Source organism: Aegilops tauschii, chromosome 4 (assembly GCF_002575655.3).
Source record: "Aegilops tauschii subsp. strangulata cultivar AL8/78 chromosome 4, Aet v6.0, whole genome shotgun sequence".
Lineage (NCBI taxonomy): Eukaryota > Viridiplantae > Streptophyta > Magnoliopsida > Poales > Poaceae > Aegilops > Aegilops tauschii.
Genome location: NC_053038.3, coordinates 486,697,718 through 486,768,705, shown reverse-complemented (window position 1 = coordinate 486,768,705; position 70,988 = coordinate 486,697,718). Strand labels below are relative to the sequence as shown.

The window sequence follows — 70,988 nt, the reverse complement described above, 5'->3', positions numbered from 1 at the left end:
GCACCGGCTCCCCGTCCTGGTCCAGCAAGCTGATCTTGCACCGGGCGTGGACTTGATCATCGACACTATCAGCGGGAACAAGATGGAGGTAGATAGATATCCAACCAGCTTGGCCTGCCGAGTGACCGTCAGGGAAGTACCTCATGTACCAGCGATGGCGCCCAACGACGAACTTCTCGGACGAGACACCATAGCCGTTGACGAGGCCCTTGGTGCGGGAGCAGCCGTCGATCTTGAGGACGTGCGAGCCGGAGACGGGCAATGGCCGCGCAACGATGGCCGAAGCGGTCTTCCACGGCATGCCACCGCCGGAGGACAGGGGGGAGCCGGACATGGCGAGCCTGGGAAGAACGGACAGATCGAGTGATTTCGTCGCTGGGAAGAATGACAAACGGGTGTGGGAGCTTGTGAGGTTCTTAAACTTCTTATATAGAGCTTGCGAGGTCGCTGGAAAGCACGGAGGTAGGACGACGCTTGCTTGGCCTGCATTAATCGCGCGCATCACACGAGCAGTCGGCCAGCGCATGCAGTACCGGGGCGCGTTCCCGCGCGCGGCGATCGAGTGCGCGTGAAATCGCTGGCGGGTACCTTTGCCGAGGAGACGCGCGTGCAGTTACCCAATAACTGTATTTTTTCTGAAACCGGGTGCATATGCATGGCAAATAGTACTACTCGCCGGCGTGTAGCACAGCCGGCCGGGGACGCGGCTGCAAAAGCACCATACTGCATTATGCTCGTGTGCTATGATCACACATTGTTCTCTCTTTACATGCATGACACGGCTGCAAAGCACCATACTGCGCCGTCGCCCCACCCAAGGGTTTGAGAGAGTGTCAGATAAACCCTGAACCAAGATTTAGCTAGGACCGGTTTCGCCGGTCTTTTTCCTTTTGCACGTGAAATAAGGAGCACGAGCCGCAATCTATGCGTGTCGTGTGCATCGTGGATTGAGTCAAGGCCCTGGCCGGCATGCCTCACCTCGTGGACGTGGGATGGCATGTTCGATCGAGCGAGGTCGTGGTGAGCTAGTCGTGCGTGTTGCATCGAGCAGAGCGAAGATAAAATAGAAAAAGCAACAAGTTTTGTGCGCTGTGCGCAAATCACCGTGTCCTGGAATTCATCAGAGGACAGTGATTTAACGTGAGCTAGGCTAGCCGCCGGCTGACAATTGAAATCAGAGCCACGGGCAACGAGGGTCCATGCCCGACAACAAGGAGCCTGCCGGTGACGACCAGCGGGCAACAGACGATAAGGGGCGATCAGGATCCAAATTGTCGGAGGTGCGCACGGAGACGCGACCATGGAGCCACGGGCGTAGCTGGGTCAGGCGGGGCAGCACGCGAGGTCGTCGTCCACGAGCGTGTGATCCGAGAGACAGCTAGCCGGAGTGGCACAATCATCTACCCCACACTCACCCCTACCAATTATACATTGAGTGGGCTTTGATCATGCAGATCAACCTTCGCGCGCAGGGACTCTGGGAGGTTAATGCTTGGCGAGGGGATGGTGGCTGACCGCGAGGACATGGCGGCGCTTGTCGAGCTGATCCGTACAGTGCCACAGGAGATGCACTCCGTTCTCCTCGTCAAGAACTCGGCCTATGTGGCCTGGGAGGCCGGGCAAACAATGTGGATGGTCGTGACACGCGTTCAGGATGTGACGACACAACACCTCTGCGCGAACTTTGAGCAGATCACCTTCAGGGACGGCGAGACGCTAGAAGCGTTAGCGGGGCGGATCACCGGCCTCATCAACAACCTTTGATCGCTAGGTGACGCTCTCGCGGAAGTACGAGTTGTCCAGGAGTTCCTCCGGGTTGTGTCGACGCTGGTGCGAAGCACCCCATGGACACCCTCATGGATTTTACACCGACACCTACAACTCCAAGTGACAAGAGCTCGCGCGCGTGCTATCCAAACCGAGGTGACATCTATCCTACTGGAGCTCCCCATACATTTTGATGAGACATGGCCACTACCTCAAGGTGGAACCCTATATGTTTTTTAGGGGTATCACCAAGTTTTATTGATCAAACTCCACATGGAGTGGCATTACAAATCGGATCGTGGGGTTGCATCAACCACACGTGTCTTCCCTGATCTAAAGAGTTTGAAAACTTGGCTAACCTATCGGCGTCGCGGTTAACGGCTCTGCCTTCGAACGTAAAACTGCAGTTAAACAGAAGAGCCCTATTCTTTATCTCTGATAAGATCGCCCCGTACACTCCGTTGGAGCCATTATTGATCTCATTCACAACCTGCTTCGAGTCAGACGCCACAACGAAACTATGTAAGATCAGATCATCCACAAGGGAGAGAGCCTCCCTGCATGCAATAGCTTCCATCGTTGCCGCACTTCTTACTCCCTCAATGACCAGCGACGAGCTTCCAACATAATTACCATACGCATCTCTGCATACCGCCGAGCCGCTCCTCTGCTCTGGTTTCTTGCAATACTAGCATCGACGTGAATTTTCATAAAACCCGGTGGAGGAGCTTTTGGCCGTGGAGCACTAGCCATATTGGCTCCCTGCGGATTGGTCTTTTTGACAGAAAGGATTTCGAGCTCTCTGATAAAGCTACAAATAAACTGGTGAGTAGTTGCAGGACTCTGGAATACTTCGTCGTGTATTGCTTTCCTCCTCGCCCACAAATTGCCCAAAGAGTGACTGATAGTTTCACAAATGTTGCATGCGATAATGTGTCTATCATAGAGAATAGCCACTGCATAGCGCTCGGCCCCATCGTCTCGCACAAGTGTTCTGCTAGTTCCCCATCAACCAATGCCCAAACGCATCTTGCCATCGAGCACTCGAGCAGCGAATGGCGCCAGGAGTCCTCTGCACCACACAGACTGCACAAACTCGATGTAGCCATATTTCTCTTTGACCTGACATCTTCAGTTGGAATAGAATGGCATGCTAATCTCCACATAAACATATGTACCTTCCCCGGTACTTTAGTACCCCACAGAAGCTTCCAAGATTGCTCGTCTCTTTCCATGCTTGAGGAGCCGGCCGTTCCATCTATCCATATGCCTCTTCTATATTTTGTATTTATCATCATTCTATAGGCCGACCTTACTGTAAAACTGCCACTTCTCTCAAAATTCCAAGCCCAACTATCCGGGATATTTGATGTACAGAGTGGTATTTGGACAATAGCCTGAATATCGATCGGGAGGCATACTTCTTCCAGCCTCGCTCGGTCCCATGTAGCTGATGTGTTGTCGATCAGATATGAAACCAGTTCGGGGGGGGGGGGGGGGGGGGGGGGGTGGGTTGGCAGATCTCCTCCCGTACGGCCTCATCATCACATCCCTGGGGATCCAGTTGTCCTCCCAGATTTTGGTTGTCTCGCCATTCCCTATGCGTCTGATCAGGCCAAGTTTAAGTATATCTCGTCCTTCAACAATAGAGCGCCAGATTTGGCTGGGGTGACTTCCTAGTTCTGCTGATAAAATACATCCATTGGGAAAGTAAATACTCTTCAGAATTCTTGCGCTCAAGGATGCCGGCGTTTGTAAGATGCGCCATGCTTGTTTCGCTAGCAGAGCAAGATTGAATAACTCGAAGTCCTTAAATCCGAGACCGCCCATACCCTTAGGTTTAGTCATGGTCTCCCAAGAGACCCAACTGGGCTTTCTCTTTCCATCCTTGCTCCCCCACCAGAATTTCCGTATCAACATATCTAAGTGCTCACACAAGCCCCGCGGCAACTTAAAACATGACATGAGTATACTGGGACTGCTTGGGCTACCGCCTTTATCAAAACTTCTTTCCCGGCACTTGATATAGTTTGTTCAATCCATCCTTGGACCTTACTCCACAAATAATCCTTCAAGTATTTGAAAGCTCCATTTTTTGAACTCCCCGTTGCAGTAGGCATAACCAAGTATTTTGCATTAAGTGTTTCATTTGGCACATTCAACAGCAGCTTTACTTCCTCCTTAGTGCTCTCAGGACACCCTTTACTGAAAAAAATTGCAGATTTTCTCATGATTGATTCGCTGCCCCGACGCTTGACAATATGTGGTCAGCAACTGGTTAATCTGTTGTGCCCCATCAACACTCGCCTTGAAGAACAGCAGGCTGTCATCTGCAAATAATAAGTGATTTACCGGTGGCGCCGAGGGAGCCACTTTTAGACCACTCACGTTAGATGACTCATCAACAGATTTTAGGAGGCACGAAAGGCCCTATGCTGCTATCAAGAAAAGGTACGGGGAAATTGGATCACCCTGTCGTATTCCACGCGTAGGTTGAAATTCCTGTAGCTTCTTACCATTAAACAGTACTGAAAATTTTACTGACTTCACTATGCCCATAACAATCGTTACCCATTGTTCAGAGAAGCCCAATTTCAGCATAATTCCCTGCAAGTACTCTCATTCCACCCTGTCATAAGCTTTCATCATATCTAGCTTGAGAGCACCACTTCTGTTTCGCACCGCAGTGTTTCTTTTCATAAAATGCAGGCATTCATAAGCAGTTATTATATTGTCGGAGATGAGTCTACCTGGGACGAAAGCAGACTGTTCCTCTGATATTATGTCAGGTAACACCAACTTCAGCCTGTTGGATATAACTTTGAAAGCAATCTTGTACAAGACGTTACATAACGAGATAGGTCTGAACTGTGATAATAAAGTTGGGTTCTTTACCTTTGGAATAAGTACCAAGATTGTTTCATTGATGCTTTCTGTTGTTTCCACCCCCTTCACTATCCTCAGAACTGCCCGAGTCACATCTGCGGCACACACCTCCCAATGTCTTTGGAAAAAATGGGCAGGAAACCCGTCTGGCCCCGGCACCTTGGTAGGAAACATCTGAAATAAAGTTGTCTTTACCTCCTTGTCTGTATATGGTGTGTTGAGTAATTCATTCATCTCGTTTGTCACCTTGGTGGGCACTTTGTCCAACACCCGGTCCATGTTCATCACTTGTTCAGAGGTATACAAGTCCTTATAAAAATTTGTGGCCAATTCCTCCATCTCCTGAGGATTCTCTGTCAATCTCCCATCACGGAGCTGGAGTGCTTTTATCTGATTCTTACGGCGTCGCCGGCTTGCCCGCATGTGGAAATAGTATGTGCTCTTGTCTCCACTTGCTAGCCACTCTATGCAGGCACGTTGGCGCCATAATATTTCCTCTCGGTGAAACAACTCCACCAGCCTGTCACATATCTTCGCCTCTGCATGCGAGGGTCCCAACCGTCCTGGTATTGCACGTAACAGACCAAGATCTTTTTGTAGCTTACTAATTTCCCTCTTGACATTCCCAAAGACCTCCTTGTCCAAAATAGACAGATCATATGATAGGGAGTTCAGGCGCAGTTTCACTCCCTCGACAGTCCCATCGCATCCCTGTTCCCAAGTAGTTCCCACCACCGCGGGCAGTCCTTCATGTGACTCCCAAGCACATTCGTATCTGAATGTTTTCGGTCCCGGCTTGGGGGTATGCAGCCCAAGGTTCAAGAGTAGCGGGACGTGATCCGAACATGTAGCGGTTTCATGCACCAACTCTGCTTGAGGGAACATCAGCGACCAAGATGCAGTTGCCACACACCTATCCAGTCGTACTCAAGTGTACGAACCACTGACAACCCTCTTCTCCAAAGTCCACAAATTCCCTCTGAAACCAATATCTGATAGTCCAGCAGTATCCAGAGCGTCTCGAAATCCATCCATTTGAGCCTGGCTCCGGTTTCCAACTCCAACATGCTCGTGGATGTGAAGTACGTCGTTAAAATCTCCGATTGCCATCCATGGTAAAGCACTGGTCGGAGCTATACCCCTCAAGGTGTCCCACGTTTTGAATCTATTCTGGACTTGAGCTTCCCCGTAAACGAAGGTCACTCTAAAGGGAGTGTTACCGACCCCCTCTAGTTCAGCGTCAATGTGATACTTTGAGTAACCAACAACGTCCAACTTTATTGAATCATTCCAAAAAACACACAAGCCACCACTTCTACCAGAACTACTAACAACAAAACTTTTATTGTATCCTAAAGAATTTGATAAAAACTCCACCCTATGTCTCTCAACGTGAGTTTCAAGAATACAAAGGATGGTGGGGGCAAAACGCTTCGTCATAACACGAAGCTCACGAATTGTCGCAGGGTTGCCCGCCCCACGACAATTCCAGCACATGATACTCATTGTCCCCGGCGGTCCTCACCCATGGAGGCCGCCGATGTATTTGATGTATTAACATCCAGAGCTTCGCCATCAAGTCCCTTCAGCTTCTTTCTGTTGGCATTTTTTTGTGGTGTACCTCCACCACCCGAGGGATCCCCTGTTGTGTTCTCAAACTAGCCAGCAATCGCCGTCGTGTTGCCTGACGGTACAATCGCTGTCGTTGGATCAACCGGATCAAGCTTGTGTAGCTGCCTGATACGTCTCCAACGTATCTATAATTTATGAAGTATTAATGCTATTATATTATCAACCTTGGATGTTTTATATGCATTTATATGCTATTTTATATGATTTTTGGGACTAACCTATTAACCTAGTGCCCAGTGCCAGTTTCTGTTTTTTCCTTGTTTTTGAGTTTTACAGAAAAGGAGTATCAAACGGAGTCCAATTGACGTGCCAATTTTTGACGATTTTTTATGGACCAAAAGAAGACCCCGGGGTAAAAGAGTTGGGCCAGGAGAGTCCTGGGGCGTCCACGAGGGAGGGGGCGCGCCTACCCCCCCCCCCCCCCCCCCCAAGCGCGTGGGCCTGCCTCGTGGACACCTCGGGCACCTCCTTGACGTGAGACCGACGCCAAAAATTCCTATAAATACAGAAACCTCAGAAAATTAACTTAGATCGGAAGTTCCGCCGCCGCAAGCCTCTGTAGCCACGAGAAATCAATCTAGGCCCTCTCCGGCACCCTGCCGGAGGAGGCCATCATCACCGGTGGCCATGGAGGAGTATCCCGGAGAGGCCATCATCGCCATGAAGGCCAAGGATCAGAGGGAGAACCTTTCCCCATCTAGGGGGGGATGCCATGGAGGAGGAAGCACAAGGGGGGAACCTCTCCTCCTCTCTCTCGGTGGCGCCGGAGTGCGATCAGAAGGGGAATCATCGCCGCGGTGATCGTCTTCATCAACATCACCACCATCATCACCATCCTCATCTCTTTTACGCGGTCCACTCTCCTGCACCCCGCTGTAATCCCTACTTGAACATGGTGCTTTATGCCACATATTATGATCCAATGATGTGTTGCCATCTTATGATGTTTTGAGTAGATATCTTTTGTCCTTGAGTTGATTGATGATCTCGATTGGTACGAGTTGTATGTTTTATTTTGGTGCTATCCTATTGTGCCCTCCGTGTCGCGCAAGCGTGAGGGATTCCCGCTGTAGGGTGTTACAATACGTTCATGATTCGCTTATAGTGGGTTGCTTGAGTGACAGAAGCATAAACCCGAGTAAGGGGGTTGTTGCGTATGGGATAAAAGGGACTTGATGCTTTAATGCTATGGTTGGGTTTTACCTTAATGATCTTTAGTAGTTGCGGATGCTTGCTAGAATTCCAATCATAAGTGCATATGATCCAAGTAGAGAAAGTATGTTAGCTTATGCCTCTCCCTCATATGAAATTGCAATGACGACTACCGGTCTTGTTAATAATTGCCTAGGACAATTCCGCACACCGATCCACCATTATTCCACACTCGCTATTTATAATATTTAGTAATATATTCTAACTTTATGATAACAGCACCTACTTTTATATTTTAGCTCTTCGATACCATGCAAAGTTATTCTCTTCATACCCACAACATAGTTTTATTTCTCGTTTCTAGTTGGAAGCAAACGTTCGGTGCACGTAGAGTTGTATCAGTGGAAGATAGGGCTTGAGAGAATATTGATCTTACCTTTAGCTCCTTGTGGGTTTGACACTCCATACTTATCACTTCCACCTTTGGAAATTTCTACGATGATTCCCTGCACTTGGGGATTATCAAGCTCTTTTCTGGCGCCGTTGCCGGGGAGCAATAGCGTGGGGTTGATATTCTCGTGTGTGCTTGTTTGCTTTCTTCACTAAGTAGATTTTGTTTTTCCTTTTTGTTTCTGTTTAGTTGTGGGTGAAACATACAATTTTTTTTTAAAGAATGAAAATACAAAAAAATTTACTTGCCTCTCATGCCTAAAAAGTTTTTCAAAAAGAGAAGTGATTGGAAAGTTACGCATTGAAGAAGTGAGGGTCGACCTTGAGCACTTGTGTTCATGCTCACGGAAACAATGTAGAATTTTTCATGGAAGTTTCCCTGTAAATAATTATCCCCTTGTATATATCCATTGTATTATAAAAATAATGTGTCAAGCTTTGGTTTTAGGATGATTAGATTGCTTGTTTACTATGTGCAGAACAAAAACAGAAACTTTGGCTGTAGTGCATGAATTTACATTTTTTTACTGGAAGGTCAAATGGGTCTGAAACTTTTTGCACATTACTTCTGTACAAATTGATCAAATTTTCAAAGTTATTTCATAATTGTAGGATTTATAGAAGTTTACTAAACTTCCAGATTACTACAGACTGTCCTGTTTTTGCCAGATTCTGTTTTTCGCGTGTTGTTTGCTTATTTTGATGAATCTATGGCTAGTATCGGGAGGTATGAACCATAGAGAAGTTGAAATACAATAGGTTTAATACCAATATAAATAAAGAATGAGTTCATTACAGTACCTTAAAGTGGTAGTTTGCTTTACTACACTAACGGATCTCACAAACTTTTTGTTAAAGTTTTGTGTGGATGAAGTTTTCGAAGAACGAGGAGTTACCGATGTGAGAAGAATAAAGAGAGGCAAGAGTTCAAGCTTGGGGATTCCCAAGGCACCCCAAGTAAATATTCCAAGGATACTCAAGCATCTAAGCTTGGGGATGCCCCGGTTGACATCCCATCTTTCTTCTTCAACAATTATCGGTATACCTCGGTTTTTGTTCTGTTCACATGATTTGTGTCCTTTGTGTTTTTCTTTTTCTTTAAGAACCATGCTAGTGTGAGATGTCCCTTCATAAATTTATAAAATACTTCATGTGCTTCACTTATATCTTTTAAGTATGATCTTATAGAATTGCTCTTTGTGCTTCACTTAAATCTTTTGAGTATGGTTCTATAGAATGCTTCGTGTGCTTCACTTATATGTTTTGAGCTTGGATATTGGTTAGTCTATATTAATTGTAGAATGATCCATGAACTCCACTTATATCTTTTGGAGTATGAATAATATTATCATCAAAAGTGGGTTTGGAAGAGTGTCAACTTTAGGAATTAGTGATCCCACTATTCCGAATGAGAAGAATTTTGCTTATGTGGAGAGTAGAAAAATTTCTATGCTTGTAGATCATGAAAAGAATGATTTATGTGATGGTTATATTGTTGAATTCATTCATGATGCTACTGAAAATTATTATGAGGGAGGAATATATGCTTGTAGGAGTTGCAATAATATCAAGTTTCCTCTCTATGTGCTTAAAGTTTTGAAGCTATACTTGTTTTGCCTTCCTATGCTAGTTGATTCCTGTTCCCATAAATTGTGTGCTCACAAAATCCCTAGCCATAGGAAGTGGGTTAGGTTTAAATGTGCTAGTCATATTTTTCATGATGCTCTCTTTATGTTTCAATTATTATCTTTTACGTGAGCATCATTGAAATCATCATGCCTAGCTAAAAGGCATTAAAGAAAAGCGCTTGTTGGGAGACAACCCAATATTTACCCTTACTGTTTTCGTGTGTTCAGATGATTAAGATACTGTAGTAATCATGTTTTATAGCTTTTGTTTCAATAAAGTGCCAAGTAAGACCTTTGGGAAGACTTGGGTGAAAGTTAATGTGATCTTGCTGTAAAAAACAGAAACTTTGCGCTCACGAGATCAGCCGTCATTTTTTTACAGAAGAGTGATTTTGAGTTGATTCTTTTTTGAAGATGATTAATAGATAAATTCCTCACGTCCATCAATTTATTTCATAATTTTTTGAGTAGCAGAAGTATGGTTGCTGTTCAGATCATTACAGACTGTTCTGTTTCTGACAGATTCTGTTTTCATCACATAGTTTGCTTGTTTTCTAGTTTCGATGGCTTATATCTGTCAATATAAATTGTAGAAATGATGTGGTACAGTAGGCATTGTGTGAGAACAATTATGAACCTTGTCTTTGACAGTACCAAAGTGAATGGTTTACTCTTTATCATACTAACCTATCTCACGAAGTTCCATTAAGTTTTGTGTGATTGAAGTTTTTAAGCTTTGGGTGAGATATCAATATGAGGAGAATAAGGAGTGGAAAGACCCTAAGCTTGGGGATGCCCAAGGCACCCCAAGGTAATATTCAAGGAAGACTCAAGCGCCTAAGCTTGGGGATGCCCCGGAAGGCATCCCCTCTTTCGTCTTCAAAACTATCGGTATACCTTACTCGGAGCTATATTTTTATTCGTCACATGATATGTGTTTTGCTTGGAGCGTATTTTCAATTTTACTTGTTGTTTGAATAAAATCATTGGATCTAAAATCTTGAATGAAATAGAATCCTCCCATGGCTAGTTAATTGTTTGATTACTCAGTGTCCTTCACTATTATCTTTTGGAGTAGTTTGTCATTTACTCACGTGCTTCACGTATATCCTATGAGTAAATGGTTGAATAATTTGAATCATAAACCTGAATTTATATATGTTTCATATGCTTATGAAGGAAATATGCCCTAGAGGCAATAATAAAGTTATTATTTATTTCCTTATATCATGATAAATGTTTATTATTCATGCTAGAATTGTATTAACCGGAAACTTAGTACATGTGTGAATACATAGACAAACATAGTGTCACTAGTATGCCTCTACTTGACTAGCTAGTTAATCAAGGATGGTTGAGTTTCCTAGCGATGGACATGAGTTGTCATTTGATTAACGGGATCACATCATTAGGAGAATGATGTGATTGACTTGACCCATTCCGTTAGCTTAGCACTTGATCATTTAGTATGTTGCTATTGCTTTCTTCATGACTTATACATGTTCCTATGACTATGAGATTATGCAACTCCCGTTTACCGGAGGAACACTTTGTGTGCTACCAAATGTCACAACGTAACTGGGTGATTATAAAGGTGCTCTACAGGTGTCTCCGAAGGTACTTGTTGGGTTGGCGTATTTCGAGATTAGGATTTGTCACTCCGATTGTCGGAGAGGTATCTCTGGGCCCACTCGGTAATGCACATCACTATAAGCCTTGCAAGCATTGTAACTAATGAGTTAGTTGCGGGATGATGTATTACGGAACGAGTAAAGAGACTTGCCGGTAACGAGATTGAACTAGGTATTGAGATACCGACGATCGAATCTCGAGCAAGTAACATACCGATGAGAAAGGGAACAACGTATGTTGTTATGCGGTTTGACCGATAAAGATCTTCGTAGAATATTTGGGAGCCAATATGAGCATCCAGGTTTCGCTATTGGTTATTGACCAAAGATGTGTCTCGGTCATGTCTACATAGTTCTCGAACCCGTAGGGTCCGCACGCTTAAAGTTTCGATGATAGTTACATTATGAGTTTATATGTTTTGATGTACCGAAGGTAGTTCGGAGTCCCGGATGAGATCGGGGACATGACGACGAGTCTCGAAATGGTTGAGACGTAAAGATCGATATATTGGACGACTATATTCGGACATCGGAAAGGTTCCGAGTGATTCGGGTATTTTTCGGAGTACCGGAGAGTTACGGGAATTCGCCGGGGAGTATATGGGCCTTATTGGGCTTTAGGGGAAAGAGAGAGGAGAGGCTGCGCCCCCCTCCCCCAAGGCCTAGTCCGAATTGGACTAGGGGGAGGGGCTGCGCCCCCTCCTTCCTTCTCTTCTCTCCCCTTTCCTTGACTCCTACTCCTACTACTTGGAAGGGGGGAATCCTACTCCCGGTGGGAGTAGGACTCCTCCTAGGGCGCGCCATAGAGAGGGCCGGCCCTCCCCCTCCTCCACTCATTTATATACGGGGAGGGGGGCACCCCTTGGAGACACAACAATTGATCATTGATCTTTTAGCCGTGTGCGGTGCCCCCTTCCACCATAGTCCACCTCGATAATATCATAGCGGTGCTTAGGCGAAGCCCTGCGTCGGTAGAACATCATCATCGTCACCATGCCGTCGTGCTGACGGAACTCTCCCTCAACACTCGGCTGGATCGGAGTTCGTGGGACGTCATCGGGCTGAACGTGTGCTGAACTCGGAGGTGTCGTACATTCGGTACTTGATCGGTCGGATCGTGAAGACATACGACTACATCAACCGCGTTGTGCTAACGCTTCCGCTTTCGGTCTACGTGGGTACGTGGACACACTCTCGCCTCTCGTTGCTATGCATCACCATGATCTTGCGCGTGCATAGGAAATTTTTTGAAATCACTACGTTCCCCAACAGTGGTATCAGAGCCTGGTTTTATGCGTAGATGTCATATGCACGAGTAGAACACAAGTGAGTTGTGGGCGATATAAGTCATACTGCTTACCAGCATGTCATACTTTGGTTCGGCGGTATTGTTGGATGAAGCGACCCGGACCGACATTACGCGTACGCTTACGCGAGACTGGTTTTACCGCCGTGCTATGCACACAGGTGACTAGCGGGTGTCAGTTTCTCCAACTTTAGTTGAACCGAGTGTGGCTACGCCCGGTCCTTGCGAAGGTTAAAACAGCACCAACTTGACAACCTATCGTTGTGGTTTTGATGCGTAGGTAAGAACGGTTCTTGCTCAGCCCGTAGCAGCCACGTAAAATTTGCAACAACAAAGTAGAAGACATCTAACTTGTTTTTGCAGGGCATGTTGTGATGTGATATGATCAAGGCATGATGCTATATTTTTATTGTATGAGATGATCATGTTTTGTAACCGAGTTATCGGCAACTGGCAGGAGCCATATGGTTGTCGCTTTATTGTATGCAATGCAATCGCCCTGTAATGCTTTACTTTATCACTAAACGGTAGCGATAGTCGTAGAAGCATAAGTTGGCGAGACAACAACGATGCTACGATGGAGATAAAGGTGTCGCGCCGGTGACGATGGTGATCATGACGGTGCTTCGGAGATGGAGATCACAAGCACAAGATGATGATGGCCATATCATATCACTTATATTGATTGCATGTGATGTTTATCTTTTATGCATCTTATCTTGCTTTGATTGATGGTAGCATTATAAGATGATCTCTCACTAAATTATCAAGGTATAAGTGTTCTCCCTGAGTATGCACCGTTGCGAAAGTTCTTCCTGCTGAGACACCACGTGATGATCGGGTGTGATAGGCTCTACGATCAAATACAACTGGTGCAAAACAGTTGCACACGCAGAATACTCAGGTTAAACTTGACGAGCCTAGCATATAACAGATATGGCCTCGGAACACGGAGACCGAAAGGTCGAGCGTGAATCATATAGTAGATATGATCAACATAGTGATGTTCACCATTGAAACTACTCCATCTCACGTGATGATCGGACATGGTTTAGTTGATTTGGATCACGTGATCACTTAGAGGATTAGAGGGATGTCTATCTAAGTGGGAGTTCTTAAGTAATATGATTAATTGAACTTTAATTTATCATGAACTTAGTCATGGTAGTATTAGCATATCTATGTTGTAGATCAATAGCTCGCGATGTTGCTCCCCGTTTATTTTGATATGTTCCTAGAGAAAAACTATGTTGAAAGATGATAGTAGCAATGATGCGGACTTGGTTCGTGATCTGAGGATTATCCTCATTGCTGCACAGAAGTATTATGTCCTTGATGCACCGCTAGGTGACAGACCTATTGCAGGAGCAGATGCTGACATTATGAATGTTTTGACAAAAGCTCGGTATGATGACTACTTAATAGTTTAGTGCACCATGCTTAACGGCTTAGAATCGAGACTTCAAAGACGTTTTGAACGTCATGGACCATATGAGATGTTCCAGGAGTTGAAGTTAATATTTCAAGCAAATACCCGAGTTGAGAAATATGAAGTCTCCAACAAGTTCTATAGCTAAAAGATGGAGGAGAATAGCTCAAGCAGTTAGCAGGTGCTCAGATTGTCTGGGTACTACAATTGCTTGAATCAAGTGGGAGTTAATCTTCCAGATAAGATAGTAATTGACAAAGTTCTCTAGTCACTACCACCAAGTTACTAGAACTTCGTGATGAACTATAATGTGCAAGGGATGACGAAAACAATTCCCAAGCTCTTCGCGATGCTAAAATCGGCGAAGGTAGAAATCAAGAAAAACATCAACTGTTGATGGTTGACAAGACCACTAGTTTCAAGAAAAGGGGCAAAGGGAAGAAGGGGAACTTCAAGAAGAACGGCAAGCAAGTTGCTGCTTGAGTGAAGAAGCCCAAGTCTGGACCTAAGCCTGAGACTAAGTGCTTCTACTGCAAAGGGACTGGTCACTAGAAGCGGAACCACCCCAAGTATTTGGCGGATAAGAAGGATGGCAAAGTGAACAAGCTATATTTGATATACATGTTATTGATGTGTACCTTACTAGTGTTTATAGTAGCACCTGGGTATTTGATACTTGTTCGGTTGCTAAAAATTAGTAACTCGAAACAGGAGTTACAGAATGAACAGAGACTAGTTAAGGGTGAAGTGACGATGTGTGTTGGAAGTGGTTCCAAGATTGATATGATCATCATCGCACACTCCCTATACTTTCGGGATTAGTGTTGAACCTAAATAAGTGTTATTTAGTGTTTGTGTTGAGCATAAATATGATTTGATCATGTTTTTTGCAATACGATTATTCATTTAAGTTAGAGAACAATTGTTGTTCCGTTTACATGAATAGAACCTTCTATGGTGATACACACGAACGAAAATGGTTTGTTGGATCTCGATTGTAGTGATACACATATTCATAATATTGAAGCCAAAAAGATGCAAAGTTAATAATGATAGTGCAACTTATTTGTGGCACTGCCATTTAGGTCATATTGGTGTAAAGCGCATGAAGAAACTCCATGCTGATGGGCTTTTGGAATCACTTGATTATGAATCACTTGATGCTTGTGAACCATGCCTCATGGGCAAGATGACTAAGACTCCGTTCTCCGGAACAATGGAGCGAGCAACTGACTTATTGGAAATAATACATACTGATGTATGCGGTCCGATGAGTGTTAAGGCTCACGGCAAGTATCGTTATTTTCTGACCTTCACAGATGATTTGAGCAGATATGGGTATATCTACTTGATGAAACACAAGTCTGAAACATTTGAAAAGTTCAAAGAATTTCAGAGTGAAGTGGAGAATCATTGTAACAAGAAAATAAAAGTTTCTACGATATGATCGCAGAGGTATTTGAGTTACGAGTTTGGCCTTCAGTTAAAACAATGTGGAATAGTTTCACAAACTCATGCCACCTGGAACACCACAGCATAATGGTGTGTCCGAACGTCATAACCGTACTTTATTGAATATAGTACAATCTATGATGTCTCTTACCGATTTACCACTATCGTTTTGGGGTTATGCATTAGAGACAACTGCATTCACGTTAAATAGGGCACCATCTAAATCCGTTGAGACGACGCCTTATGAACTGTGGTTTGGCAAGAAACCAAAGTTGTCGTTTCTTAAAGTTTGGGGTTGCGATGCTTATGTGAAAAAGTTTCATGCTGATAAGCTCAAACCCAAATCGGAGAAATGTGTCTTCATAGGATACCCAAAGGAGACAATTGGGTACACCTTCTATCGCAGATCCGAAGGCAAGACATTCGTTGCTAAGAATGGATCCTTTCTAGAGAAGGAGTTTCTCTCGAAAGAAGTGAGTGGGAGGAAAGTAGAACTTGATGAGGTAACTGCACCTGCTCCCTTATTGGAAAGTAGTTCATCACATAAATCAGTTCCTGTGACTCCTACACCAATTAGTGAGGAAGCTAATGATGATGATCATGTAACTTCGGATCAAGTTACTACCGAACCTCGTAGGTAAACCAGAGTGAAATCTGCACCAGAGTGGTATGGTAATCCTATTCTGGAGTTCATGTTACTTGACCATGACGAACCTACGAACTATGAGGAAGCGATGATGAGCCCAGATTCCGCGAAATGGCTTGAGGCCATGTCTGAGATGGGATCCATGTATGAGAACAAAGTGTGGACTTTGGTTGACTTGCCCGATGATCGGCAAGCCATAGAAAATAAATGGATCTTCAAGAGCAAGACGGACGCTGATAGTAGTGTTACTATCTACAAAGCTAGAATTGTCGCAAAAGGTTTTCGACAAGTTCAAGGTGTTTACTACGATGAGAGTTTCTCACTCGTATCTAATCATGTTAGAAATTGCCGCATTTTATGAAATCTGGCAAATGGATAAACAAAACTGCATTCCTTAATGGATTTATTAAAGAAGAGTTGTATATGATGCAACCAGAAGGTTTTGTCAATCCTAAAGGTGCTAACAAAATATGCAAGCTCCAGCGATCCATCTATGGACTGGTGCAAGCATCTCGGAGTTGGAATATACGCTTGGATAAGTTGATCAAAGCATATAGTTTTATACAGACTTGCGGTGAAGCCTGTATTTACAAGAAAGTGAGTAGGAGCACTACAGCATTTCTGATAAGTATATGTGAATGACATATTGTTGATCAGAAATAATGTAGAATTATTCTGCAAAGCATAAAGGAGTGTTTGAAATGAGTTTTTCAAAGAAAGACCTCGGTGAAGCTGCTTACATATTGAGCATCAAGATCTATAGAGATAGATCAAGACGCTTGATAAGTTTTTCAATGAGTACATACCTTGACAAGATTTTGAAGTAGTTCAAAATGGAATAGTCAAAGAAAGAGTTCTTGCCTGTGTTACAAGGTGTGAAATTGAGTAAGACTCAAAGCCCGACCACGACAGAAGATAGAAAGAGAATGAAAGTCATTCCCTATGCCTCAGCCATAGGTTCTATAAAGTATGCCATGCTATGTACCAGATATATTGTATACCCTACACTGAGTTTTGCAAGGGAGTACAATAGTGATCTAGGAGTAGATCACTGGACAGCGGTCAAAATTATCCTTAGTGGATTAAGGATATGTTTCTCGATTATGGAGGTGACAAAAGGTTTGTCGTAAAGAGTTACGTCGATGCAAGCTTTGACACCGATCTGGATGACTCTAAGTCTCGATCTAAATACATATTGAAAGTGGGCGCTATTAGCTAGAGTAGCTCTGTGCAGAGTATTGAAGACATAGAATATTTGCAAAATAAATACGGATCTAAATGTGGCAGACCCGTTGACTAAACTTCTCTCACAAGCAAAACATGATCACACCTTAGTACTCTTTGGGTGTTAATCACATAGCGATGTGAACTAGATTATTGACTCTAGTAAACCCTTTGGGTGTTGGTCACATGACGATGGGTGTTAATCACATGCTAATGTGAACTATTGGTGTTAAATCACATGGCGATGTGAACTAGATTATTGACTCTAGTGCAAGTGGGAGACTGAAGAAAATATGCCCTAGAGGCAATAATAAAGTTATTATTTATTTCCTTATATCATGATAAATGTTTATTATTCATGCTAGAATTGTATTAACCGGAAACTTAGTACATGTGTGAATACATAGACAAACATAGTGTCACTAGTATGCCTCTACTTGACTAGCTCGTTAATCAAAGATGTTGAGTTTCCTAGCCATGGACAATAGTTATCATTTGATTAACGGGATCACATCATTAGGAGAATGATGTGATTGACTTGACCCATTCCGTTAGCTTAGCACTTGATCGTTTAGTATGTTGCTATTGCTTTCTTCATGACTTATACATGTTCCTATGACTATGAGATTATGCAACTCCCGTTTACCTGAGGAACACTTTGTGTGCTACCAAACGTCACAACGTAACTGGGTGATTATAAAGGTGCTCTACAGGTGTCTCCGAAGGTACTTGTTGGGTTGGCGTATTTCGAGATTAGGATTTGTCACTCCGATTGTCGGAGAGGTATCTCTAGGCCCACTCGGTAATGCACATCACTATAAGCCTTGCAAGCATTGTAACTAATGAGTTAGTTGCGGGATGATGTATTACGGAACGAGTAAAGAGACTTGCCGGTAACGAGATTGAACTAGGTATTGAGATACCGACGATCGAATCTCAGGCAAGTAACATACCGATGACAAAGGAAACAACGTATGTTGTTATGCGGTTTGACCGACCGATAAAGATCTTCGTAGAATATGTGGGAGCCAATATGAGCATCCAGGTTCCGCTATTGGTTATTGACCGAAGACGTGTCTCGGTCATGTCTACATAGTTCTCGAACCCGTAGGGTCCGCACGCTTAAAGTTTCGATGATAGTTATATTATGAGTTTATATGTTTTGATGTACCAAAGGTAGTTCGGAGTCCCGGATGAGATCGGGGACATGACGAGGAGTCTCGAAATGGTCGAGACGTAAAGATCGATATATTGGACGACTATATTCGGACATCGGAAAGGTTCCGAGTGATTCGGGTATTTTTCGGAGTACCGGAGAGTTACGGGAATTCGCCGGGGAGTATATGGGCCTTATTGGGCTTTAGGGGAAAGAGAGAGGAGAGGCTGCGTGCCCCCCCCAAGGCCTAGTCCGAATTGGACTAGGGGGAGGGGCTGTGCCCCCTCCTTCCTTCTCTTCTCTCTCCCCTTTCCTTGACTCCTACTCCTACTACTTGGAAGGGGGGAATCCTACTCCAGGTGGGAGTAGGACTCCTCCTAGGGCGCGCCATAGAGAGGGCCGGCCCTCTCCCTCCTCCACTCATTTATATACGGGGAGGGGGCACCCCTTGGAGACACAACAATTGATCATTGATCTTTTAGTCGTGTGCGGTGCCCCCCTCCACCATAGCCCACCTCGATAATATCGTAGCGGTGCTTAGGCGAAGCCCTGCGTCGGTAGAACATCATCATTGTCACCACGTCGTCGTGCTGACGAAACTCTCCCTCAACACTCGGCTGGATCGGAGTTCGAGGGACGTCATCGGGCTGAACGTGTGCTGATCTCGGAGGTGACGTACGTTCGGTACTTGATCGATCGGATCGTGAAGACGTACGACTACATCAACCGCGTTGTGCTAACGCTTCCGCTTTCGGTCTACGAGGGTACGTGGACACACTCTCGCCTCTCGTTGCTATGCATCACCATGATCTTGCGTGTGCGTAGGAATTTTTTTGAAATTACTACGTTCCCCAACACCTTATACCATGGGGAGTAATGACTTCACATAGAATAAGTATAGGTAGTAAACTTATTGAAAGTTAGCAAACGTAGAATTGGTCACTTGAACAATTCATGAAATAATATTGAAGGAAGAGAGATTTCACATATAAATATACTATCTTGGACATCTTTTGTAATTGTGAGCACTCATTAAAATATAACATGCTAAAAGGTTGATGTCGGACAAGGAAGACAACGTAATGGGTTATGTTTTCTTGTATCCGAAATAAAGTATATTGTCTTGGATCATCCAACATGTTGAGCTTGCTTTTCCCCCTCATGCTAGCCAAATTCTTTGCACCAAGTAGAGATACTACTTGTGCTTCCAAACATTCCTTAAACCAGTTTTGCCATGAGAGTCCACCATACCTACCTATGGATTGAGTAAGATCCTCCAAGTAAGTTGTCATCGGTGCATGCAATAAAAATTGCCCTCTAAATATGTATGATCTATTAATGTGGAGAAAATAAGCTTTATACGATCTTGTGATGTGGAAGAAATAAAAGCGACGGACTGCATAATAAAGGTCCATATCACAAGTGGCAATATAAAGTGACGTTCTTTTGCATTAAGATTTTGTGCATCCAACCATAAAAGCGCATGACAACCTCTGCTTCCCTCTGCGAAGGGCCTATCTTTTACTTTTATCTTCTACCTTATGCAAGAGTCATGGTGATCTTCACCTTTCCTTTTTGCATTTTATCCTTTGGCAAGCACATTGTGTTAGAAAGATCCCGATATATATATATATATATATATATATATATATATATATATATATATATATATATATATATCCAATTGGATGTAAGTTATCATGAACTATTATTGTTGACATTACCCTTGAGGTAAAAGGTTGGGAGGCGAATCTATAAGCCCCTATCTTTCTCTGTGTCCGATTAAAACTTTGAACCCATAAATATCACGAGAGTGTTAGCAATTATGAAAGATTAAATGATAGTTGAGTATGTGGAGTTTGCTAAATCAAAACTCTGACATAGACCCTTCCTGAAAATAAGATGAATTGCAGTTGTTTGATGACTGAGAATATAGTTTGTTAGTTTCAAGAAAGTTCATGATCTATACTTTAACATGTGAATAGCTTGTTACTTGATCATGAAAAGTTTTATGAAGATGAGCTACTGTTATGATATATAATGATGCTATAAAATGTTTGAAACTATCATTGATGAAACTTATGCACTTGCTAGCATTCACACTTCATAAATTATTTCTTTTATCATTTACCTACTCGAGGACGAGCAGGAGTTAAGCTTGGGGATGCTGATACGTCTCCAACGTATCTATAATTTATGAAGTATTCATGCTATTATATAATCAACCTTGGATGTTTTATATGCATTTATATGCTATTTTATATGATTTTTGGGACTAACCTATTAACCTAGTGCCCAATGCAAGTTTCTGTTTTTTCCTTGTTTTTGAGTTTTACAGAAAAGGAGTATCAAACGGAGTCCAATTGACGTGCCAATTTTTGGCGATTTTTTATGGACCAAAAGAAGACCCCGGGGTAAAAGAGTTGGGCCAGGAGAGTCCTGGGGCGTCCACGAGGGAGGGGGCGCGCCTACCCCCCCCCCCCCCCAGGCGCATGGGCCTGCCTCGTGGACACCTCGGGCACCTCCTTGACGTGAGACCGACGCCAAAAATTCCTATAAATACAGAAACCTCAGAAAATTAACTTAGATCGGAAGTTCCGCCGCCGCAAGCCTCTGTAGCCACGAGAAATGAATCTAGGCCCTCTCCGGCACCCTGCCGGAGGAGGCCATCATCACCGGTGGCCATGGAGGAGTATCCCGGAGAGGCCATCATCGCCATGAAGGCCAAGGATCAGAGGGAGAACCTTTCCCCATCTAGGGGGGGATGCCATGGAGGAGGAAGCACAAGGGGGGAACCTCTCCTCCTCTCTCTCGGTGGCGCCGGAGTGCGATCAGAAGGGGAATCATCGCCGCGGTGATCGTCTTCATCAACATCACCACCATCATCACCATCCTCATCTCTTTTACGCGGTCCACTCTCCTGCACCCCGCTGTAATCCCTACTTGAACATGGTGTTTTATGCCACATATTATGATCCAATGATGTGTTGCCATCTTATGATGTTTTGAGTAGATATCTTTTGTCCTTGGGTTGATTGATGATCTAGATTGGTACGAGTTGTATGTTTTATTTTGGTGCTGTCCTATTGTGCCCTCCGTGTCGCGCAAGCGTGAGGGATTCCCGTTGTAGGGTGTTGCAATATGTTCAGCATTCGCTTATAGTGGGTTGCTTGAGTGAGAGAAGCATAAACCCGAGTAAGGGGGTTGTTGCGTATGGGATAAAGGGGACTTGATGCTTTAATGCTATGGTTGGGTTTTACCTTAATGATCTTTAGTAGTTGCGGATGCTTGCTAGATTTCCAACCATAAGTGCATATGATCCAAGTAGAGAAAGTATGTTAGCTTATGCCTCTCCCTCATATGAAATTGCAATGACGACTACCGGTCTTGTTAATAATTGCCTAGGACAATTCCGCACACCAATCCACCATTATTCCACACTCGCTATTTATAATATTTAGTAATATGTTCTAACTTTATGATAACATCACCTACTTTTATATTTTAGCTCTCCGATACCATGCAAAGTTATTCTCTTCATACCCACAACATAGTTTTATTTCTCGTTTCTAGTTGGAAGCAAACGTTCGGTGCACGTAGAGTCGTATCAGTGGCAGATAGGGCTTGAGAGAATATTGATCTTACCTTTAGCTCCTTGTGGGTTCGACACTCCATACTTATCACTTCCACCTTTGGAAATTGCTACGATGATTCCCTGCACTTGGGGATTATCACTGCCCTGTGCTGGAGTCATCCGCTACACATTTTCCCAGAACCATAAGATCCTCGTGATGATCGTTGGTGGCATCCTCTACTTGCTTCTCCATAGCTATTTCAGTATTTGCGTTGTGTCTCCAGCTTTTTAACCCGTCATATTCCAGTATCATACCCCCCTCCGTCAGACCTGGAGCTACAACCCCAGCTGCTGAGAGATCATTATCATCACCAGAACCCCCTCCACTTGTATGCGGGTGCATGCCCGAGTCATAGGGGCTGCCCCTCCTGCCACGTCCCCGGCCTCTTCCTCCTCCTGGGTCGTTTTTTCCCGGATCACCTCGTCCTGGTCCGCTAGACCGGCTTCGTCCCCCTCCAGGGCCATTACTCCTTGAGGCCAAGATGAAAGGGCCCCATTCAAACTTTGTTAGATCATGTTCCCCGGTTGCACATTCCTCATACCAGTGCCCCATCATACCACATTCATAGCAGAACGTGGGTAACTTCTCAAATTTCACTCTATATTTCTCTGTTTCGCAGCCTTTGTGAATTGGACAACTCTTATGAGTTTTTTCCCGACATCCAACTTTACCCGTACTCTGATGAACTCCCCCGCAAAACCATTAGGAAGTGTAACTTGAACTTCCTGCACCTCGCCTATTCGCTGCACTAAGTTTTCTAGGAAGCTCTTATATACTTGTTCTGTATTCTGGCTCAATCATCAAACATAGTGGAAAAATAAGCATATAAAAAAGAGATAGAAAAGCTTTTTTTTAGAAAAGGAGGACGACCCCCGGCCTCTGCATCTGGACGATGCATACGGCCATTTTATTAGTTATTGACACGAGACCTTACAAAGTCATACAACAATAAGACTAAAGCCACCAACTAAGCAACACCTGTCGTTATCCCTATCCAGATGATGAAGGGGCGCTGAAAGTTTGGGCCTAATACCAAACAGACCTCACAGCCAAACTTAACATCTAAGACTTGAGGTCCGAACTAGGACGCCTGCCGGGTATGGGCACCCATCAGTCCGGTGTGCTCCTCAATCAGGACGCCTGCCGGGTATGAGGCCGCCACAGCCACCTGCCACCAATCCATCTTCAGAGCTGTACTGCTGCATCAACCTTGCCCGGTCTAGCTGCCGCCGACGCCACCACGAAGCCAGGCAGTGTCACCCTCCTGCGCGAGTCCATCTCCGCTCATCAGGCGCCGAGTCTCCACTGCGCCACGCCGCTGAGATCCGTCGTCATCAATGGACCAGATGAATCACCGCTCCTCCTCTTGTCCCCTCCAACCAGCACTTGCTCCAAAACGATGCCCCCAGGAGGGAGAACGATACCGAAGGCACCGTCATCGTCCAATCCGGTAGACCCAGATCTAGGGTTTCCCCCGGAACTTCCCGATCAGGTTGACGTGACCTGCAACGACGATGCCTCCAGAAGGGAACGACGTCTGAGACGCCGCCATCGTCCGCCAAGACCGCAATCAGGCGCGATTTTCATCGGAAGCCACGTCTTCCCGACCTCGCGGCTGGCTGGAACCGAGTGGAACCTCGCCACGAAGACGTATGTCGCTGTCGGTACTCCGGCAGAGATCTGGCATCTCCTCACCGGTCCCTCCACGCGCCGCCGGTCGGCGGAAGGCCTCCCCGCGACGGATCCAAACGGGGCATTGGATCCGCAATGACCACCGTCACCATCACGACCAGAACAGCCCACCCCGCCGGATGGGGCGTTGCCACCGCCGCCGTCCAATCAAGGCCGCCGCTCCGCCGGCTATGGTGCTCCGGCCCCCGCCGCACAGCCTGGAGTCGCCGTCCCAGCCGCTGCCGTTGGATCGCACGAGAGGAGCCGCCCCTGACGCCTCAGATGGTATCCGCCGCATCCACCCGCCCAGATGCCTTCGGCACCGGGCCCGCCGCCATCGCGGCCCACGCCGGCGGCAGCGGCGGCAGGAGGAGGCGGCTAGAAGGTGCTGGCGGCGCTAGGGTTTCGGGGCCCTTGGCGGCGCCCAGGGGAAGGCGACGCAAGGGGGAGGGGGAGGGGGAGCGCGAGAGCAGTCATAGAAAAACTTTTAAGAAAAAGAAAAGTACACAAAGAGCTTATGAGCATTTAACATTCATCATCTTGGATTATATATCGCTTTGGTATCATACATACTTGTCATAGCATACTTGGGAAACTAAAATGACTAGTTGTTCTTGTAGGTTGGTGCACAAGTCTATCTCGCCCACTAAAGCAATCAAGCTAGTGTCTCTCTTGCATCGTGCAACACTCTTGGTCATGATCAATCATATTTGCTCACTTCTTGATTGCACGACCCCATATATCTATTTGTGTGTGTGTTTTGTGTCAAAGCCTAACTATTGGTCTATTTGCCTCGCATTTCACATTTGTGAATCTTTTTCAACTGTTTCGATATCTCGATTAACACTTGCTTGATTTGGTGCCACTTATCCTAACCGAGCCACCTTTGTTCGGTCGCAGGGCAGGGAAATGGAGGATTTATTTCTTAGAATAATGAAAGAGGAAATAGTTATGAGAGGTTTTTTTAGTCTTTTTTTGTAGGTGTGAGTGACAAGATCAAGTACCAAATTCACTCTCTTCGCATTCACATTGAGTGATACTCGATACATTCTCAACTTTGAGAAGAGGTAACTTTAGTATTGTTCTTCTCATTTCCATTTACACTTGGTATGAGCGTTGTGATGAATAGATGCATCCATCACGCGGGAACTATATCTCGCTTCTGCAAGATGTTACACCCCCCCCCCCCCAACCTCGTCCGCGCAAATGAGCCAGAGTAGTAACGTGTGTTTCGTCGCTTGGTCGCTATTGTTCATTCGGGCGCTGTAGGTTTTGGTTTTCTTCGAGTATTATTCTTTTGTTTTTATTTCAGTTTTCTTTATTTCTCCATGATTTTCTTCAGCTTCTTTTGTTTTGTTTCGGTTTTTTGCTTGTTTTGTTTCTTTCTTGGTTTTTACTGGTTTTTGTTTCTTTCCTCGGTTTTCATTGATTTGTTTTTATTTTTTTTATTTTTTCTTAGGTTTTTATTTCTCTTTTGGCTTTCTTTGTTTTTATTTTTGTTTCTCAGTTTTCAGTGTTTCCTTTATTTTTCATTGGGTTTCTTTTGTTTCCTTTTTCTTTTCTTGGATTAATTTGTTTCTTTCTCGGTTTTCATTGGTTTTCTTCATTTCTTTGTCGGTTTTCGTCGGTACTTCTTGTTCAACATGTGTCTACTTTTTTCAGTAGACAATATACATTTTTAGTGTACATGTGAAACATTTTGTTGATACACGTTGAACATTTTTTAAGTACATGATGTATTTTAATTTCTTAAACATGTTTCGAACACTTTTTTGAATACATATGCAACATTGTTATAAATACATGGCGAACATTATTTTATGGAAAGAAATATTTTTTTCAAACGCAATGTATATTTTTTGTATACATCAGAACCACTTTTTTATATGCATTTAAAAATTTTAAATACATGAAACATTTTCCATATACATATGAAACATAGTTTGTGTACATGTTGAACTTTCTTTAAACACGTGATCGACATTTTTGTCTAATATATGGTTTTGATGTCTACTTTTTTATATACATTATACATTTTTGTATGCATAAGGAACACTTTTCTTACACAGGTTTAACATTTTTAAATACATGATTAATATTTTATCATACATATGTTCTATATGCCTATTTTTCATACACACTATAAATTTTATGTACACATTTGAAACATTTTTTTATACGCGGATAACATTTTTCAAATATATGCTTTCATGTCTACTTTTTTCACATACAGTGTACGGTTTTCATAAACAGCACGAACATTTTTATATACACATTGAATAATTTTTAAATGCAGAATTAACATTCTTCTAAATACATGCTGATCCCACGCGCGTAGAGTATGGCGACACGACGCGCGTAGATTTGCAGCTTCATTAGTTCAAGGTAGACAAACTTGACTCAGCCAACCGTATGATCCGAACTGTACTCCCATAATTATTTATCAATAAAACCAGCAGATTGAACTAAAAATTAAAACCAGAGGCTTGCCATCGCCAAACTCTGAAGATCCGAGTTCAGCCGTTTAAGTTTTAAAATAGTTAGTGTGAAATCTCAAAATTTTAGACGTGAAGCACCAGTGGTCTAGTGGTAGAATAGTACCCTGCCACGGTACAGACCCGGGTTCGATTCCCGGCTGGTGCAATTATTTTTGTTTGGCAGTCAAGCAAAACTAGCGTTGTTTCTTTGTCATTAATAACTAAGATGATGATTTACACTTCATTATGCTGCTAATGCACAGATGTTTTTGCTTCTTGGCCACTCATTCAGCATACCAAGATGGCGATACAAGGGGATATCTTACAGCATTGCCCGTTGCTAAGGTCTATAGCGTGCTTGTAGTTGCTACTTCCTGTGAGTGATTTACACATCGCATGCGACTTGTAGCATACCCTGTCTTCAATTTCCGCAGCTTTGATGCAACTCCAACAAGCTTTGATGGAATGTCATACTAGCACCAAGCAGTTTTTCCAGAAAAGGTGGTAATGGAGCATAATTACCTCCCTAGATTACCCAAAATGAGCACTTAGTAAGACAGTACTAGTAGCTTACATACTATTAATACTGCCACTTCAAATTTAGCACAGATTATGTTGCATCTCCGAAGAAAAGAAAAACCGTTATGATTCGCCTGCCGTATCGATCACAAGTTGTGTGTTGCCTAATCTCTCTCTCAAAAAAAGTTGTGTGTTGCCTAAGAAAGGGATTCTTTGATGGCCTCCAATTGCCTGACGATGTCTCCAGTTAGCATTCTGCTCGACAGTGTTTCATCAGGGCACCACATTCCCAGCCTGAGTAGCTATGTCAAACAGTGCATCTTTTTCTTCCTTGAAAATTCATCCGCGGTCTGGAGCTCATCTTCGAGTCGCTTGTCGATAACATCCATCATGCTATGATCCAGAGCTTGCTCAACGTATTCACGAAGCCTCAGCCCTTGTCTGGATATACTGTCCGTGGGCCTCTTCCCAGTTACAGTTTCTAGAACAAGAATCCCGTAACTGTAAATGTCTCCGTTTGTTGACACCATGTTTCCAGCCCCATATTCTGTTGGCATTGAACGTGGAAAATAATCAGACGTCTTAATTACAAAGTGCATACATACTACAGTAATTTACAGGTAATTAAGTATTGATGGTATGGACCAATGTTTTAAATAGCGGCGGGCCTTCAAATCAGCTATAGCGGAACTATAGAGCGGGCTATTTGTAAAGACGACCATTTAGCGGCACCCTGCTGAAAAGGCTAGCGGAGCGGGCTATAGTGAGCACTGCAGCTGGGGTGATGCAAACTTTAAAAACACGAATTTCAAAATATTCATGCTGATCAGATCAGCCTACCATGAGCAAGTCATGCTTGGTGAATATTGGAGGCGCAAACCGTCAACTTGAGAGCATCATCTGGCAGATGTAGCGCATGCATTGCCATACAGAATGTTCACAGGAAAATAGTTCAACTCTGACAATAGTTACACAAAAGGAGTCTCACCATTGATCCCCGGAAATAGTAACAGTTTAGCTAGCTACGAATGGAGTAGAAGATCCGAGCTACCTACCGACTGATAAAGCTTAAAAATGCATCAAGCTTAACAGTGAACTTTTTTTTTTGAGGAATAAAGTGAACTTGCAGCACTGAAGAATTCTGGGGAAAAAAAACTAGCTCCCACATTTCCCCAGGGAATTCATTCAGATAAGGAATTCTTACATGCTTACACTAAAAACCTATATACACACTCCAGGAATTAGACGGTTCCTTCTTAGCAATGGCGTATCTTCGTTATAATACATGCTTACAGAACACAGCGAATTCTGCCACGGCAGTATGCTGTACAGTCGCACTAAAAACCTATGGACATGGCTACAGAATTATCTCTCTATGCTCTATTGTTGAAGGAGGCACAAAATGTACAGGCAGGCAGCATGAACATTGAACTCTGTACATGTACAACAGATTTACTTCCGAGAGAGATCGGCTTCAATTGCTTCTATTGCTCTCCTTGCGCGCCATTTGGCTTTGCTGCAGCCTCTTCTTGAAGCTCAGACGATGTTTTAGCATGAGGCTCTCCATGTTGAGAACTCTGTGATGGATCTGTTCGATCAAACCGTGAACTCAATGACTTGAGCATGTTAGACCTCTTTATCAGGAGGCCCAATGCAGAAGATGCTGCTGCTCGAACAACGGCCTCTGGTGATTGGCTCATTCTGCCAACCAACATAGCGAACACCTTGACACAATAAGTGTTAAAGACTGTTAGCAGCTCCCCGTGATGTGTTTATAATAACTAAAGTACCAAAATAGAGTGTAGATACCTGTGAGAAGTAAGGAGCAAGGAAGCGTTGATCATCCAAAAAGGATAGCATGCAACTAACCAAGCAAACTGCATTTGCTTGAATGACCGGCCAAGGTGCATCAAATGCCTAAATCAAGGAAAAAGATGTGTCAGGATGCTATATTGATCACATTCAATAGCTTGGTCATCATGCTGGTTGCATGACAAGTGTGGAAGGAAAGAAACAAAAGACTCCCCCGCCCCCTCTACATGAAGCTCTCCTGCGTGCTCTAGAAAAAAAGGGTACCTGGATAGCAGATTCTAGGTAGCTGTCAACTCTGACGGGAGATAGTCGACAAAGTTGTCTTGTTAAGTCCCTAATGAAGTCCTCGTAATCAGATCTGAGGGCACACAATATTAAAAATGTCACTTCTAAATAAAATGGAAAACTAAACAGAAATAGCTAGGAAGGTTCAACACAAACCGCCGATCAGATGTGAAATATTGCTTGTTGAGGAGTGAAGACAAGCCATCTACTTCCATCAAAGGCGCTAGGAGCTGGAATGTGTTCTGTTTCAAAAAAAAAATCACAAATATCAAGATATGCAAGTTAAAGGAAATGCTTAGTAAGGGAAAACAAAGCAACGACTGCATACCCGACAGGCAAGGCGAACGCTAAGGTCATTATCATGAAGATGGAGGATCAAACGCGGAAGAGTGGCATGTATCTGCAGCAGGAAGCAAAGAAATTGGTAGCTTGAGAAGCACAAGGGAAAAGATCCTTACAATTGCCTTAACAACCCATAAGCTGACAATGTCACTTCCTATGACCACTACAACAGCATCCTATCAGAAGGCCTTCATGATAACAGCTCCCTGCTAGATGTTAAAGCAACCAGAGTGGGAGCTGGGTGTTACCTGCTCAAGAAAAGCATGATGCTGTGAACCAGCACCATAGGCACTTAGAGCACCATAAGCTGCAAAGGCATTGGACCTCATTTTTGTATTCATGGAGATCTGTAGCAGATAAGTTACACAATAGGTCACGGCCCTAGGTTGTTTACGGTCATCATATAAAAAATACAGAAACAGGCCGCCTGAGTGAAAAGGAGATGGATCTAAAACAATCTCGTAAGATAACAGGAAAGTACCAAAAGAGACATAAGCAGGTTCCCAAGTGGCACGTAAGATGTCAAGTTTCTTTTGATCATAGAAGCATTCACATTTTGTGCAGACATTATACTTGTTCTAGATTCCATGTGCACAATAGACTCAGCATGATGTTTTTATCATGAACCAATCAATAAAACATCTGTTAACTTATAACTGATATTGCGATGAACTTAACACGTTCATAGTAAGTAGTAACCATCATAAATTTACACAAATGGCCACATCATGTCACTAAAAATGGTAATACATGAAGGTAAGCTTGTTCCAAATGGTTACCTGGAGATTCCTTAGCCTTACTAAGAGACTTATTAAAATGGGATCCACTGCATCTTGTTCTGACACATTAAGAACCTGAAAGCAGTGTGGGATGTTTGTATGTTCTGTAAATTAAATATAAGTGGCATTTAAGGAGATCTGTATCGTGTAACAAGTTATAGAACTCACGGTTAACAGGCACTGGACAGCAGTGAGTTGAACAGATTCGGTGGCATCTTCAAGTAATGCTAATATTACTCCTAGGACTTGCTGGATGTAATTAAGTATGTGGCTCTCGGGTATCTGACAGAGGTGGACACACAATCTATGTTAGTCAATTGCCAAACAATGTGACAACATGTATCCTTAGAAGTTGCTCTGTTTAGATTGATGACCTGTACAAGTCCTCGCAAGCAGAGACTCCTGACAGTCGGTGAGTCGTCGGTTACATGTTGACACAATTCCTCAACCATTTGTTCAAGCAATGCAGGTTCTTTTTCACTGCAGAACAAAAAAGAACTGGATTAGGTTATTGGCAAGTTGAATTGTGCAAGGAATAAATAGTGAAATATACGTGTGTGAGTTGTATCTGTAAACCACAGTAAAAATCATGAACATATTTGCCAACAATACTACAACAAATTTACAGCATACATAATGCATGAAATATTATTTAAACACTTTTTAGTGACAGGCATGATTTCCTTGAGAATATCTATTGACTATGGTGGATGTCTTGTTGTAAAATTGTATGCATAGTCAGGCCCTTTCATGTTTTCAAGGAAACACCAGACTTTCCAGTTAGTGCTTTCTCAAACTTCTGCAATTTGCACTTCTTGAACTACTGCTGTTTTATTATTTTAAAACAGACCAATATACCAGTTGGTGCTGGCCTTAGTAGTGAGGGCCTCTAAGTGGTAAGTGGTAACCGCTGCTAACCAGTCAGAAACTAATCCCATGGGAGACTGAACTCTGATTCTGTCTAAGCAACCATAAACTAATCATTTTGATTCTCCCTTCATTTTCTGGAGGTACAGTGAACATCTTAGGACTTATATGAAGAGGAATGGTATTAATTACCTGTGGCGAATAAATTCTGATAGTGCAGCAGCAGCAGCCTCCCTTTCAGCCCTCTGATTCCTGTCAAGAGATTTGCTCAAGATAACGCAGGTTGGCAGAACCTGTGGTATATTACCCAGTTATTTTGGTATAGTGATTTCACCACGCAATGTATGCATCCAAACCATAGAACAGTGACTAATTTTCTGATTGCATTTAAGAAAAATCAGTTGCAATTATGACAATAAACACCCAGCTTTCAATGAAAGCTTATAAGAGTTTCAGAAGAGCTGTAGCGCCCCCTGTTGTTTGGCTTTGGCCCTTGGCCTTTCTTTTGGCTTGTTAACCTTTTCTATCTTTTTAATAATATTGAAACACAAGCTCTGTGTTTTCTCACAAGAACTTCAGGAGAGCTGAGACAAGCAAATTTCACATTCAAAGAAGTATCGTCTTTATTTTAGCTCTAACATATCATTCCTGTTATCATGAAAAAATGAAAAGCTCCTAACAGTTTAGGCTCTTGGAGGCTGCAATTTAATATTGAAACTGAGAATTGTATGTGATCTTAAATATTGCAATAAGGTATTACGAATTTAGTGGGACTCACTGGCTGACCCTAGAGTAAGGCTACATGGTGAAACCTAACAAGCTTCATGCACTAGCCAACACAACCAAAAGTCCAAACTGATGGAAAGGGCTCGGCAATCCACATATACACTTCAATACCCCCTCTCACGCGTGGCGTGGGAAGTCAACACATGAATAGATACCATGTTAAGCTTCATGCAATAGCCAACGCAACCAAAAGTCCGAACTGATGGAAAGGGCTAGTCAATCCACATATACACTTCAACACCCCCTCTCGCGTGTGACGCGGAAAGTCAACACGTGAATAGACGCGAGGTATGGCTCAAGAGGCCCATACGTGGACACAGAGAGGGGCAGCAGCATTTTTTCAATAAATTGAGAAAGCTGGGACTTGAACTCAAGACCTTAAGGCCTGATACCATGTTAAGCTTCATACACTAGCCAACACAACAAAAAGTCCAAACTGATGGAAAGGGCTAGGCAATCCATATATACAATTCAACAAAACCCATACACGCACTACAGGTGTAAAAGAGAACGTACTGTGAACATGTCTTGTTTTCTTGTGAAACTGGTTCAAGTGCTAAAGATCAATCACTTTAACATGTGGTTCAAGGACAACTTCCCAAGGCTACAAAGAAATTAAACATGGTGGCTATTCCTAAATGGTTTTTGTAAGGAATAATACATATGTACACGCTTGCTAGAGTTTCTGGCAGCTATAACTTCAAAGGTCAAGTTGTTGATGACTTCCAACGCATAAACATAGATGAAAGAAAATGTATTTTATTTGTAGTTTTGAATATGAGGATTCAGCTACTGTCAACATATGTTCTTGTCACCAAAAATTCACTAATATATTAACTCAGAAAGACTCAAACACACAAAACACTCTAGAAGTTACTTCTTTATCAAACTGAAAACTGTAGAGGAGGCCCCGACAATAACTTTATTAAAGAAAGACATACATACAATAGAGGAGCCATGCGAAAGAGAGGGGGGGCGGGTAGGGAAGCTGGTCTAGCCACAGGGACTAAGAGAAGCTGCAAGTTCATTAGAAGTTACCTCATTGGGCCTCTTTACTGAGGAACTGCATGCAACCTCTTGCACAAGATCAATCCACTTCTCCTTCTCAGTTCGTTCGCCATCTCGAGCTAATATCTATGAAATGACAAAGATTTTACAGTCAATAATTGCTAGACAGTTGACAGGCAATAGCCATTAAGAAAAGCACCTTTCCCATCTCGACATCGCCAACACAATCACAGAATGACTGGAATGCAATTAACAACGATCTGCAAAACATGAGGTAACAACTCTCTGGTAATCATTTCACATTAGCCTTCATATATAAAATTAATATTTCAGAAAGTCAGTCTAATTTTCACCGTAGAAGCTCATTGCGGCCTAATTCAGCAAGACCGTGAAGACCTCCCAGCTTCAGTATAAGTGCAGAAAGGACAGAAGGGTAGCTTTGCTCAACTGCTTGTTTCCCGACCTTCCCACCACCTCTGTGAAGTTTTGATATTTTCAAGTACATGAGATCAGCAGATGAAAGGTATCCAGTTGTCCACCATTAGTCAACATCAACAGTCAGTCATCAAATGGAGAACCATACCTCAGGAACGCATTGAGAGCGAACATAGTTGCTTGTAGAATACAGTCATCAGCTGATGACTCTGAGTTAATTTCCCCTTTTTCTGAATCATTTGTTGCAACAGGTTCTTTGTGAAGTATAGATAAAATGTACTCCAAAAAAAGAGTAGCCAGCACCTTATGCTGGGAGAAAACCTGATACCAGGGAAAACCATCAAACACATAATAAGAAGTGTATCTGTAGAATTCACCTACCCAATCGGTGCATAATTGCAGTTGCTATTTAATCTGGAATTATTATCATACAAACTAGTCCAAGTAAACTATATTACTGTCGGGCCCTCCCCTACAGTTTCGGTTCGAAAGTCCAAGTAAAATATTTATGCATGTCATTACTATATGAACAAGGCAAATATAAAGAATGGAAATGCAGAAGAAACGAATGAATAGTAGAAGTCATTAACATATTAATATACATGTAAATAAGATCACATGATTATGCTGGGCAGGGTTATGGTCTATAATGAATGCACACCCCATTTGTATGATACGAAGGAGTAACACATACATGTGCCTATTAATATACTGTATAGTTGAATGCAATTAAAATACAAGTCGTTGAAAACTTGCATAATACAGATGCCCAGGCTGAGCCCAAATACTAGTATCAAATATATGTGCCTACCAATATACTGTATAACTGAATGCAGCGAGGATACAAGTCGTTAAAAACTCATAATACATATGCCCAGGCTTGGCCCAAATACTTACATAAAAAACATCTTGTATAGCCCAACCGCCACGAATTCTTGTTATGTCCTTCGTACAAATATCTCGCCCAGCCACAAATAGAACTTCATCAAAGACCACAATGTGGTTGGTATTTTCTGCTAAGCATGATATCTATCTAAGTCAAAGGTAATAACTGCTTGTGGGAATAATCCTTGAAATGAATATTAATATTGAAAATGATAGACACAAGAAAATGATAATGGATACTGCATTGAGAACTTCTTGGCGTGAATGCTTGTCGGTAAGAGCAATAGCTGATGAGAGCAGAGATTGTGTTGTCCTGTAACATTACAAGTGATATCTTAGCAATATTCGAATCAAAAGGTAACATAAAAAGAGGTAATGCACTGTGCTTCTTTTTGAGAAAAATCAGGCCAGTAACACTCTCCAAAGGTGTATAATTAACAAAACAAGAGTTGGACGAATTTGATATGGGAGCATCGGCCCTGTACGCGAAGCGTGGGGTGTAGCCCAGGCGCGAATGAGAGGAGATCAAACGGTCGAAACCACGCAGAACTGATGATCCAACGGCCAAAAACGCTCATGGCCTGAGATGGCTCGAAAGCTGGGCAGTTGTGATGTCCTAAATTAGATTGTAGTAGATGGTCATTGCTGGATGACAGTTGCGCTCTGCTTGCTCGGTAATGACCGTATGCATGTTACTTTTTCAAAACTAACCAAAATATCCTTACGTGATGTTCTTTTTAGTTGGGATTTTTCCAATATGGTGACTAGTGAGGCATCTCCAGAGACAACGTCCACAGCCCCACTGAGGCCAACAAGACGTCATCGCGTCCTGAAGTTGCCATGCGATTCACACCCTGTATATCTTCAACAGAGATGGTGGACATTTTGGTATTTTCCACTAGCATATTGTTGTTTTCAAGCATACACGATTCACACCCTAATTACGACATTTTAGGGTGCTTCTGAGCTAATTCCCACTTCTATAAACTAACCTCAGTACATCAGCTTCACGTAGATCCTTGCCTCTTCTGATAATAAATACTATAATAGCTTGAATGGAACCATCTGCTGATTGCTTCACTTTATCACATGCCGCTAACGTGCAAGAGTGTAGCAAGACAACCAGCTATAAAGTACAGAGAAAATCTGTCAATAACCATAATGACATTCTTCAATTACAATCAAATTTCAGCTAATACTGTTTACCTCGTCCTTAGATAGTAGAATACACACAGAGGAGACAACTCTATGAAATACTTCGATCTGATCAACAGATGCCTTCAAAGGAAAGAGAAAGATGGATTTTAACATTTGCTCAGGAGAGGATTTAATGAATGGTAAACTAATACAGCCACTCACCCTTCTGATGATGGAGACTATGTCCTCTAGGGAGGACAAAGCACCGTATGAAGATTCTAGATCGATGTCATTAGCAGATGTCTTCTGTTTTGGAAGTGACAGTGATATATTGAAGAAAAGTGCAATGATCTGCAGCAGTAAAAGCACATGATAAAGATAAATTTATGAGCTCAATTTCTGTGTATAAGAGAAATTTTAACTGTTAAGGTTTATGGCGTAGATCTTTGTGTTATCTTCTGCAAAACATGGCTGTTTTCAACAGAACCATGTAACTATGTTATGCTGCACAATCCAGATTATTAGGGAACTAGTCTCTCAATTTTCTTGTGTGGCACACTGCAACCAGAAGGCCTAGAAAATGGCACATTGCACAGATGAAATGAGCTGTGGCAGGTAAAGGAACGCAAACCGGCTACTTTCCACACAAACCTGAATCGCAACTTTCCTAACTTCATCATCTGTATCAGCACAGCGAGGTAGATATGCCATTATTCTCTCGCCCAAGCTTAATGAATCTCGATTCGGCAACACAAATGCAGCTGGTACAAAATAAAAAAGAAGCCTTGACCTACTGGGAGATCACAATCATACAATTGCAGTAACAATCCAAGCAAAAAATTCCAACATACATGGCAAACTTGACGAGCCCCTAGGCCCTCCCTGATCAATGTGCTTTAGGCTCAAAGTTGGATAGGAGCCCGATGCACCAAATCCACCAGAACAAAGATTGCGAAACTTTACTAACACCTCATGTACAGCAACACATCCCCTTCTTCTCTGGTGTTCTGCAGATGCTGAAACATATGGATCGAGTTGTCTAAGAATATGCAACAGCTGCTCTGCTCTGCTTCGGCCATCTTCACCGCTGATAAACAAAATGGTCATAACACAATAAGAAAAAGCGCAAACAAGTGGTAGAAGGAACAGAACAGAACAGAAGAAATTGAAGCATGACAGTCAAAACTTATCTGAAAAATGAGATTTGCTTATTAAAAAGTGAGCTTAAAGCATTACCTAGTTAGCAGAATGGCACCTAACAGAATAATGAGGTTTGTTATCAGGCTCTCAACAATGTTTGAGGGCTCAGTTGGCAAAGCAAAAAAACCTAAGGTTGCCTGAAAATGGACATAAAACAACTCAAAATCATATGTGTTATGCAAGTAACTGAACTAAAATCATATTGCCATAGTTCTGTGACGTTCGCCACTGCAAAGCAGACCTTCATGACACGATTTCTTGTTTCCATAGGTAACCTTGGCTCTATTGAAACCAGAGTAGTACAAGCACTCAAAGCAACAGTCTGCATACATAAGAAGATTTGCATGAATAAATCCATCAAACTCAAGCGGCTAGTATACATATGATAGTGAATAAGTCGGTATAACTTGAGTTCATACTTGTGTTTGCAGAAGCTCAATGCTGAAATCAACGAGATCATCACTTTGATCCCTTCCCATTAGAGTTAGCACATACTCCAGCAATTGATCTCTTCGTTGCAGTGGGAACGAAATTCCTATTTCAGCAGCACTAATAACAGCCCGGCCTAAAAATTAACAATAATCATGTAAGATAAATAGATCCCAAAAAGTGTATAATGTAAGCTGAAACTCAGAAATTTTAACTGTTGGGTTAAATACACAGAACTAATTAGTCATGTTAGATGCATTCAAAATATCTAGGTCAACTAAGCAAACTAAGCCTTCCTTAACTAACAGAAGACATCAAATTCTCAAACAATCATTTTTAAGAATCTCCTAGAAACTACAATTAACACTTTCTTTATTCTCTCAATTGAAGAAGTAATTGGAAAATAAAACAGCAAGTACAAACATGAGTAATAAACCCCAATATAGACTGGTACGATTCAATGCAACATTTTGTTCATTCAGGTCATAGTTCTATAGTTGGAATTCAGTTCATCGTTGGAGCCATGCATGTAGTAGACAAATTAACATTGTACAGATGCCAGACTAATAGAAATATTCCATTTCCATTATGAACTACTTGTTAAAGAGGAGATAGAGAGATAAGAAATCGTTACAAGCCAACAACAATTCTCGAGTAGCGAATGTAAAATATGAGACATGGGTCCATGATGCGGGGAGGACGGATCCGTTTGGCACTGTAGCTTTACGGAGTATCTGAACTTGTTGTGTTCATGATGATGTCGAAACCACCTTAACTGAATCAGTGTACCAAAAGCCATTTCCATAAGGAAACAGCTGTACTGCCAATACATTCTGTCTGGGTGAGGTTTTAAGCTCATTCTCAAGTCATAATTGCGTTTGCTTTGTTCAGCAATACCGTGCGATAGTGTTTTAAGTACAAGAATTAAGTGAAATCTGGCATTTATATGAATTATGCTAGCTCGATGAGATCTCGGCCGATTTCACCAAGGTCAGTTGGTAACTAAGATTTTTCAGAATCTGTGACACGGCAGCTTACCACAAGTCTTCCTAAAATAGATATGAACTACAAACATGATATGCATAAACGAATGTAAAACACAAAATCAGGTGTTGAGGCTAACAAGTCAACTGCTGCAAGAAAATAGCAAATATCAATTGTGCTAAAGCAGAGGAACGGAGTACATTTCAGAACTAAATTCTAGGCATGACTCCAGAAACAAGAAAAGACATACAGCCTTCTTATAAAGAAAAATACCTAAAAGGTCAATTGCAGTAATGACAGCTTGCTTTGCAGTAGGATGTTGAACATGAAGGAATCTTCCAAGCATATCAGTCCCCTGAGTACAGGGTAAGTAGAGTAAAGGCAGGAGATCAAAATACATACCAGATTTGCTGGCCACAGACTAAGAAATAAAGAAAATATCTATTGTGATGTGATTAATGTGTCCTCAAACATAATCTGATGCAGGATCAGGGAAGTGCATCTGGTGCACCTATGTCCACATGAGCCCGTTTGGGCCAAGTACTTGGACAATTACAACCCCCCCCCCTCCCCCCCCCCCCACACACACACACACACAAAACCATGGTATCTGAGCACTGTCAGAGTAAGTGTGGATGTACGGAATTGCGTAATATTATGAAAATGCGTTGCACTTAGCCAAAAAGGTAATTTAGATTACTCAAAAATGAGTTCAAGACCACAAATGCTCCCTCCGTCCTATAATATAAGATGTTATTACAAACAATGCACTCATATATTGGTTGTAATAACATCTTATATTATAGAGCGGAGGGAGTATCATTTATCAGACTGGTCATCTTTATATAGCAGAAATAATGACAACTCGGTTCATAAATTGGATACATACCACAAGTGCGTTGATTCTGGCTTCAATTACTGTTGATGGGGCATATCTTGCAGCATAACCATACATCAAAGCCAGAGCTGCGTATGTATCATCAACATCCTCCACTTTTTCTCTAAACGAGAAAAATGAGAGGAACCTGCAGAATTCAACACCACATATTTATTAATAGAATGGGCCAACTACATACATGGGCTGGAAACATGAACTAAGACACAAAAACAACAGTGCCATTCATTATCTCGATTTCTCTTTCATCAAATAAATTATGATAAAATGAGGAAATCGAAGAAACTATTGTTCAAGTAAACCAAAATGAAGTACCTACCAAAAATATCGGTAAATCGTTATCGGTGGTTAATTTAGAAGGGGAAACAAATCGGTTGCTCCGGGCACAAAACTGGCCATATAGGTGTATATGTGAACTAAAGCATAATCTAATTACTTCCAACTTAGCTTATGAGTTGCTATCTCGGCATGATTCACAGTAAGATTAGCAATATAAAATAGGGTGCTCCTACCAAAAAGGACATAAATACCTCTGGAGAGCACTTTGCCCTGCATTTTCTAGTATGTTCTTCAGCTTCTCCAAAACTGTGTCCAAATGAGAAGCTGCAACCTGCAAGTGTATTCAGTACAAAAGCTCCAAAAGGAAGTCCTAAATGAAAAGATTTCATTAATTCCGACTTACCAAACCAATGCCTTGGGCAAGTCCAAGGCGATTAACAGGAATAGACATACTTGAATGTCTACACATCAAATCAATCTTTTCACGGACATAAATCCTATCATCAACCTTCTGAAGAAGCATTCCTAAACATCTGCAGATAAAATATTAGAAAATCACTTCCAGTACATTAAGTGCATGGGCATGTTGACAATATATTTTGTGCATCCGAGCCAAAAACATCAAGTCCATCTTAATAGGAATGTACCTAGTAAAAGCATTAGTAACCAAATCCCGAGAAATGCCAATAACTACAGATCAATGGAAGGTACAGCAGAGTAACATAAACTTACCTGTGCAACAAAGCTGAATGCCCATCAGATGTAGCATAGAGATCATATTGTCTAGCAAATGCATCGCCCAAGGATATGACCCACACATTATCATTCACAACATCCAAGGATTCAGCTAAAAACTGGAAGACATAGCAAAATAAGCTTTTGAGAGAAGCAAGATAATTTGAAGCCTCGCAAAAGAAAGGTCTACAAGGTACAAACAAGCAATCAATCTGTTACCAGCATCTGTTTTTCACACAACTAGTTAGCACAAATTTGCCGACAGTGACAATAATCACCATAATTCCACTTGCTTTATGACATGATTATAATCTTCAAACGACAAGAACAATATACTTACATTGATTATCATGTTATCCCATATTTCCTGGTAGGTGCTATCTTGCTTAAGATCTTCAGGATCACTGATGTAAGCTTTCATCTTAGGGACCTAATACTTGCCAAAATATACATTTTTTAAGCCACTTTAACAACATGACAAGCTGAAATTTGACTATTAGTCCTATTGCTGTTAAGTAAATCGTCACAAAAGTTACATAGCTCAGTGAATTGTACAAAGAAAACATTCAAGGGGCAAGCATCACACTAATCCAAGACACAGCCAGGATGGGCAATGGCCGTTCTTAAAATGTCGATTAACATACAAATTAAGAAAAATTTCGATACTGCAGAAAGATGAGTGGATAATATGACTTACTCCTACTCCTACAAAATTACTTCTCCATTAAGAACCAAACACATGCAAACATGATTAACTAACAAAAAACTGGAATGGGAATGCACTCTTCAACTGCTAAGAACACTAGATGAAGGGGCTATACCTCATCTTCCCAAAATAAAGAAAGGTTTCTTGGGAAAAGTTGACCCAAGTAGCACAGCACCTACAAAAACCAAAAGTAATGTGGACAATGATGACGCAGTGAACAATCTTTGAGGTTTTTCTATATTAAATACATCAAAAGAATTATAACCAGAGGCCCCAGAGAGCGCACTTCCTAATGAGTGACAACTTGAATTACATTATATGAGGGCAAACAAAGTTAAAGACTTACAAGGCAACAGTACAGTACTAGAGTTGTGATGAAAATAAGGTATCCACTGCTGCGGACTATATAATCCAGATACTGAATGGAAGCAAACAGTATCAGGCAGCCTATTGGTCAGGGATGATAAAAGTTATCCCAGTTGACAAGAAAGAGAACTAGTGTGTCAAGAACTAATTTTCCATGTATAACTAATCCATTGCAACATAAAGCATATGATAATTCACCATCAAAGGATAGAAGAACCTCAATGCGACACAGGATCTCTAAGAGGAGAAGTATTCACATGTCTGGGAAAGCTAGACCATACATGGAATAAATGGATGGACATCAATCAGATACAATAACCAACAATGAAGATTTAATTAGTTTGAAGACAAACCGTCAGGATCTGGGTAGCGAGTTGCCCCCTAGCAAGTGGATTATGCAGAAGCACCAGCAAACGAGCAAACAGATCCTGCATAACCGATACAGCTATGAGAAATAAGTAGCTATGGATGATAAACTAAAATGTCATCTGGACATCTGGTATCAAGTAAACGTAAACAAACTACCTCAGGACTGGGCATTTCGTTTGAGGCATTAAACTCAGTATATAGTGGATTTGTCTGCGACAATTTATGCCTACACAATTCAGTTATGCATTTGCAGACCTGCAGATATATCTCCATTGTAATCAGTACACAATATACTAATATTACGAAACTGATTAAAGGACCAAACTTCGGTTAAAACATGTAACAAATATAACCAACTAAGGTCCATTGCTTTGACAAATATCAAGGGTGTAGAGAATAACGTAAGAGCGCTCACCGTAGCTACTGCACCTGTATACTTCTTTGGGATAATCAGCTGCAAGAGAAATGGCCATAGAACAAGCTGGAAATAATAAAATGTAAAATGCATTACTCACAACACCATAAAGATATTTGTTATCCTAGCTCCACAAGCTGATTTCCTAATTAGATGGGCACAATGTAAAGATTAAAGAACATCAAGTTTCCACTGTACCTCCATTTCAGGAATGGTAATTGCTAGTAAAAGTAGACCCTTTTCACATACAGCTCTTAGTTCAGATAGACCAGCAAGACTTATTTTCATCTGATAAGTGAAAATATAAGATAAATCATCCTCAAGAAATTGACATCCAGTTAGTAAACTGTGCATAGTCTGAAATTAGTTAAACCTCAAATCTTTTGTCCTGGAAGTACTCATTTTTCAGAGTGTTGATATCATTTAGATCATCGTCGGTTATAGCACTATGCCCCACCAAAAACTCAACCGCGAGCTCAGCAGAATGCCCACTCAAGTAGCAATGTGAAGCCATAACGACAATTAGCTGTACATGATTGAACTGGTATTAAGACAATGAATAACTGGATGTATACCAAAAAAACAGATATCAGTATTATCTATACAGGCAAAAAAAATTAACAAAGTCTGAAAAAAGTTAATATGGAATACCTCAGCTAGTGCCATTCGAATACCCAAGCTCTGCTCCTCTAGAAGTGATTTGACTATTTCAACCAACAATGTTTGCTTAGTATGCCATGATTCCAACAACCTGTATGATAGGTTACAGAACTTGTCACAAATAATTCCAAAGCAGAGAAGGGGTGGGGGTGGGAGGGGGGGGGGATAGAACCTGGGCAATAGATGTTTTATTGTTCCAAGTGCCCCAACAATTGATGCTTCATCTTTTGACCTACATTTCTATAAGGCAATAGAAGGCAACAACAGTGGACTATATAAGCCAATTATGTGAATATTCACAATGAAACTTTGAGTTTTTTGGAATGTGTAGGAAGTAGGAAAAGTGTAACTTCGTACTTACACTCAGGAGGAACATGCACAGATCCTCAGGATATGCTAATCCAGTTACCAAGAAACAGTGCTGGAGTTCATTGTATGTCTACAAGCATGTAAATATAAGCACATGTGTAGTAACTATTCTTAACCATTCATCTAGTATAAACTACTCCCTCCATCCCACAAAATAAGACGTTTTTGCTAGCTATGTTAGCTTGCAAAAACGTCTTATATTATGGGACAGAGGGAGTATAAAGCAATGGACACTGAAAAACAACTTTGCTTCAGAGGTAATAAACAGCACGAGGAACTTCCAGGAAAACACTAGGTATCATAAATTCCAATATTCAGACACCTTTGTGAATTGTTTGATGGAAGATACACGATGCAGATAGCACCAATCGCAGTTTGTGCTCAAATGAGGATAATATGGTGCCCATATAAACGGGTGCATGTTTGTTTTAGTGTGGCATAGTGGCTTAATAAGGAATAAGAACAACATTTTTGTTAAAACTCAAGTTTGCAGTATCAGACCTCGTCTAGATCCACTGACCCAGACTCTAGTCTTATTAACACTAGGGACAACACTACTGAATAAATATATGTACATATGTCAAAAGAAAAACTGCACAAATGTCCTACAATAATGACGAAATAATAGAAACTATAAACAGGGACTAACAAGTTCTAATCTAACAAGAATTCAAAATATATCTCTATGTGAGTTACTTTTCACATCATTTACACCCCTGAAGATATTTTCCCATGATAATGTTGCTCTGTATTCACAATTTCAAAGATGGAAACATTTTCTTAGGTTCTTTCCTTAAGAGACATATCAGCCAAGATATAAGCTTAAGCTGAAAATTCTGATTCCACAACTGCCTATCAGGCCCCAATCTTAGGTTCGACCACAAAACCATGTTATATGCTGCTAGCATAACATGTCTTTAGATCACTCTCCAGAGTCCAGTCGACTCCATCAGTGGTTCCGTCATCACTTCTATTTACCGAGCGCAATGTGGCGGTATGGATCTGGAATAATCCACTAGAGTGTGCAGAATTAACAGATGTCTCAATGCAACCAAAATGATCACAAATAAAAGATTTTGAGATAGGAGGCACCTTCAATCCCTTTGAAATATATGAGCGTTCATCTTTGCTGATGTTGACAGATACTAAAGGAAGAAGAGTAATTAAGACAACAGCTAGCTCCTGCAACACAAGAAGTAACAGATTGCGAGTTATCATGCTTTGACATCACATATATATAAGGTGTTAAAACAGCAATAATGCATGCATTTTTTATGTATATATGATGTCAATTCATCACATAATGTCCTAGAGAAGTTGCCAAATTATCATGCTGGGTTTCCTCATTGATCATGGTTCATGCAGAAAAAAACATGAGATGCTGCAATGAAATGTCGGGCAAATTTTGCAGGACACGTATTAGTTATCAACTAACCATAATTCTAATAAGAAACTTACAAAATGTCGATGTATTAATTAATTGAATAAAATATAATGTTTTAAGAATATTCTTAATTTACCTCAAACTCAAGTAAAGGGGGGCCACTTTCTGACAGTAATGATGCATTAAGAAGGTTATGAAGACTGTGAGCCGCGGTAAAAGCCACTTCTTGATCTTTCTTACATCTACATAGGCAGAAGTTCAAAACAAATAAATATCTGAGAGAATTGTGTGAAGTCTTCAGTAAATATATGAGAATAATAAAAACATACAGGTCCAACATTGTTGGTATAATCCTTGGCAGAGCTGATTTTAACTGTGACCTAGTGACCAGGCCAACCATTTCTCCCAAAGCCTCCACAGAAGACAAACGGACCTGATGGAAATATTGACAACACATGGGTGCCACTTAGCAATTAATTTGATTGAAAGCATTAAGTGTGCTAATAAAATGTGTATTACTTTGTTATTACAGATTTCATTTCTGTAAGCCACTAAGATCCCCCAACACTGTAGCAAATTTGCAATGTTCTAGAGAGAGGAAAAGGTCCATTGTGCAAGGGACTCCAAAAAAACTTGATGACAATGATATAGGAGAAAATTAACTCGCAATGCTAACCATTTGATTGACAGGAATGCACGGCAACCATCTGATCTGCGCCTATGGGCACAATTTGTTGACTGTCCCCCTAGAAGTAATTGATGATAAGACCCCCCCCCCCTCTCCCGGCGCTCACGTGGATCTGATCGGCAGGTCACCCCATGCACGCTGCACTACTTCTGGCGGCACCTAGGTATTAGAGGCCGGGGTGAAGTAAAGTCAGGCGTGACCCTTCTATGGGCTTGTAAATAACTCTTTTTCCATCAGTGCAACGGGACTTGCTTTTTCGCGCTTCCCAAAAAGATAATCTCTCCGCAAGGGAAGTTCTCGCTTGATACATAAGCACGTGTTACCAGAACAGTCATAGCATGACTTGACACGCTATTCTGTGTGACCATTCGATCTCGGTGCATTGTGGTGCTTACAAAATGCACCATTATTAGCCCAATAGCCTTGATAATGGTGGATCAGAATATATTGAGCCATTACAGAAAATGTTAGTATTTATCAGTTTTATTGGCAGGTAGGCATTTCCAATAACATGTACCAAAGTTATTTTTGTACTTAGGTAACTTTTCTACTGATGAACACGCTCCTATCAGTCGATACACTATTACTATTGAAACGGGTGTAAATATCAACAAACAATCAACTGTGTACCTTCAGATCACGGGAGCCCGTCCACACTTTTAGAAGTAATTCAAATACTGAATTCATGAAGGACCTGACAATGGAATATTGCACAGATGGCAAACCAGCTTCCATTACATCTAATAAAAATAAACAGAAAATGATCTTTGTCAAAACTTACATAACATCGTCATCAAAAGGAAGCCCTGAAGAGGCGTCTCCTATATACACCCATGCAGCCTGGCACCAACACTTTAATGCTGCAAAGGAAACATGGTATCAATTAATTCAGAAGCAAGAACGTATATATTTTCAGAAATTTCCGGAAATATATGAGTACAAATGAGAGCATAGACTGATAACTGAAGGAAATTGCAAAAGGAAGTACCATTTGCAAAAACAGGTCGTTGGCCATCTCGTACACTTCCTAGGATAGGTAAAACACGCAAAAGTACATCCTTCAATCGTGGAGTGAACTGCAGGGCTTCAAATAAGCAAGAACAAGTTGCAAATTCAGCAGTCCAACCAATTCAGGTGAAATTAAAATAAAAAGAATGTGTTTAACCTTCAGCAGATGCAAAGTCTGCAAGTATCTGTAACATGGCTGGCAAAGCAGAAGTTGGTCCAGAGAAGTAAAGAAATATCTCCTCCATCATCTACAACGTGTTAGGTTGGTACTTATGAGAATACTAGCAGAAAGGCACAAAACGAACAGTCGACTGATGATGGTCATATCCTTAAAAATACAAGTTCTCCTTGGGCAGTCATCCAAGGGAGAAGTGGGTATCCAGCAATGTAGACTTTGGGAAGAGTAAATGACTTCTGACATATAAGTTTACCAAAGCTAATGTTAACCCACAGCATCAATAGAACACTATTCCTGAATTAACATGAAACTCAGCTACCTGGGTATCTTCGGAAAATAAAGATTAGTGAAGAATTGCCAAATACAAAAGTTTGGTATTGAAACTTGCAACAGACTTGAGTGTACACCCAAAATACTTGGTGCTAGAATGCAAACTCCGAAACAATAATTAAGTCATGCTTGCAGTTACAGAATCCTTCAATCAATAACTCTCCAAGAGAAATGAATTTTTCTTAGGGGAAATTTACTCAGTAGCAACCAGAGGATGTAAAAATGCGAGAGATGGCACTGAAAAAGTGTTGCATCATGACAGTATCCACTATTGTTTTCTCAGATACACTTTTGGGGTTTGGCCCTTTTAGCTACGCAGTGACCATGACCCCATTTTTTCATACCTAACAAATTCGACCTTATTGAAGTAGCCTTACTCCTAGACATCTATAACAAGTTTATCCACGAACAGAAAGTATAATGGTTGTGCAAAAGGTATACCAAATCTGGGTCATGTGACCCAATGGCAACAAGAAGAGTAGCTGCCGCTCTTTGCCAATCAACATTGAAATCCTGTTCACCAAAGAACAACACTAGATCAACCAACAGATAAACAAAGGCAGACAAAACAGAAAAACTAGAAAACAAATCAAAAGCTGTAAAAAGAAACATGATGCATCCTTGCCATTGCAGAGCACTAGAATAGCACCTATTGTAAACAGATAGCATTATGAATGTTCAAAGCCATGGCGAAAAGAGAAGAATAAACTTGAAAAACGGGCCATGATTCTTGGCTGCAGAAAATCAAGGCCGTTTCTGCAAATAAATAAATGCCTAGAGTAGAGATGTTTGGTGGATGCCAAAAATTACTTGAGTTAAGAAAGCTAGCTACACCTATTACATCAATCTGAAATTAAGAACCAATAGGTGTTACAGAAGAATGGTACACGCACAATAGGTGTAGGAGTGATAATAAAGTACCGAGCACTGAAACTTGAAAAATACATAAATATTAAGTTTCAAAGAATTCAGACTGTAACATACAGTTGAAGTATGCAACAACTCATTGAACGGTAGTGAACAAATCACTCCAGCTTCTGAGGAGGCAGCGGGAATCCTTTTAACTTGATGGTGCGATAAGTAAAGTATGTGATCATCAAAACGTTCCATGGCATCTTATACTCAAGCAGGGTCAGTTCATGAAAATAATTGTAAACCAGTGTGACAGTCACAGCAGCAAAGCATGCCTAGTGTGCAAACCTTCTGACACCCCTATATATGGTAAGAACATTCATGTCAACTGTTCAGCGAACCCCACAAAATTTTCTCTAGTTATGTAACGGGTGTCAGAAATGAAGGCGTGTGAAGCCGCAAAACAGTACTACCTCATTCCCAGCTCACCATTTTGTATTCAGCTGGAAGAAGAAGAAAAAAAGACAAGGACACAGACTAAAAGCGTCCAGTAATACCTTTGAGCTAACAATCTCTGCGGTGGCAATCTTGGCGATTTTCCGGAGGAACTCGCGCTCAGCATCCAAGCGATCGAGAGCCCTGACGGCGGAGGCCATGACGAGGAAAACCCCGGCCATGTTGCCAAAGCGCTGCAGCAGTCGACATCAGCCAGAACCAATTCACACCCAAAGCCGAAGCGAAACGGAAACGCGCGCCCAAAATGAAGAGGATGTTTAGGCGCAGAGGCGCGGGGGAGGGGAGGAGCTTACCCGGTGGCCGCCCCGGGAGACGGTGGCGCAGCAGTCGAGGACGAGCAGCGGGTTCCTGCACCCGGCGACAAGCAACAAGCGACGGGTTAATTAATCAATCATACGCCAGCCAGGGCCAGGCGGCAGAAATCGCTGGGTTACTCACAGCGGCGCGATCTCGCGGAGCGCGGCGAGGGCGGAGTCGCGGGCGCGCGGGGAGTCGTCAGCGAGGGAGGCGACGAGGACCTGCACGGCCTCTGCGAAATGGAGGGGCGGGGAGCGGGTCAGAGAGAGGGTGAGGGTGTCGAGGAATCGGAGACGGGGCGGGGGAGGAGGGCGTGCTCACCGAGCGCGGCCGCGGACGCCGCGGCGGAGGAGGAGGACGCCATGAGGAGATCCGCGGCGCGGCGCGGCGAGGAGGGCCGAGAGGAGGCGAGGCGGGGTGGAGGGACAGCTCAGAGAGGTTCGAGTCCGGGGTGGCGTGACACGATGGGGGTGGTGAGGTCACTCCGTCTCCATCCGGGTGCCGCCGAAGGGGGCCGAGGGAAACTGACAATGAGATGCGGAGAGATTGAACCACAGTTTGATCTCGACCCATCGGCAGCGGAACGTGCCGCTCTATCATGCTGCGCCCGTCCGTCGTTATACGGCCGTCCTCTTCCCCTCTGCCGCTCATGATTCGGTATCTTCAACAGTTTGCAGAGCATCTAAAAAAAAGGTTTGCAGAGAGTGCCCGAGGTTTCCAGGTTCTGCTTCTCTGAATCTTCACCCTACGGTATTCCAGGTTCTGCTTCTCTGAATCTTCACCCTACGGTATCTATCTCTCAGCTAAAATCTTTCAGCGCTTATCTCTGAAATTCAGGTTACAAAAATGTTTGGAAATTCGGACGTAAGTCGCTGACGAGTGTGCCAAGCTTAGTCGGAGGCGCGCGCATAGTTTATCTCCAGGACAACCCCTGCTGTGCTGGCTCTTTCCTTGCTTCGAGCATCAGCACATAGTTTAGCTTATCTATCTTATGTATCTATATAACTTGGGTCCCTCATCATTCCTTCCACTGAAGTTTGCACCTGTTGGTCGTCTTGGTGCACATCGACTTGCCAACCAACTCTGAACCTGTCTACCATCGTCTCCTCCGCATGAATTCTTCACGCCGTGAAACCAGCACAGAGACAGACAGCACGTATTGCTGCCAACATCAATATCAGCGTTGCAAACACCCGCTCTGTACTTACATTGCCATGGCCATACCGCTAGCTGCTAGTGGCAGTGGCTCCATGCAATTGCTCTTGCAATTACTGAAAACCATAGGCAGAATGCAATTCCTGTGTTTTACTGAAAGTGCGGCCGATGACCACAAGCCCACAAGCAGTTAAACGAACCAGCAGAAAGAAGCGAATGGATCGATCATATGACGGTGGGATCATAATATACAACCACGAGAGTTTTCCAAGGACAGACTATCATGAGGAAGTGGATCATGTACGACCACATCAACTAGATTAAACAAGAAAAGCTATCTTATGCCTATGGTCAGCTTCATATTTCCCCAGTGCCAAGTGGTTTCCTTGAAGAATCGCCGGAAGCCCAAGCTTGGTAGTCTTTATCAAGCTGAAAGAAACAACCACAAAATTCAGTAGATAATGTTGGGCCAAGTATCAACATAAATACAGCAAGTGTTGAAGACAACAGATGGTTCGACTCGAGACACTTCCAGCTGGCATTAATCAGCATAACCTAATCCATATATGAACTTTTGGGAGTCATCTAGTTCAATAATATATGAGATATGATTGAACAGAACGCAAGTGAAGTGAAATGGACCATAAGTGACAGTTCAGATATCGATGAATGTGGCAGAAAGGAAATGTGATAACAGTGGCCACGCTGGCGGTTTCATCAAGAAACGAGCGTTGATAAGTGATAACCAATAAGCATGCCGATGCCTGCTCAATGGTAACTAACCAACCTGATGTTCTGCCCCTATATGCAGCACCCAGCTGGAGCGAGTTATTGGGGCACGGTAGGAGCGTCAGGCCCCAGTGCCGTGCTCCAAGTTAGTTGGCACAGGCTAGAATATTAGCGTTCTTTAACACTGCGGTAAGGCACGCTGTATCGCCTGGGTGTGGGCATGAATCCTTGTACTTTTTCTATCTGATATGCAACTGTGCGCAAGTGTTCTGTGTGTTTTTGAAATATAACTAATCAACATAGATCTAGTTCATAACTTCATATATGAGTAATGAAATGAAGGAGACTTTGATTTTCAGAAAAAAATCTTCTGAACTTGACGCACCATTACTTTATTACTTGCATAGAAGTAGAACAACACATCCTTGAGTTTACTCTATCACAAAATTATATGAGGTTGCAATGGTAAAAAATGAGTCAGTACATTGAAGAATTTTTTTTCCTCAAACACAGTGCATCGAAGAAAAAAAAATGCAAGCTGAGCTGATAAAAAATGGACTAAACAAAAGGCTGTCATAGGGAAAAGGCAACGCAGTATTTTACTGACCTGCTTCAGAAATCGTGGAAGCATGACTCGGAGTAATTGCTCAAGCACTTGCCTGCCACTTGATTCAATAGCTTCAACTGGTAGTGCTTGAAATGGAAAGGGAATGTCAATTGCAACCTGAAAATTATCATACAAATATGGTTCAGCCCAAGAACTTCCAGTGATGTTTAGAGATGAAGCCAGCTGAGAGCCAGAGACTGAATTACCTCGATTGTAGCATCCGATGTAAGTTGTTGAAGCGTCGAACCCTCTGAACTGCTGTTGCAGAAAACCCTATTCACCATGGAAGCTGCATCCGACATTAAATCATGTCAATGATTTCCTGGAACAACAATTGAATATTTAATTTTCGAAATGCTAAATACAACTATGAAATCATGCGTATTAATTAACATAGAGTGAATCATGCAACTCCATTCTGCCACTAAGTCTGACGAAAGAAAGTCCCTCCAATTATTTTTTACCGTGTGGATTGTGCATACAAACTATTGAGTTTCTTTTTTTGGATGTACCAATTATTTAGTTAGATAAGTGCAAAAAACAAACAACCCAAGAAAACAGTGATCACGACAACTAAGGATGAACCGTGACAAGCAGAGGAAACCAAAACGTCGTATGCATCACTATGATTGATGGGCTTCTTTTGGTCACCTCTTCGTAGTTTACTCGTCCAGTACAAATGCAATGGTATTTCACAATCCACGTGATTTGCGTAATCCTATCTGACATCATCGTAATTAAATGAATTACAAAGCTTCATTGAGAAATTGATCCCATCATCGTAATTCAAAATTACGTGCAGTGCCATTGAGACAGTGACTGAATTAGTATCAGGCAGCTCTAGTCTAGCAGGCTAAGCAATCTGTCTGGTTCAGCAACGGCAATACAAACATGAAGAGGCGGACAACCTCACCCGAGAATTTGTCATTCTGCGCCTCCACAAGGGGTGACCCCTCCAGCTGCATAACCAAAACATTTTTCAGAATTTGCTAGTCGCAGGCACATCATCCGCCGCCATTAGTGAGGCACTGAGTAGCTAGTTACTGCAGGATGCTTGATGCTTGCCTTGCATGAGAGGAGGCGGATGCAGCAGCCGTTGGGCTCCTCGTCGACGCGGACGAGGAGGACGGGGCAGACCTCGAGCGCGAAGAAGCGGAAGCGGTAGACGTAGCAGCGGAAGGTGGACTCGTCGACGCGCTCGATGCGCTCCGCGTCCAGCACCGAGTACTGGCTCGCCGGCAGGCCCATGTACTCCGCTGCATATGCAGACAGATAGACAGACAGTGACGTGTCAGGAGATCGCTGGGGTAGGTGAGCGGAGGCTCCTGGTCGGGGCTAGAGTTGTCGTACCGAGGGGGCGTGCGAGCTGCTGGACGGAGGTGGACTCGGAGCGGCGGGCGACGAAGCGCGCCTTGGGAGCGGACGACACGGCGGAGGACGAGGACGAGGAGGAAGAGGAGGAGGCGCAGACGACGACGGCGGCGCGGCAGCGGCGGAAGGCGGTGGCGGCGGGCACGGGCGGCGGGGAGCGGAGGGACGCGGCCATTGGGGGCGTCGGTCGGCTGCTTCCCCGCGGGCACCACCGGGCCTTTGCCGTGTGTGGTGTGGGGAGAGGCGAGGAATTTTGTGTTGGGTGGATCTTCTTCCTCGTTCGCATTGGACGGATAAGATCCAGTTGGGATGGGTAGGGGTCTGGATCGGGTGGGCCAGGAGAGGGATCTCTTCTGCTGGAATGTGGGGCCCTGGAAACTGTAACGACCGTTCTCACACCCTTGCCTTTGGCCGAAGGAGGCCGCCGGATTTGGGGCTCGTCGCCGGTGAGGTTGGCCGGGGAAGACGAGGTCAGCAGGCAAGAGAGATGCGGACGGCGACGATAGAGAGAGAAGCTCAGAGAGATAAGCTAGAATTCGAATTTCCATTTCAATGATGCCCCGAACGGACCCCCACAGTCAGCTTATATGCTATTCTCATTACACACGGCTCATGGCCCGCTACACGCACTCAAGCCCACGCGGTACAAGCCCACACCAGTTCGAACCTCCCGCCACTTCCTTTACGTCTTCTTCTTTTGAATACGCCTTCCGCCTTGGTTGACGCCCGATGACAGTAGCTCGAAACTGACATTGCCCTTCCCTTGAGAACCAGCTGGTCCCAGGCTGGTGCATCATGGAATCGTGCTTTGACCACTTCGTAATCTTCCCAAGTAGCTACTGACTCTGGTACCGAAGTCCATTTGATCAGTACCTGCAAATGAGCCGCATTACCTTTCTTGACCAAGCGCATGTCCAGTATCTGTTCAGGTAACACGCCTGGAATCGATAAATCCAGAGGTTTCGGTAACACTGTGAACACTGGTGTGTGGTCTGGCACATGTGATTTCTATTGAGAGACATGAAACACCAGATTAATTTGACTTCCTTTGGGTAATTCCAGTTTGTAAGCCGCAGCTCCAATTTTTGTGATGACTTTGAACGAACCAAAGTATTTCAACGCCAACTTGGGATAGGGCATGTTAACCACTGAAGATTGATCATAAGGTTGCAGCCTCAGATACACTTGTTTCCCTTCTGAAAATTCCCTGGGAGATCTGTTTTTGTCAGCATAGTGTTTGTACTTCACTTGTGCTCTCTGTAAATGTTCTTTTAGTCTGCTAGTGTGTTCAATGTGAGTAGTGAGTCAACTGTGAACTTCCTCATTGAGAGAAGTGTGAGTACCTGCCAACTGTCCAATGTTGGGATCACGCCCACACATAAAGCTTTGTAAGGAGTACATCCCAGTGAGGAGTGAAATGTAGAGTTATACAAGAACTCTGCCTGGGGTAACCAACTTTTCCATTTGGTAGGACAGTCATGAATTGCACATAGATACATCTCTGAGCATTGATTTACCCTCTCGGTCAGGCCATTAGTTTGAGGGTGATAGGTAGTGCTCATTTGCAGTTCATTACCCCACACTCTGAACAGTTCTTTCCAAAATGAACTAGTAAATATTTTATCTATGTCAGACACTATTGACAATGGTAGACCAAGTAACCTGGCCACATTGTGTAGGAAAGCCTTGGCCACCCCAGCATGAGTAAAAGGATGTTTGAGTGGTACAAAATGACTTACTTTAGTGAATCTGTCGACCACCACTAAGATGGAACTGTAGCCTTCAGATTTTGGTAATCCTTCAATGAAATTCATACTGATGGACTGCAAGGGCCCTTCGGGAATGGGGTGGAAGCGGTGACTGCGGCACGTCGGTGACTCGTTCTGGCTTTGGCAGTGGTCGTTCGATGGTTCACGGCCCTTGATATAATCTCTTCTCTACTCCTAAAGGAGGAGTTTGTACGTCGTTCGTTCGTCCCCCACCACCGCGATCGATCGAAGGAGCACCCCCACCTATTTTTCCCTAGCGTAACCCCACCTTCCGTATCGATTTCTTTTCAAACGTACTGGTTTTCTTCCGGTTCTTCTATCTCACGTACCCAAATCTACGAATCATTAATATACAAATCCCTCCCCGTCTCACTACTTTTCCTTGCAAAAGTAATAGAAAAATCAAAACTTTCCTCGTATACAACATAAATCATATATCCAGAACCGGGACTTGCCTTCGCATTTCCCACCACCCATCTGGCTCAACAATTCTGATTTGTTGCCATGTGTAGCGAACCAAACTTTCCTAACGCTAAAACCAACCCCTCCTCGTTTCCTTTCTCGTTGAACCCTAGCCGTAATGCTCCATCTCTATTGCCTAGCATCGGCGGTGACTGGTGGGATGCTCATCGATGCCCGAGTATAGCAGCTATGGTGGTGAGGAGGTGGCAGTCCTGGCAGCCGTTGGCATTCGTTGCCTTGCCCGCGTCAGCAGCTGGACAGATGTACACGGCCCATGGCCTGCGCACGATTGCGACACAAAGCGCAACCTCCTGTTCTGGATCCTAGGGCGGAACGTGCATGTGGTCATCGGCCCCGACGCTGCTCCTCCCTGTGGTCGGGCCTATGTTCAACTGTCTGTCGCTGGCCACCACCAACCGCGACGGCATCATGGTCCGCACGGAGCTCTACCTTGGCAGCGTGATTGGGGCGGCGCAAGTAGATGTCCCATGCCCAAGCGCTGCAAGTAGATGTTCATCATCTTCTTCATGCTGGACTATGGGGACTTGGCTGCCAACAGCTCCGAGGAGACGTAAAATCACCATGAAGGTAATCAATCTTGTGAGTCGTGACATGCATATGGATATGGAGATGTGGAGAGATGACATTTTGATTATTCAAGGGATTTGACGTTGGGAAAAGTAAGTAGATGTTGGTGCACGTTCTTCTTTTGCTTCTACATTTATCTCCTGAAGAAATTAAAATCGGCCATGATTTAAATTGTGGTTGTAACACTCTCTTCTGATCATTATGAAGGTAATTGTTGGAGTAAAATAGATAAGATACAAGAAGACAGGTAGAACATTTATCTTACAAGCCGGAGACTGTGTTGAGCAAGAAAGGTGTTAGAGTACGTAATGGGCCTCGGCTGGCGGTATAGCCCGTTAGTTTTAGGGTTAATTAGAGATAAGGGTCGCTTGCTTAGGAGTCAAGTAAAACCTCTCTATATAAGGGGAGGAGATGTATCAATTTAATCAAGCAAGAATTAAGAAGGAAATCCCTTCCCTCTTGCCCGGCCGTGGGCAAAAAGGCCCCCGACCGGCCCTCTCGCGCCCTCCTTCTAGCAGCCACATAACAATCTGGTATCAGCTTTCCCGGATTCGGTCATGTCCAGCCCTCCACCGAGTTCTTCCCACCCGTCGTCGCTGCACACCTACCCGCCACCACCAGCGTCTTCATCGGCGCTGCTGCCCCACACAACAGGCGCGCCGACATTGGGCGTGCTGGCGTCCTCAGGGGCGATTGCACCCTCTGCCACGGCGCCGTCCGCCCTCGTCCTCACCCCGGAGCAGATGACAGCCACAATTCTGGAATTACGGCAGGCCGTGGCGGGCATCAGGACCTTCCTCGTCGGGCCCTATGCGCCCCAGCCGCATCCCTAGCAGCCACCTCCTCCGCCGCCACACCAACAGCAGCTACCCCCGCCACCGCCGCCCTCGGACGCGACCACGGCGCCGGTCATCTCGTACCAGTATGGGATACCCTACGACGGGACTGCGACGTCCTCGTTCCCATCAGCGTCGCCGCCGCCCCAGGGCGTCCCCATCCAGCAGATCAAGTTCCAGTCATCGCCGTCATCGCTTCCGGCTTGGATCGCTATCCGCCACATGTCGCTGGCGGTGAGGCTACAGGCTGCTGCGTGCGGCCACCTAGCGCGTCGGCGTGTGCGGGAGATGCGTGGTCTGCAGCTGCCGCTCCTCCCAGTTGCGCTTCGCTTCGCAAAGGACCTCGATCTCGTCCTCTGCGCCGGGGATCTTGGGCATGCAATTTTCCCCACGGGCGGCAGGGCATGCTGTTTTCCCCACGAACAGCGACCTCAAAGTCTGCGACATCGGCGGTTGGGGGGCGCACCCCTCCTTGCCATTCTCCATCGAAAGTCCTCCACTCTTCTCTGTGCGGTGCAGCCCAACAGCCGTCCGGCAGGGAGAAGGCATGGTGTCACCAATAGGAGCGCACAGCGTAGCACCACTGCATTCCGCCGCCGGCCACCGTGAGGGCGCCTCTGTTGGTCGCTCTTGCGACCACTTCCAGGTGGCCATACACATGCACTCCTTTTGTCGAGATGGTGTCCATGGGATCCAGGTGGCTGTACACGTGCACGTCCAACGTGCGGATGGTGTCCACTTTATGTTCAAGGGTCCAAAATAAAGCGTCCCAGTCCATTTCAGGTTGAGAGTAATAAAACAAGTCGAGATGTAAAAGGCTTGTTTTTAGGTGTTAGGTTTGTGTTGCGTCGAGTCATGGTTATAAGTTGGTTAGGTTGCAGCTCGAGGACAAGCTGCATGTCCAGGTGGGGTGTAGTGTTAGAGTACGTAATAGGTCTAATGGGCATGGACTGGCGGTATAGCCTGTTAGTCTTAGGGTTAATTAGAGATAAGGATCGCTTTCTTAGGAGTCGAGTAAACCTCTCTATATAAGGGGAGGAGATGTATCAATCTAATCAAGGAAGAATTAAGAAGGAAATCCCTTCCCTCTTGCCCGGCCGTGGGCAAAAAGGCCTCCGGCCGGCCCTCTCGCGCCCTCCTTCTATCAGCCACATAACAAAAGGCTAGAACATGTAATACTTGTTTTTTTCAGTTCTTGCACAAAGAATTATGTCATACGGTTTTGTTATAGAGGATTACGACGATCTTATTTTCAGATCTACTCCAAGAATTCGTATTCTTTGATGGGGCTTATTTAATCGAAGCCAGAACTGTGAGTAGTAGCCAACCAGACATGAAAAGTACAGAGAAACTATGAAAACTCTTGTTAGTTTCGTCATGATCTTTTGACCCAGTTCCAGGACTCTATTGACCAAGGTAATATTAGATCTGTGATTTATCCTCTTAGAATTTTTAGTATTCACTTAGGGGGGGTAGCAACCAGTAGGCAAATTTAGACTACACACGGGAGTAGGACGACGAAGTTGGAAGGAGAGCACATGGGCAATTGAGGACTAAATCATAACACTTAATCTTGCTTTTCTATATTCTTGGTTCCAAGTATGAACTACATTCAGTTCAGTTCCAAGTAGTCTGATAGATAGACAGAGAAGTGAGTGCTGATTTGGGGTGATTTTGGTAATGGTATGTTTTTCCATGATTATTGTCATTTTGTTGTCCTAAATGTGCTATATGATTTGCATAGCAAGTTGAGACCACCATTACTGATCTTGCTGTGCATTGTCGTGCATTTTTTTTTTTTTTGAAGTGCACAAGCAAGCTGGCGAGAGATTACAAGTAACTATGAGCTACAACCTTGAAGCAAGTTTTTCGGGGTTCACTTAGGGGATGCAGCGCCCCTCCCATCTAGCCAATGAAGCACGTAAAAGGAAAAACTACTCTGTACAAATCAAGGCCGACCTTTGTCCAAAACAGAGCATTGCTCACATGATGGAATGAAATGAGATTTCAACATCATGGCTGCAGTTTATAATTTGGACGACCACAATAGATTTGACAGCGAGCCACTAGTTGAGGTCCTTTCACGATGACTGCACCTGGACAGAGAAGACTTGGAGGATCTCGGCTGGCATGGGGTGACTGGTCTACTCCTGGACAGGGGATGTCGTCCGGTGGCGGCGAGGTCGCGGAAGTTGCCGTAGCTGGACATAGAGCGTGACCAAGCAGCATGGATGACACCGACATACTATGGTGCACATTTTTCTTGCAATAATTGTGATACATATTGTTGGTGTTTTAATGAACAACCTTACCGTGGTTGTTTGCTGGGTAATCTCAACCTGATATGTGAGCTTTCAGTGCACAAAACCATGAACAATAATGCAGCTCTCCGTTTTAATGTGTTTATTCCTTCATTGATTTGTTTGATTTAGCGAGAATAGTGGAACATGCTATGGCCTTATAATTAGTGGAGAAATTTTGCTCTCATGCTTATACTATTTTAATCGACTTACCAATATTCTTTACTGCAACCTAATGGTATAGCACTACTTTGCTTTGTAACCTGATATAGCTTTTTGATGATCTATTTATTATTTGTGTGTGTGTGTGTGTGTGTGTGTGTGTGTGTGTGTGTGTGGGTGAATTCTAATTCTTATTACCATGGTACGAGTTTGTTTTGAAAATATATATGGCTAAATGTCGAATCACCAATTCTATTTTGTAGTAGCCTTTTATTCTAAGCAAAATATGCTTATTAGTATTCTTGATTGATTCTTTATGTTATTTTGGAGACTTGCTCCCAGCTTTGTTCTTGGCAGGTGGCTTGCTAATGGATCTGTTTAAATAAGGTATCTCATCGGAAATCATGGCATGCATGGATTAAATCTTGCACTTTGTAACTAAATTTTAGTACTAAAACATGGTGTGTCGCTTGTCAGTCTTACCTAATAATCCTATCTCTCGTTGGATGATTTTCATGATGTTGATTACATTTTATTACTATACAGAATAGATATTGAGATCACCCTCTATAAAATTGATTTGCATATAACCGTGGCCGTGCGTTGCACCTATTACATAATCTCTGAGTAGTGCGGTTGTGTCTTGTCGCTCATATTTAGTTTCTCTATCCACTCCAGACATGATTTTGTTGTAGTCTACCAATCACCGACATACCACTTATACTCTTCCTATCTGGTTGTGCAAAGCTTGATGTATACTCATTAAACTTTGTTAGATAGTAGGTCCTCCTATCATTAGGCCTAAAATAATTGTTTCTTTGTGTCTACAATATGTTTGTCCATTATAATGGATGTTCTCGAGTAGGAAAGTTTGCAGGTTTAAATCTTTCATCTATAGTTAGTACACCACGACCGGTTAGGTATTTTTCTTGCCAAGTTTATTCAGCATGCTAAAAAAAATTCTTAACAATACTGAATTGATATTAGACTAAATTTTTGAGAATACTTGATGGGAACAAGGTGTGTATCTCTACTACTAAAGGGCATTCCATACATCGTCTCGTTTCATTTTGTGAACACAAGCGGACGAAGACGTCTCGCCCCCCCCCCCCCCCCCCCCCATCCCTCCTCCCACCGATTTTTTCCCAGGAAAACCCCACTTCACTAAAACAAATAAACTCGGTTGGTTTTTCCTAGCGTGCCCACCTCAACCTCTCCAAGCTTTCATAAATATACCGACTCCTCCATATGTTACTGCTCGGATTGGGCACGTTACCACCTCTGCAGAGTAACAATTAACAAATCACCATAATCAATTCATGTGTGGCCACATATAAAAAATGACAATACAAACTTTCCTATTGCAGCAATCATACTAATTCTCTGTAGATACACAAATCACAAACTTCCTAAAAATCATATTCAGTGACAAACCAAAGCATCTTTTTATATTTCTATCTCATTGATTATAAGTTTTCCTGTGTGCAGGTACTTCAAGTTGAAGAATTACATTAGTAAAGTTTCTCCATTTATAAGTGGCCAAATAGGTTGTCTAAACCTTTTGTTGGGCCTACCTTTTGAATGATGGTGTAAACTTGTTTCAAGCAGAGAAGTGGGTCAAAAGAGTATCATATTACAACCCCTAAAGAAAGAGTATCATATTACAAGAGATCACTTGGTGTGAAACTAGGTGTTGGACTCACGTAATGAGGACTAGCGCCTGCTGTAGTGTCTGATCATGTGTGGGTTACGAATCTTTTTCCCGCTAAAAAGATTGTCACTTGAAAATGTTGAGGATATCGCTTATCGTTAGCGTCTCGGTCAGCTGGGGATTAGAGATTAATTGGAAATCGGCTGATTAATTGATTTTATCGGTCGACTATTAATCGGACTTTTTTTTTTTTGCAAATCTCATGTCCCCAACACTAAAATACGCTATATTCAACACCAAAACAATATTTGACAGAAGTGTTACCTTGATTCCTAACCTTTGAATCCTCGTATAATGACAAACAAAATAGGACAACATTACATATTGTGTAACAAGGTCCACAAAACACAAATAAACATAATTTTTTGCAAACATAGTGCTATGAATAGGTCCAATTTATCGTAGATTTATGATAAATCGCTTGTCAGAGCGATAGATCGGTCCAAAAGATAAACAGTGAAGATAAGGCATAATCTTATCGGTCACACCCCGAGTAGCGATAAACCGAAAGATTAATCGCTGAACCGGAATATTTTTTGAACAGTAACATATGACATGGGTTGATTGGAGTTTATCATGAACTTATTTCAATTTTTAATATATGTTTACTTTTGTAGATCAAATATAAAAACCGATGGCTCCGATGATGCTTTGAAAATGTTTAACTACCATGAAAGGGACTAAAAATTAATCGAGTTTTACACAATTAGAAGAGATGCATACAAATAATTGTTCTTCTTTTGTATATATGTTGCATATGATAATATAAAAGGTGCATTGGTATATATGTTTATTTTTGCATATTACGTGAGAGATGGAGATAGATTATGCCGATGTTCAAAAATAATCAGCCGACAAGGGTTCCAAGGCGATGTCATTGAAAGGGGGCAAAAATAACTGAGTTTTATACAACAACATAATTTTTTGAAATAATACAACAATACAAGTATATATGTGTAACCGAAAACAAATTAAAAGGCCCGTGACAACGTACGGGCGTTCTACTAGTTTTTACTATATTTGGGGTGCTTTGTGCTTCTAGTGAATATTTATAATAAATATGAGTTCTCTTCACAAGAAAACAAACAAAAATATAGTGGAGTGTGTGTTCGCCATTCTCCACCATATACAATATTATCACCTGCATTTTTTTTTAGACATATTATCATCTCCAAAGTTGGCGTCGTGGAGTGTCACACATATTGGGCCAGAAGCGATGAAACACATCCACATCCCTATCTATATATCGCTTCGAAATTTGTCTAAAAAAAATCGCTTCTGAATCTTCCAAGAAAGTCATGTGTGCCCTCCGATGTTATGTTGACAGCTTGTTCTCCTTGTCCTCGCTGGCTATAAATTTGATACCCAACAACCAACGACAGACAATCCTCCCGCCTGAGCCAACCGGAGAAGGAAGAGGGATAAGGGGGTCAAGATGGCGGTTGACTACGGGAGCAGGGAGGAGAGGTGGAGCCTGGCCGGCGCCACGGCGCTCGTCACCGGCGGCAGCAAAGGAATTGGGTACGTACTACGTATATCCACACATGCCTGCACGCATGCCTCTCTTAATTCTACAAGTGCAGCTAGCATTCCTAAGTCACCCCCTCATCTTAATTTGTCCTCGGCTAGACATGCCATGGTGGAGGAGCTTGCTGGGTTTGGGGCGAGGGTGCACACCTGCTCCCGGAACGCGGCGGAGCTGGAGGAGTGCCGCCGGCGGTGGGAGGAGAAGAACCTGCAGGTCACCGTCTCCGTCTGTGATGTTTCCATACGTGGCAGCAGGGAAAAGCTTATGGAGACGGTCCGAGAAACCTTCAATGGCAAGCTGGATATACTAGTACTCCCTCCGTTCCTAAATATAAGTCTTTTAGAGATTCCACTAGATGGACTACATACGGAGCAAAATGAATGAATCTAAACTTAAAATGCATCTATATACATCCGTATGTGGTTCACAGTGAAATCTCTACAAAGACTTACATTTAGGAACGGAGGGAGTAAGTTTTATGCATACTACTAGATGGAAATTAACCGTGCCAATGTGCCATGCCGGTCCTCCCTACACCTAAGAGACCGAGCAGGGTATCCGCAAAGGATCATATGTATGTTTTGAATTATAATTGCGAGCTCTATATATGTAGGTGAACAATGCGGGGCAATTGTTATTCAAGCCCACTGCTGAATGTACGGCGGAGGAATACTCGAATCTGATGACCACCAACTTGGAGTCGAGCTTCCATCTCAGCCAACTCGCACGCCCTCTTCTCATACACGCTTCTATTGCCGGAGGAGGCAGCATCATCAACATGTCCTCTATTGGAGGCTCAATTGGCTTTGCAGGCTCCGTAATTTATGCTATCACAAAAGGTACTTCTAATGTCAAAAAACGTCTTACATTATGGGACGGAGGGAGTACCATACTATCTGTGCAGCCAGCTAGCAAAGTACATCCTCTGTTGAACTGCCAAAACATTTTGTACTATTTAGAAAACAGAGGTGGTACTATATATAATGGATTTTTTTATAGATGCTGGTTATAGTTCAAATTTTTAGCAATAATACTATGACAGTAGGGTATGCCCTACCGTGTCTTTTAGTTACAGTTCGATTGAAGGGGGATCTTAAGTTATCTTTATCCCAACAAAAAAATGGGTACATTGTTTCTATGAACTCTGGAAGAAGAAAAAAGGATCGATTTCCCTGTCTCTTATTTTGTCATGGTTGTGTTCCTCCTTTAATTATTATATGTAGGTGCAATGAACCAACTTACAAGGAGTTTGGCCACCGAGTGGGCCCCCGACAAGATTCGTGTGAATGGCATTGCCCCAGGATTTGTCACAACCGATATGATTAAAGATGTAAGCAATGACCTAGTATACCTCTTTTTGTTGTTTATAAATAAACAATATCACAGGAATTTTAACTAGATTTGGTAGGTATGAGATGATAAGTTCGGTTTACACGAGCAGAAAAAGATTCCAACATTCCAAATGATGTGTCATTTGCACCAAAATAGCTAGCTCTTAATTTATTGGAGAGAGCGGTAGTGCATTTTTACTATGATACTACAAGGTTCAGAGACTGCCAGATTAAATGATCCAAAGTGTCACTAATTAGGGCCTAAATTCCAGAGAGCATAGCTTGATCTATTTGTTCAGAGACAGTCGGATTATTTTGCACCATGGTTTCATTTTTTCGAAAAGGGCACCATGGTTTCATATCTTTTCTGATAAAATGTGGATAACAAGTGGTTCTCGTCGATTGCACAGATAGATACAGAGTACCTGAAAAAAGAGCACTCGAAGACCCCATTGGGACGGAGCGGCAAGCCGATGGAGATAGCCTCGGCAGTGTCATTCCTGTCTATGCCTGCAGCTTCTTTCATCACAGGCCAGGTCATTTGCATCGATGGTGGTCGAACCATTAGTGCTTAGCCATCACCCCCCATACGTAAGTTCTTGAATACTAGCAAAAACGTGTGGGAGACTGAAATAATAATAAATAAATTGTGCCAACAAATAACTTGCACCATGGTGGATGCCTTTGAAGAAATTTCACGAGATAGCCTACGTGTACATGCACAAATTTTTGCCTAGTCTTTGACGAAAAAGAGTTCCCCCCGCTTTATATATTATAAAGCCCCCACCGAGCACAACGACAAGTCCAGGTCCAACAAACAAGGGTATAAGAGCCAAAGTGCGAGAAAAAATTACCTAGTCTTTGTAATGTCTTTTCTGTTGAATGAATAGAACTATCTAATTACCGCAAGCAAAAAATAGAGATTGATGGAGAAACATTGTTCTAAAAATAAGATTAACACAAGCTTTTATGAGACGAGAGGTTCCTTCACTTGGAAACTTGAAAGGGTGTAAGAGCAACTCCAACCGGGCGACCCAACGGACACGCGGCTTATCTGCTTTTTGTTCGTTTGGTTCAGCCAGACGGATAGGCGTGTCCGCTTTTTTATTCGGGTTGGCTGGTGCGTCCAACGGGAGGCCGGCCAAAATTTGCGCGCGTAAAAAACAACACATCGCAGAAATAAACATAATAAAACATTAAGTGGACGGTCAACCGTCAGCCAAAGTCTACCATAAACATAAAAAAAGTCTGCGCCACCATGCTGCCCTAGACATCTGCCTTGACCTTGCCCTTGCCGTCGCCATCGCCGCCGGTGAGGTCGATGAAGACGGGAGCCGGGCCAGCCCACCTGAACTCCGCTTGGTAGGCTGTCAGGACAGCCTCCTCCAGCGTCTGCTGGGGCGCCGGCATTGCGGCACACCGGGCGCTCCTCCTCCTTATCCTCAAGCCCTCCTCCTTCTCCTCAAGCCGCAGTGCCTCCTCGTCGTGGCGCAACTGCTGCTCCGGGCGCATCTGCTGCTCGCCGTCGGCCCCATCCTTGGCGAGCTAGTGCGCCTTGCGCTCAAGGTGGGTCGCCTCCTCCTCCGACATTGATGACCCACAAGTATAGGGCGTCAATCGTAGTCCTTTCGATAAGTAAGAGTGTCGAACCCAACGAGGAGCAGAAGGAAATGACAAGTGGTTTTCAACAAGGTAATGTTTGCAAGCACTGAAATTGTCGGTAACAGATAGTTTGATAGCAAGATAATTTGTAACGAGCAAGTAACGGTAATGGTAAATAGTATGTAGTAAGGTAGCCCAATCCTTTTGTGGCAAAGGACATGCCAAAACGGTTTCTTATAGTTAGCAGAGCGTTCTTGAGGAGACACGGGAATTTCATCCAGTCACTTCCACCATGTTGGTTTGATTTGTGTTTGCTATTTTGATGATTTGATATGTGGGTGGATCGGTGCTTAGGTGTTGTTCTTACTTGAACAAACCTCCTACTTATGATTAACCCCCTCGCAAGCATCCGCAACTACGAGAAAAGTATTAAGATAAAATCTAACCATGGCATTAAACATTTGGATCCTAATCGGTCCCTTAATTATGAAGTAGCGCATAAACTAGGGTTTAAACTTCTGTCACTCTAGCAACCCATCATCTAATAACTACTCCACAATGCATTCCCTTAATTAGGCCCAAATATGGTGAAGTTTCATGTAGTCGACGTTCACATGACACCACTAAGAGAATCACAACATACATATCATCAAAATATCGAACACATATCAAGTTCACATGATTACTTGCAACAAGATTTCTCCCGTGACCTCAAGAACAAAAGTAACTACTCACAAATGATAAGCATGCTCAAGATTAGAGGGGTATTAAATAGCATAATGTATCTGAACATATAATCTTCCACCAAATAAACCATATAGTAATCAACTACAAGATGTAATCAACACTACCAGTCACCCACATGTACCAATCTAAGGTTCCGGTACAAAGATTGAACACAAGAGATGAACTAGGGTTTGGAGGAGATGGTGTTGTTGAAGATGTTGATGAAGATTGGCCTCCCGAAGATGAGAGGGTTGTTGGTGATGACGATGGCTTCGATTTCTCCCCCCGGAAGGGAAGTTCCCCCAGCGGAATCGCTCTGCCGGAGGGAAAAAGTGCTCCTGCCCAAGTTCCGCCTCGAGACGGTGGCGCTCCGTCCCGAAAGTCATCCTCTTATTTTCTCTAGGTCAAAATGACTTATATACCAGAAGATGGGCACCGGAGGTGGGCCAAGGAGGGCACAACCCACCAGGGCGCGCCTGGGGCCCCTGGCGCGCCAAGGTGGGTTGTGCCGACCTGGTGGGCCATCTCTGGTACTTATTTGCTCCAATACTCATCAAATATTCCAAAACAATTCTCCATAAATTTTCAGCTCATTTGGAGTTGTGCAGAATAGGTGGCCTGACGTAGCTTTTTCAGGTCGAGAATTCCAGCTGCCGGTATTCTCCCTCTTTGTGTAACCTTTGCATATTATGAGAGAAAAGGCATTAGAATTGCTCCATAAATCATTATTATGCATAAAAAATTATAAATAACAGCAAGAAAACATGATGCAAAATGGACGTATCGACTCCCCCAAGCTTAGACCTCGCTTGTCCTCAAGTGAAAAACCGAAATCGAAAAACATGTCCACATGCTTAGAGAGAGAGGTGTCGATAAAAACAAAATACAGACATAGAAGCATATTGCATATTATTGTAACAACAACAAACTTTATTATAACACTTTACCACATAGCTTTATCATATAACTTCTTGTGTACAAGTAACAATTCATCATAATATCGAGGTAGAAGCATAAACTCTATTGAAAACGAACAAACTATGTTTTCGATCAACTTTGCAACTACAATTCATCCTCTTTTCAAGAAGGGTGTCGTATCGGAGCCTTTAAGAAAGTCCACATACTCAACCATCATATAATCTTCTATGATTGCTAACACTCACCGCATACACATGCGCAAAAAGTTTCAATCGTACACATAGAAAGATAGGGGCTTATAGTTTCGCCTCCCAATGTATTCACCTCAAGGGTGATGTGCCTAGATCTTTCCTCACCACATGATGCTTGCAAAAATAAAAAATAAAAAGGAAAAGGGAAGAATACTTTGACTCTTGCATAAAAATAAATACATAAAAGTAAAAGATAGGCCATTCGCAGAGGGAAGCAGAGGTTTTCATGCGCTTTTTGGTTTGCATGCTCAATCTCTTAGTGCAAAAGAACGTCACGTCATATTGCCCCTTATGATAGCAACCTTTATTATGCAGTCTGTCGCTTTTATTATTTTGCCATCACAAGTTTGTACAACACTCAATTTTCTCTTACACTAAATGATCCAACATATTTAGAAGCAATTTTTATTGCCTTATTGCACCGATGACAACTTAGTTGAGGTACGGTGGACTCTCGAAAAATATTTTGGTTTAAGGGTTTTTGGATGCACAAGTAGTATCTCCACCTAGTGCAGAATTTTTGGCTAGAAAAGATATTGAGCAAGCACCACATGTTAAAGGATCTATGACAATATAACTTCTATGTGAATATGAACAAGCATAAGTCATTATGGTGTCTTCCTTGTCCAACGTCAACAATTCTGGCATATAATATTTTGGTGGGGGCTCACAATCATAAAAGGTGTCCAAGATAGTATATTTGCATGTGAATCTTCTCTTCCCTTATTAATTCTTTCATGCATTGCATCATTGACCAATGCTATGTTTGCCAATCTCCAATAAATTTTACTACTTATACTTTTCCTTATGTGATGTCATTACTTAACATAAGATTAGCATATGATCTTTTTTATTTATTTTCCTTTATTTTGATTGAAACAAGGAAATAAGGAAAGCAAAAATTCAAACTAAACTTTATTATATATCTCGCACACGATTAGATAGATAGATAGATCACTAAGCAAACACTCGAAGGAAGATCAAACTAAACTTTTATTCAACTAAATCAAAAGATAACTAAGGATCGAACTAAGATAAGTAAATGCCAAGATGGTGTTGTGATACGATACCGGGGCACCTCCCCCAAGCTTGGCTCAAGCCAAGGGGAGTGCCCATACCCGATACTCAAGTCTCCTTTGGTGGTGATGGAGGAGAAGGTGGTGATGGTGAGGTAGTAGCAACATCATACTTCAGGCTCAAAAGGAACTCCAATCTACGGATGACGCTTCGGAGAGCAATGTTGTGCTCTTGCAACAGAAGATTTTCACGAGCGAGAAATTTGATTTGAACACGAACCGTTTCAATGATCGTAAAAGCTTCAATTTCAGTAGGGGTAAGATATTCATAGTAAGGTTGAAGGATATCCTCATTTTGGGAATTTTACCTCCGCAGCTCCCTTGCTCTTGCCACCCTTGCTGGCTTCCTTTGACTCCTTCCTCTTCAATTCTATCTTCATCAACTAGGCATCATCTTCTACGTTGTTAGAGGAAGCAGAAGACATGATGCCTGACTTGACAGATCTAACAGAAAACAGCAAGAAAGAAGAGCAGAGGATTTCTCCGCGATACAGTTGTCAATATGTTTGGGGGTATATAAAGATTCTTCATCTTGGGAAACAAGCAAAACGAGGGGAATACAAAGTCGGGAAGGTGCTCGAGGTGGGCACAACCCACCTGGGCGCGCCTGGCAAGGCAGGCGTGCCCTGGTGTCTCGTGCCCTCCTCGATTGCCTTCCTGGTTATTTCTTATTTTCCTGTTTTTTGTAATATTCCAAAACTGACAAAAAATATTTTTGCGGATTTTTCGGAGTCCGTTTACTTACCGTATCACATACCTCCTCTTTTTCACGATTCTAGAGTGTTCCAGAAGGTCTTTTTTATATGTTCCTCTGGTGTCATGGTTTGGATAATATTACTTTCAACATTAATGGGCGTACGTGAGATGTAATGTTTAGTTCTTTGACCATTGACCACCTTCGGGTTAGTACCTTCGGCATTATTTATTTTGTGTGACGCCCGGATAATCAAGCTACAGTAACCTTTGCTAATGATGCCACGTCACCTCGATTACTGTTGCTAATCTCGCGTTAGTTCGAAACTGATTCAAATTCAAATTCAAAATAGGGGTAAACATCAAAAGCTTTCAAATATTAAAACTAAAATGTTCAGTTTGTGCCAGATAATGCATAGGTGATTAAGGTGAAGAAACCCTACTTTTATAAAACGTTTAAATGCAATAAGATGAATAAAACAGTAGCAAAAACTATTATTTAAATACTTTTAAATAACAAATAATTACGAAACTATTTTAGTTTGGTTAGCAAGTTAGTGTGGGTGTGGCATATTTGGTAACATCAAATTAGGTGCCATTTTGGTATTTTTCTAAAACAAAAATAAAAGGAAACTAAGCTAAAACAGAAAAAAGAAATAAAATAAATAAAGGAAAATCAAAACTAAAAAAAAGGCCCCCCTTCCCCACTAGGCCTCTTGGCCCAGTCGGCTCAGCCGACCAGGCCGGCCCAGCCGGCCCCTCCTCGCTTCCCTTAATCCCATCCCGACCAGAAACCCTAGGGTAACCGACAACCCCACTCGCTCCCCACGATCCCCTCTCTCTCGGTCGCTCCTCTCTCCCTCACCCGATCCAATCTGGAAGGGGATCGACCCCCCCACCCAGCGCACGCGGCCGCTGCCGCTGGTGCCGCCCCGATGGCCGCGCCCCGCCACCCGTCTCCCGCCCGCCTCTCCGACTCCTCCCGCATAGCGCCCGCCCCCTCGATACGAGCTGGATCGGGGGCTCGACCCCGCGGCACCCCAAGCCCCGACGCCGCACCGTCGCCGCTCACCACCACCTCGTCGGCGTCGCCTCCCCGCCTCGCCCCGACGTCGCCCCGCGCCTCGCCCGCGCCCTGCCGCCGCCCTGGCTCCGTGCTCGAGCCCCGCGCCGCCCGGCGACCTTGCTGCGGTGGACGAGCCACCCGCCGGCGACGACCTCCCTCCCTCGCGCCCGTGCCACGGCCTCCTCCTCACCGGACCCCACCACCGCCCGTCGCCTCGTCCTCCTCATCTCCTCCTCGCCGACGACACATCCCCATCCTCCTCCCCAAAGGTTCCACCGAGCCTCGCCGCCCCCTGCTCACCAACGCAGGTGAGGACCCCGGTCCTCCTCCTCCTCCCCGTGCATTCACGCCGGCGCTCGCCCGCGCCACCGCACCATCCGCTTGCTGCCGGGAGCCGCCGAACTGCGCGTCGTGCTCGCCGCCGCTTCCCGCACTCGCCGCCGCTTCCCGCACTCGCCGCCCTCGCTCCGCGGCCTCGCCCCCTTGCTCCCGCTCCGCCGCAGTCGCTGCCTGCTGCTGCTCCAGCCGGCGAGCCTCATCGTGGCTGGCCTGGCCAGTGCCCAGTCGGGCTAGCGCCCGTGCGCCCGTGCCCGCTATGGCCAGGGCCACTTACCACTGGGCCAGTTCCCCCTGGCCCTACGACATGTGGGGCCGCACCCCTCAGAACGTATATAAAAAAAGGATTTAATTTTTTTAATAAAAATAAATAAATAAATAAATAATAAAGATAATTAATTAACTTAATTAATCATGTTAATATTAACTAATTAAGATTAATTAACCTAATTAACTACTATTAATTAGCTAACAGCCCCTGACAGGTGGGACCCACCTGTCCGGTTGACCAGGTCAACGGTCAACGTTGACTGCTGACGTCATGCTGATGCATTAATTAAATTTCGAATTAAATTAATTTATTAAAATTTAGAAAATGTTTAAATCTTTATAAATTAATATAAAATAATCCGTAGCTCGGATGAAAATACTTTGTACATGAAAGTTGCTCAGAACGACGAGACGAATCCGAATACGCAGTCTGTTCCTTCACCACACGTCCCTAGCATAGTGAACCTGCAACATTTCACCTCCGGTCCATCTGTCCGAAAACGCGAAACATCGGGAATACTTTCCCGGATGTTTCCCCCCTTCGCCAGTAGCACCTACTACTACGTTAGGTCACCTCTAGCACCGCGTAAAGCCATGTTACACTTTGTGATGCTTTGATTGCTCTGTTATTTATTGTGTTCCCCCTTCGTTACTTCTTTCCGGTAGACCCCGAGACTGTCGGCGACCCCCAGTTCGACTACGGTGTTGACGACCACTCCTTGCTAGAGCAAGCAGGCAAGCCCCCCCCCCTTGATCACCAGATATCGCCTATTCTTCTCTATACTGCTTGCATTAGAGTAGTGTAGCATGTTACTGGTTTCGGTTAATCCTATTATGTTGCATAGCCTGTCATTGTTGCTACAGTTGTTACCCTTACCTGCTATCCTACCGCTTAGTATAGGATGCTAGTGTTCCATCAGTGGCCCTACACTCTTGTCCGTCTGCCATGCTATACTACTGGGCCGTGATCACTTCGGGAGGTGATCACGGGTATATACTATATACTTTATATACATGACACATGTGGTGACTAAAGTCGGGTCGGCTCGTTGAGTACCCGCAAGTGATTCTGATGAGGGGGCTGAAAGGACAGGTGGCTCCATCCCGGTAGAGGTGGGCCTGGGTTCCTGACGGCCCCCGACTGTTACTTTATGGCGGAGCGACAGGGCAGGTTGAGACCACCTAGGAGAGAGGTGGGCCTGGCCCTGGTCGGCGTTCGCGGATACTTAACACGCTTAACGAGATCTTGGTATTTGATCTGAGTCTGGCCATTTGGTCTATACGCACTAACCAACTACGCGGGAACAGTTATGGGCACTCGGCGTCATGGTATCAGCCGAAGCTCTTTTTGACGTCAGCGACTGAGTGGCGCGCGCCGCATTGGACCGTAAGCTCGCGCTTGTATTAAGGGGGCTAGGTCTGCTTTCGGCCGCGTACGCAACATGCAGGTGTGCAATGGGCGATGGGGCCAGACCCCTGCGCTCATAGGATTTAGACCGGCGTGCTGATCTCTCTGTTGAGCCTAGGTGGGGCTGCGACGTGTTGATCTTCCGAGGCCGGGCATGACCCAGAAAAGTGTGTCCGGCCAAATGGGATCGAGCGTGCTGGGTTATGTGGTGCACCCCTGCAGGGAAGTTTATCTATTCGAATAGCCGTGTCCCTCGGTAAAAGGACGAGCCGGAGTTGTACCTTGACCTTATGACAACTAGAACCGGATACTTAATAAAATACACCCTTCCAATTGCCAGATACAACCCGGTGATCGCTCTCTGACAGGGTGACGAGGAGGGGATCGTCGGGTAGGATTATGCTATGCGATGCTACTTGGAGGACTTCAAAACTAC

General features: G+C 43.4%; 4 protein-coding genes and 1 non-coding gene across 8 annotated transcripts in view; 2 read left to right on the top strand and 3 right to left on the bottom strand.

Annotated features, from left to right (window-relative positions):
* LOC109748829 (BTB/POZ and MATH domain-containing protein 2-like) overlaps positions 1 to 380 on the bottom strand; it is a 1,384-nt gene extending 1,004 nt beyond the window's left edge. The window contains exon 1 of the mRNA XM_020307852.3: positions 1 to 380. This exon is cut by the window's left edge and continues 1,004 nt beyond it. Coding sequence (XP_020163441.3) covers positions 1 to 334 — 334 coding nt within the window. The 5' untranslated portion in view covers positions 335 to 380.
* A 25,857-nt stretch (positions 381 to 26,237) lies between these two features.
* Positions 26,238 to 26,308, top strand: TRNAG-GCC (transfer RNA glycine (anticodon GCC)). The gene has a single exon. It is a non-coding gene; the product is annotated as a tRNA-Gly (tRNA).
* A 1,485-nt stretch (positions 26,309 to 27,793) lies between these two features.
* LOC109748822 (protein SHOOT GRAVITROPISM 6) lies at positions 27,794 to 48,223 on the bottom strand. 3 transcript variants are annotated; one of them, XR_012182558.1, is made up of 51 exons: positions 47,979 to 48,223; positions 47,799 to 47,889; positions 47,654 to 47,708; positions 47,402 to 47,533; positions 46,434 to 46,505; positions 45,642 to 45,732; positions 45,465 to 45,560; positions 45,258 to 45,336; positions 45,107 to 45,170; positions 44,118 to 44,221; positions 43,925 to 44,030; positions 43,497 to 43,586; positions 42,397 to 42,474; positions 42,208 to 42,275; positions 42,027 to 42,126; positions 41,749 to 41,901; positions 41,574 to 41,663; positions 41,376 to 41,441; positions 41,117 to 41,215; positions 40,945 to 41,019; positions 40,341 to 40,400; positions 39,860 to 39,949; positions 39,517 to 39,638; positions 39,188 to 39,317; positions 39,036 to 39,115; positions 38,500 to 38,635; positions 37,884 to 37,965; positions 36,617 to 36,762; positions 36,439 to 36,519; positions 36,234 to 36,334; positions 35,849 to 36,084; positions 35,649 to 35,758; positions 35,220 to 35,348; positions 35,067 to 35,138; positions 34,853 to 34,986; positions 34,101 to 34,173; positions 33,873 to 34,004; positions 33,124 to 33,296; positions 32,894 to 33,016; positions 32,740 to 32,800; positions 32,571 to 32,666; positions 30,939 to 30,998; positions 30,254 to 30,359; positions 30,048 to 30,161; positions 29,880 to 29,954; positions 29,349 to 29,447; positions 29,087 to 29,158; positions 28,915 to 29,000; positions 28,738 to 28,831; positions 28,471 to 28,578; positions 27,794 to 28,385 (listed from the first exon to the last, which is right to left on the bottom strand). XR_012182558.1 is itself a non-coding variant. In XM_020307843.4 (51 exons), the coding sequence occupies exons 1-51, from the start codon at positions 48,019 to 48,021 to the stop codon at positions 28,146 to 28,148; spliced, it is 5,214 nt and encodes a 1,737-aa protein (XP_020163432.1). In that variant the 5' UTR covers positions 48,022 to 48,223; the 3' UTR covers positions 27,794 to 28,145. The 3 variants fall into 3 exon arrangements, 2 of the variants coding, with proteins under 2 accessions (XP_020163432.1, XP_073353193.1); XM_020307843.4 differs by having other exon boundaries at positions 30,939 to 31,039; XM_073497092.1 differs by having other exon boundaries at positions 30,939 to 31,039; positions 45,465 to 45,552; positions 47,979 to 48,105.
* A 798-nt stretch (positions 48,224 to 49,021) lies between these two features.
* LOC109748823 (uncharacterized) lies at positions 49,022 to 52,080 on the bottom strand. The gene is made up of 6 exons (XM_020307846.4): positions 51,499 to 52,080; positions 51,214 to 51,404; positions 51,062 to 51,107; positions 50,355 to 50,437; positions 50,149 to 50,265; positions 49,022 to 49,241 (listed from the first exon to the last, which is right to left on the bottom strand). The coding sequence occupies exons 1-6, from the start codon at positions 51,803 to 51,805 to the stop codon at positions 49,170 to 49,172; spliced, it is 816 nt and encodes a 271-aa protein (XP_020163435.1). The 5' UTR covers positions 51,806 to 52,080; the 3' UTR covers positions 49,022 to 49,169.
* An 8,446-nt stretch (positions 52,081 to 60,526) lies between these two features.
* On the top strand, positions 60,527 to 62,911 carry LOC109748824 (tropinone reductase homolog At2g29290). Of its 2 annotated transcripts, none has more exons than XM_020307847.3 (5): positions 60,527 to 60,868; positions 60,977 to 61,184; positions 61,489 to 61,714; positions 62,099 to 62,205; positions 62,617 to 62,911. In XM_020307847.3, exons 1-5 carry the CDS (start codon positions 60,783 to 60,785, stop codon positions 62,779 to 62,781), a joined length of 792 nt encoding a protein of 263 aa, XP_020163436.1. In that variant the 5' UTR covers positions 60,527 to 60,782; the 3' UTR covers positions 62,782 to 62,911. The 2 variants fall into 2 exon arrangements, with proteins under 2 accessions (XP_020163436.1, XP_045083939.1); XM_045228004.2 differs by having other exon boundaries at positions 60,712 to 60,868; positions 60,977 to 61,088.
* Positions 62,912 to 70,988: the final 8,077 nt, after the last annotated feature.

What these genes read in the sequence shown, in the direction of transcription:
- LOC109748822 (XM_020307843.4), bottom strand. Translation starts at nt 48,021, where the DNA reads ATGGCGTCCTCCTCCTCCGCCGCGGCGTCCGCGGCCGCGCTCG. An exon ending in TTGCCCAAGGCATTGGTTTG is followed by an intron (nt 39,116 to 39,187) that starts GTAAGTCGGAAT and finishes ATACACTTGCAG; the next exon opens with GTTGCAGCTTCTCATTTGGA. An exon ending in TACTGCAATTGACCTTTTAG is followed by an intron (nt 36,763 to 37,883) that starts GTATTTTTCTTT and finishes GTTAATTTTTAG; the next exon opens with GCCGGGCTGTTATTAGTGCT.
- LOC109748823 (XM_020307846.4), bottom strand. Translation starts at nt 51,805, where the DNA reads ATGCGAACGAGGAAGAAGATCCACCCAACACAAAATTCCTCGCCTCTC. An exon ending in TCCGCCTCCTCTCATGCAAG is followed by an intron (nt 51,108 to 51,213) that starts GCAAGCATCAAG and finishes TTGGTTATGCAG; the next exon opens with CTGGAGGGGTCACCCCTTGT. An exon ending in GCAGAATGACAAATTCTCGG is followed by an intron (nt 50,438 to 51,061) that starts GTGAGGTTGTCC and finishes TGTCGGATGCAG; the next exon opens with CTTCCATGGTGAATAGGGTT.
- LOC109748824 (XM_020307847.3), top strand. Translation starts at nt 60,783, where the DNA reads ATGGCGGTTGACTACGGGAGCAGGGAGGAGAGGTGGAGCCTGGCCGGC. An exon ending in GGCGGCAGCAAAGGAATTGG is followed by an intron (nt 60,869 to 60,976) that starts GTACGTACTACG and finishes GTCCTCGGCTAG; the next exon opens with ACATGCCATGGTGGAGGAGC. An exon ending in AATTTATGCTATCACAAAAG is followed by an intron (nt 61,715 to 62,098) that starts GTACTTCTAATG and finishes TATTATATGTAG; the next exon opens with GTGCAATGAACCAACTTACA.